At 43.6% G+C, this 72,089-nt stretch overlaps 2 long non-coding RNA genes across 2 annotated transcripts in view; one reads left to right on the top strand and one right to left on the bottom strand.

Annotated features, from left to right (window-relative positions):
• Positions 1 to 21,479: 21,479 nt before the first annotated feature.
• On the top strand, positions 21,480 to 56,072 carry LOC143818498 (uncharacterized). Its single transcript, XR_013224576.1, has 3 exons — positions 21,480 to 21,550; positions 23,629 to 23,771; positions 55,923 to 56,072. It is a non-coding gene; the product is annotated as an uncharacterized LOC143818498 (long non-coding RNA).
• A 14,291-nt stretch (positions 56,073 to 70,363) lies between these two features.
• The window catches only part of LOC143818497 (uncharacterized), a 7,487-nt gene continuing 5,761 nt past the window's right edge, over positions 70,364 to 72,089 (bottom strand). The window contains exon 3 of the long non-coding RNA XR_013224575.1: positions 70,364 to 70,702. This is a non-coding gene — a long non-coding RNA (uncharacterized LOC143818497). The remainder of the gene's footprint in view (positions 70,703 to 72,089) is intronic.

The following is a 72,089-nucleotide window of genomic DNA, read 5'->3' as shown; positions in this document are numbered from 1 at the left end:
TTTTATTTAAGTGATGACAAAAATGCAAAAATTTGTAAAAAAATAAATAAAAATAAAATGTTGCTATTTTTCGAGACCCGTAGCGTCTCCATTTTTGGCTTCTTGGCCGGGTGAGCACTTATTTTTTGCATGCCAATATGACGCTTTTATTGATACAATTTTGGTGAGTATACGGTCTTTTGATAGCCCGTAATTGCATATTATTGCAATGTTGCAGCGACCAAAAAAACCCGTAATTCTGGTGTCTCGACTTTTTTCTCCCTACGCCATTTACAGATTGGATTAATTATTTTTTTATATTGATAGATTGGGTGATTCTGAACTCGGCCAGATATGTGTATATTTTATTTTTTTGTTGTTTTATTTCGAATAGAGCGAATGCGGGGTGATTTGAACTTTTATATAATTTATATTTTTTCAGTTTTTTTTTTCCAATTTTTTTTTACTTTTTCCTCGCATCAATAGTCTCCATGGGAGACTAGAAGCTGCGATCATCCGATCGCTTGTACTACGTAGAGCAGGGCTGCAGCTTGCTATAAGCTTGCTATAAGCGCCGACCGCTGGGTGGTGCTCATACCTATCCAGCTATGACAACCACAGGGGTCTCCTGCTGACCCCGGGTTGTCATGCCAACCCATCGGTGACCCACAGTCATGTGACACGGGCGCCGATGGGAGGAGGTAATGACACGCTTACTGCGCGTGCAAGTTAAATGCCGCTGTCAGAGTTTGACAGTGGCATTTAACATGCTAACAGCCGCGGGTAGATCGCGATTCCACCCGCGGCTGTTAGGGGCACATGTCAGCTGATGAGATCAGCTGTCATGTGCCGGAAAAGGGGAAGGGGTCCAGTAACGGACACTGCACATCATTGGACATTAAGGGGTTAACCTCTTCCTGACAGATGACGTACATATAAAGCTGATCTCCACCTGCGGCTGTTAACCTGTTAAATGTCACTGTAAATTCAATGTGCTCCGGCAGGGGATCGTATCATTCTGCCCACTCATCAGTGGGCATGTGACGTGATTGTGTGGTGCCGATGGGTTACCATGAGAGCCTCCATGGTTGTCATGATGGTTCTTCTGTCAAAGCCAGAGTATAGCTAGCGTTCATAGGAGACTGTGATTTTCGCTATTCATAGAAGTGTGGATACATTGCTTTGTATAGTCCAGGCTGATTGCAACTTCAAGTCCCCTATGGGGACTAACAAATACAGTAGAAAGTTACAAAAATATTTTTACAAATATGAGAAAAATAAATATAAAAGTTCAAATCACCACCTTTTTCCCCATTGAAAAAAAAATACACATATTTGGTATTGCTTCATTCATAAAAGTCCGATCTATCAAAATAAAAAATAAATTAATCCTATTGGTAAACTGCAAGAGATCAGAAAGCTAGAATTAAACTTTTTTGCTACTGCAACATTGTAAAAAAAATGCAATGAGGTGATAAAAACATTATGTTTATCCCAAAATGGTATCACTAAAAACTTCAGCCAAAAATTGAAAACGTTACAAATTTCAATTTTTTTTTCACTAGTTTAATAAAAGAACTATACTTGTTTAATATCAGCATACTCTTACTTACCTGGAAAATCATATTGCAAGGTCAGTTTTACCATAGAGTGAACATGTGGTAAATAAAACCCAAAAAAACTATTGTGGAATTGCACTTTTTTTGCAATATTAATGCACTTGGAATTTTTTTCCTGCTTTCCAGTATATTACATGATAAAATGAATAGTGCCATTGAAAAGTAAAACTCGTTCAGCAAAAAAAAAACAAGTCTTCATACAGCTACTTGGATGGAAAAATAAAAAAGTTATGGGTCTTAGAAGAAGGGGAGAAGAAAACGAAAAAACAGAAACTGGCTGAGGCAGTAAGGGGTTAGAGAGTATGCATAATCCAAAAATGACCAATAGTTTAAATCAGTTTTTGTGTTACCCGTATTTTTTGAACATTTTTGGTAAGGTGTTTTTTTTTCATAGCAAGATTTGTATTAAAGATAAAAATGACAAATCTTGCAATTTTCACAGTGCAGATGAAGCAGATGAAGGTGGTGCAGCCTAGTTTGCATGGAGACCACAATAATACCAGTCTTTCGATGTAGTTGATGATGTCATCCAGAGCGGCATCTCAGTCCTTTCCCAAGCTGCCAGAAGTTTAGCCAATTCGCTAAAACTCACTATAGTAAGGCTAGTTTCACACTTGCGTTTTTGTCTGCATGCGTTTTTTAAAAAAAACGCATGTGTGAAAAACGCATGTAAACGCGGTAAAACGCATGCGTTTTTTAGACGCATGCGTTTTTATAGAAAAACACAAGAAAACACAAGAAAACACAAGAAAAAACAAGAAAACCCTAACCCTAACCCTACCCCTAACCCTAAACGTGACTGAAATACGTGGCACTGAAATACGTGCAACTGAAATACGTGGTACTTAAATACGTGGCACTTTAATACGTGGCACGTGGCACTTTAATACGTGGCACGTGGCACTTAAATACGTGGCACGTGGCACTTAAATACGTGGCACGTGGCACTTAAATACGTGGCACGTGGCACTTTAATACGTGGCACGTGGCACTTAAATACGTGGCACGTGGCACTTAAATACGTGGCACGTGGCACTTATATACGTGGCACGTGGCACTTAAATACGTGGCACGTGGCACTTATATATGTGGCACGTGGCACTTATATATGTGGCACGTGGCATACGTGGCACTGAAATACGTGATACGTGGCACTTAAATACGTGGCAATATGACTGTCAGAAAATGTTCATTAAACGGTTAGGGGTGAGGTTAGGGGTAGAGTTAGGGTTAGGGTTTGGATCCCTTTATCACCTTGATGGTGGTGGGTGACTTTTCAGTGTGTTTTTTGTTTTTTTTCTATAAAAACGCATGCGTTTTTAGCGCAAACAAACGCATGTGCTTAAAAACGCATGCGTTTACATAGACAGCAATGCATTTTTTGCCGCGAAAAAACGCATGCGTTTTTTCGCGGCAAAAAAACGCGCAAGAAAATACTGCAGGTAGCATTTTTGAAAATGAACGCATGCAGTCAAAAAACGCATGCGTTTGAAAACGCGACCAAACGCATGTGCAAAAAAACGCATGCGTTTTCAATGTTAAATATAGGGAAAAAAAACGCATGCGTTTTTTGTGCAAAAAACGCTGCAGACAAAAACGCAAGTGTGAAAGCAGCCTAAGACCAGTATTACCAGTATTATTCCATACAAGGGGCCAGCAATACCACCACGCCATGACCAGACCTCATATTACCACCTCATAGTGACTGAATAATGCCACCATACTGATACTGAAAATTACAATAATAGCAATACTAACAATAAATTCAGCCCCAAACAATGACCATAAAGTGAAAGGTATCAGTATGTACAGTACAGGTAACTCCAGATACTCACCGCTGACATCTCCAAGTAATTAATTTTCTCTTTTCTTCTTCATCCTGCACAGACCACTATGGCTTTTTCCTGTCATGAAATGTCTCTGCAAAATGTAACACACATATCTATGGTTAATCGCTTCTAGAGCTCCCTTTTAACTATTCCCCGACTTCTACAGTGTTTCTCAGTAACAGTATCTCCAAAAATAAAATATAACAGAGAAGTGATGCTCATTTGTGTCCCACTCCTCTGTGCCCCCAGTAGTTATACTTATGTCCCCTTTGTGCTCAGCCCCACCATGGCACCTATACAATATCTTTGTCCAGTTATTATACCCCCTCACTGGAGTAATGTTATTATGCTCCCTTACAGGTTTGTGGCCCCGATATATTAGTGATATTCCCCTTTACGGCCCCCATTCTTTAAAAACCTGTCCATGTTGCCCCGTTATAGTGATTATGTCCCTCATGTGACCCTAATATAGTAATAATGTTCCCTTATATGTCCCCCATTTAGTGATAATATCCTACAATTCTGTGCCCAATAAATTAATAATCCTTCTCTATGTGTTCTCCATAAAGTAATTATGTCCCTCAATTCTGGCCTCCCATAAATTGTGTCCCCCTATGGGACCCACATATTGCAATAATGACTACAAATTTTGGCCCCCATTAATACTGCCCCCTATATAGCCTCCATTGTGCCCCCACACTGCTACAGTCATATGAAAAAGTTTGGGCACCCCTATTAATCTTAAGCTTAATGTTTTATAAAAATTGTTTTTTTTGCAACAGCTATTTCAGTTTCATATATCTAATAACTGTTGGACACAGTAATGTTTCTGCCTTGAAATGAGGTTTATTGTACCAACAGAAAATGTGCAGTCTGCATTCAAACAAAATTTGACAGGTGCATAAGTATGGGCACCCTTATCATTTTCTTGTTTTAAATACTCCTACCTACTTTTACTGACTTACTAAAGCACTTTTTTTGTTTTGTAACCTCATTGAGCTTTGAACTTCATAGCCAGGTGTAAGCAATCATGAGAAAAGCTACTTAAAGTGGCCACTTGCAAGTTGTTCTCTGGTTTGAATCTCCTCTGAAGAGTGGCATCATGGGCTCCTCAAAACAACTGTCAAATGATCTGAAAACAAAGATTATTCAACATAGTTGTTCAGGGGAAGGATACAAAAAGCTGTCTCAGAGATTTAACCTGTCAATTTCCACTGTGAGGAACATAGTAAGGAAATGGAAGAACACAGGCACAGTTCTTGTTAAGGCCAGAAGTGGCAGGCCAAGAAAAAAATCAGAAAGGCAGAGAAGAAGAATGGTGAGATCAGTCAAGGACAATCCTCAGACCACCTCCAGAGATCTGCAGCATCAACTTGCTGCAGATGGTGTCACTGTGCATCAGTCAACTATACAACGCACTGTGTTTTTTTGCCGCCATGCATAACGCCTTTTTGTATTACCAAACAACTCAATCTTGGTTTCATCAGTCCACAGGACCTTCTTCCAAAAATAAATTTGCTTCTCCAAATGTGCGTTTGCATACCTCAGTCGACTCTGTTTGTGGCGTGCTTGCAGAAACGTCTTCTTTCGCATCACTCTCCCATACAGCTTCTCCTTGTGCAAAGTGCATTGTATAGTTGACCGATGCACAGTGACACCATCTGCAGCAAGTTGATGCTGCAGATCTCTGGAGGTGGTCTGAGGATTGTCATTGACTGATCTCACCATTCTTCTTCTCTGCCTTTCTGATGTTTTTTTGGCCTGCCACTTCTGGCCTTAACAAGAACTGTACCTGTGTTCTTCCATTTCCTTACTATGTTCCTCACAGTGGAAATTGACAGGTTAAATCTCTGAGACAGCTTTTTGTATCCTTCCCCTGAACAACTATGTTGAATAATCTTTGTTTTCAGATCATTTGACAGTTGTTTTGAGGAGCCCACGATGCCACTCTTCAGAGGAGATTCAAACAGGAGAACAACTTGCAAGTGGCCACTTTAAGTAGCTTTTCTCATGATTGCATACACCTGGCTATGAAGTTCAAAGCTCAATGAGGTTACAAAACCCAAAAAAGTGCTTTAGTAAGTCAGTAAAAAGTAGGTAGGAGTATTTCAAACAAGAAAATGATAAGGGTGCCTATACTTATGCACCTGTCAAATTTTGTTTGAATGCAGATTGCACATTTTCTGTTAGTACAATAAACCTCATTTTAAGGCAGAAACATTACTGTGTCCAACAGTTATTAGATATATTAAACTGAAATAGCTGTTGCAAAAAAAACTACAGTATTAAGTGTGATATTACTGCCATACAGTGACTATATAGCAATAGATAGCAATTCTACACCAGTGCTCTACAGACCATACATGTATGTACTGCTTCGTCCAGTGACTAACCTCATTTATGACTTTTCCAGCACTCTCCTCGTCCTCCTCATATCCCTTGGACATACCTCCAGTTGAACACTATTGTGGAGCACAGAGCCACTGGCTCCCTGCACCGCGCTTACTTTCGGTGTGGACATGTGAGATTGGCTGGTTTGTTTTAAATACAGTCATATGAAAAAGTTTGGGCACCCCTATTAATCTTAAGCTTAATGTTTTATAAAAATTATTTTTGTGAGAAGCAAATTGAAAGAAGCTGAATGAAACTAGTCGGCAAGTGACCGCAAGCAAGCAAATCGCATAATGCAGTCACGTGACTGTCGGCTCGCTCAGCGCATACTGGGGAATCCTGACAGTGTTGTGCATCGCACACTGTCACGATATTTCAGTATACAGTCATATAAGCCTATATCAGGTCAGAAAACTGTAAGTGCTGTGGATAAGCTGGGACTGTATAAATAACACACAATCCATCAATCACATGTGTCCTCTTGATGCTCGTTGCACATTTCTGTAAATACACTGTGTCATTGAATAGTGTGAATAGTGCACTATTTGTTTTAGATGCGGCTACTAAAGGAATGAACTTCTTCTGCCCCATCTGCTTGTGTACATATATTATATGTGTAAATATACATAGAAAGAGAGATTTGTTTTATTTGCAGCAGAACTTCACTCTTGATTTGATCAATGCTGGGAGTTTTAGTTCCCACCAAAGCACAGAAACATAGAGTTAATTTTTATGATTTTATTTTTTGTTTATATAATGTGTCCACACACAGAAGCGTTACTATTAGAAACAAGTTCCTGCATCCCTCCGCTTTATAAAATTCCAAATAATGTGGTCAAACATTAACCCGAGACGGCAGCTTGCAATTGTATTGGAATTTGATACGTGCGAACGCTTCGTTCTCGTGTGTTTTCTCAGCTGCCTGGAGAGATGAAAATATGCACCTTGCGGCCTTTGTGTGTTGCGTGCTGTTTGTTCTCGGCTGCGCAGGCCTTTGTGCGCTGGTAGTTGCAGAAGGCACAGGTGTTCCCGTCTCCTGGCACTGCTACGCCGGCCTAGATGAATGGCACCTTAAGCACACACAGGAGACGCGCATGTGAATGTGAAAGATTGCAAGCAGCACTGGGGGAGAGTGGAGATGGGAGTTTTATCTTCATGCCCTGGATTTAACTGTACAGCATTACCGAATACGTGATTGTATAGAAGTAAGCACTGAAGACATTGATCTTCGGATTTAAGGTAGAACGTTATTTATAAACTGTAAACTCCCACAGCTCCGCTGCATAATAAATAGTGGCGCGAAGGTTCAGACAGGGTCCTGCTTGAAGGAAAAGTAAACCTGAACTCTATTTAAAGCCGGTTTCACGCATCCTGATATTTCCGGTACCACAAAAAAATGTACTGGAGATGTCAGTGTCCGTGTGTCCATGTGTGTTATACTGTGTGCCGCTCGTGTGCTGCATCAGTAATACATGCTCCGACACCAGGGAAGCAGCGGTATAGTTAGCGCTGTTCCCATGCGCTGGGTGCTGAAGACGGCTCTCATCATTCTCCCCTGATTCCCCTGAGTGATAACAATGACAGCAGGCAGCGGCTGATGGGACTATTACTCCCATCAGCCTACACCTGCTGCTGCTAATAACAGTGACAGCAGGAGCGGCTGATGGGAGTATTCATCAGCCACCGCCTGTGCTATAAATAAATAAATAATTTAAAAAAACACGATGTGGGTTCCCTTGTATCTATAATATAACGCTGGGAGCGTCACTCTGTCCGAAGCGCAAGTGCCGGCTCAGTCTGGACCCCACAGAGTGACGCTCCCAGGAGATCGCGGTATGCGTAAGCACTGAACGCACACCGCGATCTCCAACGGAGAAGCAGGGACGAGCCAGGAGGGTGAGTATGCAATATTTACCTGTCCCGTTGCGCGCTGCTCCATCCTCCACATCCTCTGCCTGTGACGTTCAGTTCAGAGGGTGCGATGACGTGCTTAATGCGCGCCGCCCTCTGACTGAACAGTCACAGCCAGAGGATGCGGAGGATGGAGCAGCGCGCATCGGTGGAAGGGGGACAGGTAAATATAGCAAGTGCCGGGGGCCTGAGCTAGCGGCGACTCCGGCACCTGACCCCCACAGCGCGCCGGTGTCCCCGCCTGCTCAGGCCCCCAGCACTCGGCGCCCAGCACAGCCACGCACAGCCGCCCGCACTCACCACAGCCACGCACAGCCGCCCGCACTCACCACAGCCACACACAGCCGTCTGCACTCACCACAGCCACGCACAGCCGCCCGCACTCACCACAGCCACGCACAGCCGCCCGCACTCACCACAGTCACGCACAGCCCCCCGCACTCAGCACAGCCACACACAGCCACCTGCACTCAGCACCGCCACGCACAGCCGCCCGCACTCAGCACCGCCACACACAGTCGCCCGCACTCAGCACCGCCACGCACAGCCGCCCTCACTCACCACAGCAATGCACAGCCGCCCGCACTCACCACAGCCACGCACAGCCGCCCGCACTCAGCACCACCACGCACAGCCGCCCGCATTCAGCACCGACACGCACAGCCGCTTGCATTCAGCACCGCCACGCACAGACGCCCGCAATCAGCACCGCCACGCACAGCCGCTCGCACTTAGCACCGCCACGCACAGCCGCCCGCACTCAGCACCGCCACGCACAGCCGCCCGCACTCAGCACCGCCACGCACAGCCACCCGCACTCAGCACAGCCGCCCGCACTCAGCACAGCCACGCACAGCCGCCCGCACTCAGCACCGCCACGCACAGCTGCCCGCACTCAGCACCGCCATGCACAGCCACCCGCATTCAGCACCGCCACGCACAGCCGCCCGCATTCAGCACCGCCACGCACAGCCACCCGCACTCAGCACAGCCGCCCGCATTCAGCACCGCCACGCACAGCCGCCCGCACTCAGCACCGCCACGCACAGCCGCCCGCACTCAGCACCGCCACACACAGCCGCCCGCACTCGGCACAGCCACGCACAGCCGCTCGCACTTAGCACCGCCACGCACAGCCGCCCGCACTCAGCACCGCCACGCACAGCCGCCCGCACTCAGCACCGCCACGCACAGCCACCCGCACTCAGCACAGCCGCCCGCACTCAGCACAGCCACGCACAGCCGCCCGCACTCAGCACCGCCACGCACAGCTGCCCGCACTCAGCACCGCCATGCACAGCCACCCGCATTCAGCACCGCCACGCACAGCCGCCCGCATTCAGCACCGCCACGCACAGCCACCCGCACTCAGCACAGCCGCCCACATTCAGCACCGCCACGCACAGCCGCCCGCACTCAGCACCGCCACGCACAGCCGCCCGCACTCAGCACCGCCACACACAGCCGCCCGCACTCGGCACAGCCGCCCGCACTCAGCACAGCCACGCACAGCCGCCCGCACTCAGCACCGCCACGCACAGCCGCCCGCACTCAGCACCACCACGCACATCCGCCTGCACTCAGCACCGCCACACACAGCCGCCCGCACTCAGCACAGCCGCCCGCACTCAGCACAGCCACGCACAGCCGCCCGCACTCAGCACCGCCACGCACAGCCACCCGCACTCAGCACCACCACGCACAGCCGCCCGCACTCAGCACCGCCACACACAGCCGCCCACACTCAGCACAGCCGCCCGCACTCAGCACAGCCACGCACAGCCGCCCGCACTCAGCACCGCCACGCACAGCCACCCGCACTCAGCACAGCCACGCACAGCCGCCCGCACTCAGCACCGCCACGCACAGCTGCCCGCACTCAGCACCGCCATGCACAGCCACCCGCATTCAGCACCGCCACGCACAGCCGCCCGCATTCAGCACCGCCACGCACAGCCACCCGCACTCAGCACAGCCGCTCGCATTCAGCACCGTCACGCACAGCCGCCCGCACTCAGCACCGCCACGCACAGCCGCCCGCACTCAGCACCGCCACACACAGCCGCCCGCACTCGGCACAGCCGCCCGCACTCAGCACAGCCACGCACAGCCGCCCGCACTCAGCACCGCCACGCACAGCCGCCCGCACTCAGCACAGCCGCCCGCACTCAGCACAGCCACGCACAGCCGCCCGCACTCAGCACCGCCACGCACAGCCACCCGCACTCAGCACCACCACGCACAGCCGCCCGCACTCAGCACCGCCACACACAGCCGCCCACACTCAGCACAGCCGCCCGCACTCAGCACAGCCACGCACAGCCGCCCGCACTCAGCACCGCCACGTACAGCCACCCGCACTCAGCACAGCCACGCACAGCCGCCCGCACTCAGCACCGCCACGCACAGCTGCCCGCACTCAGCACCACCATGCACAGCCACCCGCATTCAGCACCGCCACGCACAGCCGCCCGCATTCAGCACCGCCACGCACAGCCACCCGCACTCAGCACAGCCGCTCGCATTCAGCACCGTCACGCACAGCCGCCCGCACTCAGCACCGCCACGCACAGCCGCCCGCACTCAGCACCGCCACACACAGCCGCCCGCACTCGGCACAGCCGCCCGCACTCAGCACAGCCACGCACAGCCGCCCGCACTCAGCACCGCCACGCACAGCCGCCCGCACTCAGCACCACCACGCACAGCCGCCTGCACTCAGCACCGCCACACACAGCCGCCCGCACTCAGCACAGCCGCCCGCACTCAGCACAGCCACGCACAGCCGCCCGCACTCAGCACCGCCACGCACAGCCACCCGCACTCAGCACCACCACGCACAGCCGCCCGCACTCAGCACCGCCACACACAGCCGCCCGCACTCAGCACAGCCACCCGCACTCAGCACAGCCATGCACAGCCGCCCGCACTCAGCACCGCCACGCACAGCCACCCGCACTCAGCACCACCATGCACAGCCGCCCGCACTCAGCACCGCCACGCACAGCCGCCCGCACTCAGCACAGCCACGCACAGCCGCCCGCACTCAGCACCGCCACGCACAGCCGCCCGCACTCAGCACCACCACGCACAGCCGCCCGCACTCAGCACCGCCACGCACAGCCGCCCGCACTCAGCACAGCCACGCACAGCCACCGGCACTCAGCACAGCCACGCACAGCCGCCCGCACTCAGCACCGCCACGCACAGCCGCCCGCACTCAGCACCGCCACACATAGCCGCCCGCACTCAGCACAGCCACGCACAGCCGCCCGCACTCAGCACAGCCGCCCACACTCAGCACAGCCGCCCGCACTCAGCACAGCCGCACTCGGGCAGTAGAGAGAGAGAAAGATGGGAGCAACATATGGCAGAATGGAAACAGGAACAGGCAGAATAGGTGCAGCACATTACAACAGAATGGGGGCGCAGGATGGGAACAGCACATGATAGAATGGGGGCATGGGATGGGAGCAGCACATGACAGAATGGGGGCGCGGGATGGGAGCAGCACATGACAGAATGATTGCGCACGATGGGAGCAGCACATGACAGAATGGGGGCGCACACATGACAGGATGGGGGTGCAGGATGGGAGCACATGACAGGATGGGGCGCAGGATGGGAGCAGCACATGACAGAATGGGGGCACAGGATGGGAGCAGCACATGACAGAATGGGGGCACACACATGACAGGATGGGGGTGTAGGATGGAGCAGCATATGACAGGATGGGGGCGCAGGATGGGAGCACATGACAGGATGGGGACGCAGGATGGAGCAGCACATGATAGAATGGGGGTGCAGGATGGAGCAGCACAGGACAGGATGGGGGCGCAGGATGGAGCAGCACATGACAGGATGGGAGAGCAAGATGGGAGCAGCACATACCAGGATGGAGACCATATACCAATATAAATGCTCGCCACCCGGGTGTAGAACGGGTTCAATAGCTAGTTTACTATAACCAGCCAGGCAAAACTCACAGGTGGGGGCTGCAACCCACAGCTGTCAGCTTCATCAAGGCTGGTTATCAAGAATAGAGGGGTCACCTCTATTCTATTTTTTTGTTCTGATATCCCTGTTTATCACCTGATTTAGATGGACATCTGTCTTGACTCACTATTTCTGACATTACTGGGACTTTTTTGGTCGGATTTGCTCTCCCTCTTTTCTTTGACAAAACAGTCAGGACACAAAAAAACCCCAAGGTGTGTGCATGTGATTTCTGAAATCTCATCGACTTTGCTGGTACTGTGAAATGCAGCTGAAAATTTGCATTAAAAAACGCTGCAAAAATGCAATCATGTTTTTATAGTCTAAAGGTGTTTTCTTTGGGATAAAATATACGTACAGTATATATAAAAAACATGTTCACATTCACTGTTCCTCTGCAGCTTCTGTTACTGATTGTTACCAAGTTCTCACTAGGAACTACCTGATGGTCTAGTCCCAACACACTAGAAATGTACATAAAAACATGCTAATCCAATCACTGGAAGATCTGTTACCAAATTTCACGATTCATAATTAAATAGAACTTTCACTCCTAATGAACCTGGTGTACTTACTTTTAAAATTGATTCCAGAAGATATATGATCCCTAATAGAGGTGAGCGAATTGAATTGTAACAGCTGCCATTTTGAAGGATTCTTTATATGACTAAGAAGAGGTTAAACAGTAAAATCATACTCACCTTTTTCATCCTGACGCTTAACTGCTCTGGTGCCTTATCTCCAGTTCCGATCCTCTACTCTCCCTGATCTTCACTCTATGGATCTTCTGGCGCTAGCTAGGTCACACATGGTCACATGGGCGCCTCATTAATGTACATTGGTCCCCATTTGACCAGATAAGGTTTAGTCAACACCAGAAAATCCTACGAGAGAGCAAAGACCAGAGTTAGAAACTCATTTGCAGAGCACCGGGGAGAGGTAGGCTTAAGGGGAGGATAAACTGTTATTGTTTTTACATCCCCTCCTTCTGTTTAATAAGCTTCTTATCAGGGCACTTTTGATACAGAACAAATTTTATTTTGTCTGAGTTGCATCTGCAGCTGATTCGAGTGAATCTGCCAGATATGAATTCTGGGATAGTCATTCATCTCTACTCATTATATAAATATGAGTATTTTATGAGTTCAGCTCAAGAATGAGAGAGATCATGAGTCCAAACCTATTTAATCTCTCCCCATTCAGCCTGATTGACAGCTGCAGCTTGTACTGAGCATTGTGAGGCTTCTGCAGCAGGGAGGAGGGACATTGAGGATCTGTCAATCAGACTGGGTGGGCAATGATTGAGTTTAGTGCATGAATACACACATGGACTTTGAGCGTGGCATAACTTTCAAACAGGATTTTACAACCATTCTGACATAGATTTTCATAGTAACCACACCAGTCTAATTATTCTTTCATTCGTTTTTTTTATGGGGAAATCTGGTGACACACCAACTCTAGAATATTACACTAATACTTGACCTATTTTTTAACATTTCAACTAATGAAAAAAAAACAGCTGTGTGGAAAATATCATGGTGCAAATGTAAGAAAAAACACCTTTCTATAGCATAGGGATCATATTGCTAATATAAAATAACTTGCACGTTATAAATGATTAATGTTTTGTGTCTTTACCAAGAAAGCAAGCAAAAGAAATGGCACTTTGTACACAATCCGTGCGATTTCCTCTCCGTGCCACCGATGCAGCCATGGTTGGCAATATTTGTTCTGTACTGTATATAATAACTGGTGTGAAGTCTCATAGGAAGCAATGATTTCTGCTGTCTATTGATTAAATGCACACAATGATTGAGATGCTATGGTACTTGGAGACATTGCCAAATACAACCATTTTATTATTTACAAGACGAACCCCGTATGTGTTTTCCAGACAAAAATAAATGTAGTTTTAGTGTCCGCCTCCCATGCGCTATTGTTGTCTATGCACTACAAGACATGGAGGAGAAGAAAAAATCCATCATCGCTTTATTCTTATAGAAAAATATTACAAAAGCTCATGTAGTTCTTAACTTTTTATGAAGTTATGGGTTACGGATCCGAATTGTTATCAGTTATTCCACTAAATACAATTTTATTTTGTAATGTGAATGGTTGTTTATAAGGGTTAAGTTTAATAGCAGTTTCCTGCATGGCTGATGTCTTATGGTAAATTATTTTTTGTATGTATTTTCAGAGATCTATGTCCAATGCTATCTATTGAACAGTATGTCTGATATTCATGTGGTCGCTGATACAAGAACATGCTTTTTAAACTTTTAATTTATTATTAATTCAATTAAAAAAGCCTGTAGTGATATATTAGTCACCCCTGCTAGAGCTGCATAGTCATTTCTTTCTGGCATTTAAAGGGAATTTATATTCAGAAAATTACCCCTTGTTTAATTCTGTTTCTTTTTTTTTTCATTTTTAATATTTTTTGTTTGTTTACTTGACAATTCTATTTTTTGTTGTTACAATGTGTATTAAAAAATGTATATATCTTGCTATTTTCACATTGGCCACTGGGTCTACTGTAGAATCATACTTCCTTTTCTGTACACACGCTCATTAGATGCTTCAATACAAAAGATAGGATTATAAATGACCAAGCACCTATAGAAGACATGGCCAATGGCTTAGGGCTCATGTACTAAACCAAAAAAGCAATTCGGACAATCAAAGGATTTACAAATTGATCTTTTCTTTATCTTTGAATAAAATTAAAAGCAGAATATAATATTGGGAGAACTACACAAAGGAAACCAACAAAGGTTTGAGTATGCAGGTACGACATCTTATCAACATGCAGGATCGACATCTTATCAACATGCAGGTACGACGTCTTATCGACATGCAGGTATGACGTCTTATCAACATGCAGGTATGACGTCTTATCGACATGCAGGTATGACGTCTTATCGACATGCAGGTACGACATCTTATCAACATGCAGGTACGACGTCTTATTGACATGCAGGTATGACGTCTTATCGACATGCAGGTATGACGTCTTATCGACATGGAGGTACGACGTCTTATCGACATGCAGGTACGACATCTTATCAACATGCAGGATCGACATCTTATCAACATGCAGGTACGACATCTTATTGACATGCAGGTACGACATCTTATCGACATGCAGGTATGACGTCTTATTGACATGCAGGTACGACGTCTTATTGACATGCAGGTACGGCGTCTTATCGACATGCAGGTACGGCGTCTTATCGACATGCAGGTACGACGTCTTATCGACATGCAGGTACGACATCTTATCGACATGCAGGTATGGCGTCTTATGGACATGCAGGTATGACGTCTTATCGACATGCAGGTATGACGTCTTATCGACATGGAGGTACGACGTCTTATCGACATGGAGGTACGACGTCTTATCAACATGCAGGTATGACGTCTTATCAACATGCAGGTACGACATCTTATCAACATGCAGATACGACATCTTATTGACATGCAGGTACGACATCTTATCGACATGCAGGTACGACGTCTTATTGACATGCAGGTATGACGTCTTATCGACATGCAGGTATGACGTCTTATCGACATGCAGGTACGATGTCTTATCGACATGCAGGTACGACGTCTTATCGACATGCAGGTACGACGTCTTATCGACATGCAGGTACGATGTCTTATCGACATGCAGGTACGACGTCTTATCGACATGCAGGTACGGCGTCTTATCGACAAGCAGGTATGACGTCTTATCGACATGCAGGTACGACGTCTTATTGACATGCAGGTATGACATCTTATCGACATGCAGGTAGGGCATCTTATGGACATGCAGGTACGACGTCTTATCGACATGCAGGTACGACGTCTTATCGACATGCAGGTACGGCGTCTTATCAACATGCAGGTACGGCGTCTTATCGACATGCAGGTATGACATCTTATCGACAAGCAGGTACGACGTCTTATTGACATGCAGGTATGACGTCTTATCGACATGCAGGTATGACATCTTATCGACATGCAAGTACGACGTCTTATCAACATGCAGGTACAACGTCTTATTGACATGCAGGTACGACGTCTTATCGAGATGCAGGTATGATGTCTTATCGACATGCAGGTATGACGTCTTATCGACATGCAGCTACGACGTCTTATCGACATGCAGCTACGACTTTTTTTGACATGCAGGTATGACGTCTTATCGACATGCAGGTATGACGCCTTATCGAGATGCAGGTACGACGTCTTATCGACATGCAAGTACGACGCCTTGTCGACATGCAGGTATGACGCCTTATCGACATGCAGGTATGACGTCTTATCAACATGCAGGTATGATGCCTTATCGACATGCAGGTACGACATCTTATTGACATGCAGGTGCGACGTCTTATTGACATGCAGGTACGGCGTCTTATCGACATGCAGGTACGACGCCTTATCGACATGCAGGTACGACGTCTTATTGACATGCAGGTACGACGTCTTATCGACATGCAAGTACGACGTCTTATCGACATGCAAGTACGACGTCTTATCGACATGCAGGTACGACGTCTTATCGACATGCAGGTACGACGTCTTATCGACATGCAGGTACGACGTCTTATCGACATGCAGGTACGACGTTAGTAGTCTGTGGCCGCTAGACAGGAGCCATGAGAGCCAACTCTTACCTGATGGCATCGCTGCTCTTCTTTTGTATAGTTAGTCTGGTACAATGTACTCATCACAGCATAATGCACACGACATTGCACCATGCCAGCTCATCAAAAAAAGAGTCACATATGGCATCAGGTAAGAAGTGTTTATCAGGGCTTCTACCGAAATTGGCCACAAATTACTGACATAGCCAATGTAAAGGGCGAATCGATTCACACCAACTCCAAGGTTCAATGTTAGTTACAGTCAGGCTACTACTTAACCAACGAACTAAAACCATGCTAGAAAATACTTTTTCATACAGGAGTAATACTAGTGCATTTTTGCAACCATTTTACAGCCGTAATTCACTGCCTGACTGTGGGTTTTATGTGTGAGGTGATAGATTTGCCGATTCTGCACTGCAAATTCACCAAGTCAATGTACGTGTGTGAGAATTTCAGGAGAATCCGCATCACAGTCTCCATGAATTGCATACAGATGTTGCTGGGAAATTACATCAGATTCATCGCCTAAGGATTCTTTATCAATTTGACCATGACAGAGAAGGCGATAATAGTATGCACTCAGTCCTACCACTGGCACCATGATCATGAAAACAGGGAATTCAAATTGCACACGTTGACCACTGCTCCATTCAGGGGACACCTGTTCTCATGATCAAAGGAAGTCTCACTTATTGCAGATTTGTTACAAATGTGTCTGCAACTAAAAATCAGTCTTTTCATTGGGGATATTTTGGTAGAGGCACAAAAATACAAAAATTTTCCCCTGTTTATGTCGCATTGTCCAAAATACAGCCACATGAAAGTGGCCTGAAGGTAACTTCACTTTCTCCCAAGGGCTTTCTTAATCAAGCTTTCTGAAAGTTTTGAACCGCAAATTTGCAGCAATACAGGAATTTGGCCACAATACCTGAATCATAAGGTGTTTTTCAGGAACCTAGGAGAGCTGGGGTGCTACCGCTGCAATATATTGCGGTCACATAGCTTTGCAGATGATTTCCACTGAATTAAAACAATATCCTGAGCAAGGTTTCGCTCTAATTGTCTCTCAAGGCCTCTATATATTAGACTTACATTGGACAATGATCTAATATGTAACGGGGCTTCCCGAATCTCCAATGACATATAATGTCGGTGAATGTGGTTGATAATGTCGGTGAAGAGAAGAATCCAGTCTTTTGATTTTCAGGATCCTTTAGGTCTCTGGGTGGTAATACCTTGTTAGAGGTTCCCATAAAGAGAAAACCGGAGTTCTGGCCTATCCCCAGCGCTCCTGTGTATGGTGGAGTCGGGAGATATAGATGCCAGTCGAACAATCAGCTGACAGCTTTCTAATGTGTATGGGTGCTTAGAGAAGGCTTACCAAAATTTTGTTACTAATTCTAAGTATTTTCAAATTTGATCTTGCCCCATTTAATTTGGTCATTTAAAAAATGTAAAACATAACATTCTTAAAATTAAGTAATGTAATTAGTGCGTTCCTTCTCTGCAATTTACATTCTTTGTTAAAGTTAATTACCAATTGTCGGTCTCTTAAACTTTTTATGTTGATTATATCATTAACATTGTCAAATTAGTTCCCCGGAAATTACATCCATTAATTTATGTGAAACTTAAATGTGACGGCAGGTTTATATATCTAATAGTATTTGTCCTACTATGAATGCATGTGAACCTTGTGAAACCTGGAGAAAAAATGTGTAAAATAAAGAAAAAAGTTTTATTATTTCTCATTTGCAGTAAAATAAATATTGATAAATGGTAGAAAATTCTCAATTATACAGTCTAAGGAAAAAGACAGAATGTGAACTTTACTAATTACCATCAGATTTGGATTGGGCCGAAAAATAGATCTTTACAAGGATAACCAGTCTCACCAACTGTAATGGCATTGTCCCTAAGCCATGAATATAAAAAATGCATGAGACCGAGTCACCTTCGTGTATAGGTCTTCCTGCAGCACCAGGAGATGCTTCACAACTATCAATTACCAAGGCCATATGACCACTGGGGGAGCTGTTTCATTGGTAGATTTAGTCTGATGTAACTTGGAATCTACAAGGGTCTCTGTTACTAGTGCTGGCAAGATCCATTGTAAAGCCTAGAATCCAGAATTGCCAAGTTTATTTTTTACTTTTTCTGGACAGCTTCTCAAAAAATAAAGGACAGACAACTTTATTTACAGACGCATTAGAAGACCATAATAAATCAATATGAGATATATCTACAGCTCTGGCTAAAATTAAGAGACCACCACATCAAAACCCTGTCATGGGCAGCCCAATCTCCAGACCTGAACCCCATTGAAAACCTCTAGAATGTAATCAAGAGGATGATGGATAGTCACAAGCCATCAAACAAAGAAGAACTGCTTACAGAAAAGCAGTGTGAAAGACTGGTAGAAAGCATGCCAAGAAGCATGAAAGCTGTGAATAAAAATCATGGTTATTCCACAAATTATTGATTTCTGAACTCTTCCTGAGGTAAAACATTGGTATTGTTGTTTCTAAATGATTATGAACTTGTTTTCTTTGTATTATTTGAGGTCTGAAAGCCCTGTTTTTTTGTAATTTTGACCATTTCTCCTATTCAGAAAAAAAATACAAAATTTATTGCTTGGAAATTCGGAGACATGTTGTCAGAAGTTTATAGAATAAAAGAACAATTTACATTTTACTCAAAAATATACCTATAAAGAGAAAAATCAGACAAACTGAACATTTTGCAGTGGTCTCTTAATTTTTGCCAGAGCTGTATGTGATACATGTCTACAGACCATTAATCTTAGTATATGGAGACATCAGCTGCCTTCATCGTGAACCATAAAAGGGTGATAAGCACAGTCATAAAAATCTGTACAAGTCTCTCCAGCTTCAAAAAATCATGGACACGTAAAAAAAATTACGGACAGGGGAAAAAAAGTGCCTTATTTTTATGGAATTTATGTCCTGGAATTTCTGCATCCCTTCTAGAATCTATTATTGCATATTGATTATTTCCATGCTCTGTCAGTCAATGCACAATTATTGATTTTATTCCAGACCCTATAACTCCAGACATAACTGCAAAGTACAGTTAGGGAAATAATGTGATGGCATTTATTAAATGCTGTGCATCAAAAATATCATTTCAGTTCCAAAGACATGGTCCTTATTTGTGAATGAGGTGCACTTTTTATTTTTGTTTTTTACAGGAAAAAATTTATCTTTGTACCGTGTTATCCAGTAGATAGAAAAATCCAACTTAAGAGTCCTCAGTGGTTGATACCTTTTTAAATCTGTTGCTAGGTTTTTGCCATCTAATTTGAGACATTACGATGCAAAGATATGGGGTATGGCAGAGAAGACAATTATAGATGTTGGGGAAGAGAACAATGAAGGGGTGGGGGTGAGGACAATGAGGGGGTAGTGGAGAGGACAATTATAGATGTGGGGGAGAGGACAATGTATTGGCATTATGCGGATTTTAATGTTCAGGTAATCTGCAAGGAAATTTTCAAAGTTTGAAAATTGCTACATTTTCAACATTTTCACCATATTTCCACTTTTCTCATAAATAAACGCAAATCATATGGATTAATTTTTACCACTACCATGCAGTACAATATGTCATGAAAAAACAAACTCAGAATCAGAGGAATCCGTTAAAGCGTTCAAGAGTTATAACCACATAAAGAGACAGTGGTCATGTCACGGGGTCCTTCTCCAATACCACACAATCAACAGAGCGAGGGAAGTGTGAACAATCCCAAGACCTTTATTATAGGCAAAACTAAACGGTCCGTAAAAAATCCACCACACTGAGGCTACGATAGTCCAGAACACGAATGCAGATCAGTAACAGGATAAAATGTCCAAGGAGATGAGAGTCCAATAATCCAGCAGACAGAGGATAAAAAATCCATATGCTTCCCTTTCTCTCTGATGTGTTGTGTTCACACCATCCTCACCACACAGGAACTGACTACCCAGCTCCTGTCCTCCCCAGCCCCCTCCTTATGTCCAGGGGTAGTCAGACAGGTTGGGGTGGTTTTCAGACCTCCCAGACCTGACAAAGATGCCTTGGGGATTAAGGGACTACAGGGGGTTCATCAAGAGGCATAGATAGAGTCAGGCTGCAGACAGTAAGGGTACCGTCTCACAGTGGCACTTTTGTCGCTACGACGGCACGATCTGTGACGTTCCAGCGATATCCATACGATATCGCTGTGTCTGACACGCAGCAGCGATCAGGGACCCTGCTGAGAATTGCACGTCGTAGCAGATCGTTTGGAACTTTATTTCGTCGCTGGATCTCCCGCTGTCATCGCTGGATCGGTGTGTGTGACAGGGCCGCGCTTAGTAACCCGATGTTTACCCTGGTTACCATCGTAAATGTAAAAAAAAAAAAACGTACATACTCACATTCCGGTGTCCGTCAGGTCCCTAGCCGTCTGCACTTAGTAACCCGATGTTTACCCTGGTTACCCGGGGACCACGGCATCGTTGGTCGCTGGAGAGCGGTCTGTGTGACAGCTCCCCAGCGACCACACAACGACTTACCAACGATCACGGCCAGGTCGTATCGCTGGTCGTGATCGTTGGTAAATCATTTTGTGTAACGGTACCCTAAGTGAGCTAATCCAATTACCAGCCTTTTGGAAGGTAATTGAGACTCTAGACAATATGGGGAATTCACGGAGTGATACAGGGCAACAAGAGAACCCTATGAAAATCAGTAAAGTATAAATATACACAAAATGATACCCACATAACATATCACACCATCACAGGTCAGAATTGTAAAAATTGGCTTGGTCATTAAGTACCAAATTTGCTCTGTCACTAAGGGGTTAAAATTAATTGTGGAGAATCACAGAAACGGAATAATTTATATTTATTGGACGATGGAGAGTATAGGAAGTGGTGGAACAGTGCTACTTATCACTTTATATTTTGAGTGGTGAGTGGCAAATAGCATATTAATGGCGGGGTACACATCTGTATTCAGGGGCACAATGCAAGGGAGACACATGTATGTGTGCAATATATGTAACATTGTTCTATTTAGGGTTGCGGTGATGATCATGACAAGATGAGTCGTGGCTGGAAAATGTTGACATGAAGGTCTGACCAGATGGAGAAGAAACAGCAGAAAATTACTCTAATCAGACGAGATGTCAGCGGTAAGTTCCTGGATGTAAATATTATTCTGTATTTGTTCTGTATGACTTGGAGTCATAATGTTATCTGAAAAATCCCTTAGGTCACATTCTCACTTTCGTGTGATAAGTCCATGTAATGCTAAAAATTTTTTATCAGATGACGCACAGACTCGTAGAGTTTTATAGATCCATTCTCATCTGTGAAAATCATGCATTTGAGAATGAGATCCATGATGGATGTGGTGGAGAGGACAATGTTCTGTTCTGATCCGATTTTGAGGATCAGAATAGGATGTGCCCAATGCATCTGTAAAAGCGGGCAGCACACCAACACTGCACACTGATACAGGAATGTAGCCTTATTATGTATAGCATAGTCCCATAGTATATAGTATAGCGCTGTCCTTTGTTACATAGTTATTCCTCTTTTATTATGTATAACACCATCCCTTATTACGTACCATCCTTCCTAGTTATGTATGGGGTGATCCCTTGTTATGTACAGTGCTGTCCCTTACCTAGCATATCTCGTTATTGTTAATCACGGCTTCCTCTTTTATTACATAGTCCTCTCTTGTTAGATATAAAATGACTGCTGATGGAGCAGCCGGTCACCAAACCAGTCCATCAGCTCCTCCGTCAGAAAAGAAGCTTTCCCATGCTCCATCAGCATTGAGCAGTCATTTCATTATATATCTAACAAGAGAGGGCGGTATGTAAGAACAGGGCACTATGAATATAAAGATAACGAGAATCCGATATGTAAGGGACGGTGCTATAGATAACAATAGAGGGCACTGTGTAATAAGGGACGGCAATATATATAACAAAGGAGACTATGTAATATATATGTGTGTGTGGCTATATACACTCACCGGCCACTTTATTAGGTACACCTGTCCAACTTCTTGTTAACACTTAATTTCTAATCAGCCAATCACATGGCGGCAACTCAGTGCATTTAGGCATGTAGACATGGTCAAGACAATCTCCTGCAGTTCAAACCGAGCATCAGTATGGGGAAGAAAGGTGATTTGAGTGCCTTTGAACGTGGCATGGTTGTTGGTGCCAGAAGGGCTGGTCTGAGTATTTCAGAAACTGCTGATCTACTGGGATTTTCACGCACAACCATCTCTAGGGTTTACAGAGAATGGTCCGAAAAAGAAAAAAAATCCAGTGAGCGGCAGTTCTGTGGGCGGAAATGCCTTGTTGATGTCAGAGGTCAGAGGAGAATGGGCAGACTGGTTCGAGCTGATAGAAAGGCAACAGTGACTCAAATCGCCACCCGTTACAACCAAGGTAGGCCTAAGAGCATCTCTGAACGCACAGTGCGTCGAACTTTGAGGCAGATGGGCTACAGCAGCAGAAGACCACACCGGGTACCACTCCTTTCAGCTAAGAACAGGAAACTGAGGCTACAATTTGTACAAGCTCATCGAAATTGGACAGTAGAAGATTGGAAAAACGTTGCTTGGTCTGATGAGTCTCGATTTCTGCTGAGACATTCGGATGGTAGGGTCAGAATTTGGCGTAAACAACATGAAAGCATGGATCCATCCTGCCTTGTATGGAGCATCTTTGGGATGTGCAGCCGACAAATCTGCGGCAACTGTGTGATGCCATCATGTCAATATGGACCAAAATCTCTGAGGAATGCTTCCAGCACCTTGTTGAATCTATGCCACGAAGAATTGAGGCAGTTCTGAAGGCAAAAGGGGTCCAACCCGTTACTAGCATGGTGTACCTAATAAAGTGGCCGGTGAGTGTATATGTATGTAGCTTTGTCACCATAAAAGGAGGGGGGCCCACACACATTTCTTGCACAGGGGCCACAAGCTGTCAGTGTCCACCACTGGACTATTGGCAATCTGAAAGAAGCAACACAGGATAGAACTGCCTGGCGAGCAATGATCGATAGAATGACAGACAGACGTATTCGACTGATCAGATAAGAGAGACACAAAGTCTTGTTTCCAGATGATATTACACAATATTTTCTTTCTGAAATGTTAACTAAAGTCATATATCAAAATGCTAAAAAAAAGATTTCAACCACTACATGTATTACTTGTCTGTGACTTTTGTCATACTGTCTGCAGGTCCCGACCATGGTGCAACAGGTTGTGATGGATTCATGACCTTTGGCTGTTATATAAGCGCGGTGTATACCGTCCTGATTGGCGGTGCAGCAGGGGAGGTTCAAAGGACAGAGGAAACAATTGCTAAACTTGTAATAACAGCTGTAAGTATTTTACACTATTAGTTATTGCTGGTTTACATGACTGTATGGAGGTATGGGAAAACTCTTCATCCAAGAGTAAAACTCATATGTTCCACAGAATGTTTCAAGCTGGATCCTGAATGCATAGAACGCTTCCTTATGCTCTATATTCTGTTGGGCTTGATTGTTAAATCTCGTCTGTCCTGAGGGGCCACAAGCTAATAATTTGCTTTGAATAGCAGAGAGACCACCATCATTCTGCATCAGCGCTACCCTTGCTTTTCATGTGGTCAGACACAGATCTGTTATACCCTGGTGTTGGTGATCAGGATCCGATTAAAATACTGCGGTTGTGCAATAAAGAATATGTAAGGAAATAGAAGAGAATGGGCAAATGACATTCAGTCAATGAGTGGCGAAGCCAAGGTAATTGGAAATAGAGAGATGAAGAGAGGACTTTCAAGTCAGGAGAAAACGGTTTTCAGCAATAACCTTAAATTAATGATTGGCAAAAAAGAAAATGGGGTGATTGTTGACTTCTTATTTCAAGATTTATATATCCTGACTCAAAATTGTGACTTACAGCTGATGGTAATTAAAATCTCTATGTAAAACTTTGGTATTCGTGATCACAGTGATCAAAGAGATGAGCTGTGCTATATAGACATTGCTTTTCTCTACATGCAAAATTGGTCAGTATTGGGCTATGTTCACATGTCAGCATTAAATTGTACGTGTGTTTGTCGATCAATGAGACTAGTTTCGGCTACAAGAAGTCATTAACTAGTATTTCCTAGAATTAAACTGTTATTTTCTATAACTAGCCACTGTCATTTCCTATAAATAATTATTTGGGGTGAGTTTCAGGTTTTCTGTAAGTAAGGCGTCACACTAGAGAGGAATACGGATGAGGGAGAGGCGCAAAAACAACGCATTGCACTCGGACCAATGTTTCTCTATGGGGCAGCTTTCATCAGCTGTATATTTCTCGGCTGTATTTTACGGGCTATGAAAATCGCAGCATGCTGCGATTGTCAGCGTATTCCTTCAAAAATACGCCAATGGAAGTCTATGGGGCGAGAAAAATACCGATTACACATGGACCACACGTCTGCCTTGCGAGAAATACGCATCGGTGTCCTATAGAAAAGCCGGCAATTCAGTGCGGTGTACAGTAAAATCACACTGACAGGTTAGAATAGAATAGATAAAATAAATGTCTACACGTAGAATAGGTATATATATATATATATATATATATATCTCATTGACACACATATATATATATATATATATATATATATATATATATATATATATATATATATATATATATATTTAATACAGAGCTAGATAGCATAAAAGCCGGTAATTCAATTGCTGGCTTTTGTTAACTCCTTACCAAACCCGACAGGATATGAGACATGGTTTACATACAGTAAACCATTTCATATCTATCAGATTTTTACATATTCCTCACTAATAATGTTAGTAGTTTGTGTGTGCAAAATTTTTGAGCTCTAGGTGTTAAAATAAAGGGTTAAATCCCGGAAAAAAACGGCGTGGGCTCCCGCGCAATTTTCTCCGCCAGAGTGGGAAAGCCAGTGACTGAGGGCAGATATTAATAGCCTACAGAGGGACCATGGTTATTGCCCCCTCCTGGCTAAGAACATCTGCCCCCAGCCACCCCAGAAAAGGCACATCTGGAAGATGCGCCTATTCTGGCACTTAGTAACTCTCTTCCCACTCCCCTGTAGTGGTGGGATATAGGGTAATAAGGCGTTAATGTCACCTTGCTATTGTAAGGTGACATTAAAGGGAACCTATCACCCCGTTTTTTTCGGTATGAGATAAAAATACTGTTAAATAGGGCCTGAGCTGTGCATTACAATAGTGTAGTTTGTGGACCCCGATTCCCCACCTATGCTGCCGAAATACGTTACCAAAGTAGTCATTTTCGCCTGTCAATCAGGCTGGTCAGGTCGGATGGGCGTGGCTTCTTCCCCCAGATATTGCGTAGTTTTCCGTTGGTGGCGTAGTGGTGAGCGCATGTCCAACGTCCCCAATCCTGCACGGGGGGGTGAAAATAGCAGCGATGTCCGTTATTCCATTGGTGGTTGGTGGGCGCGGCCATCTTCCTTTGGCCGCGCGTGCGCAGAAGCGGCGCTCTGCTGGCCGCGGCTTCAGGAAAATGGCCGCGGGATGCCGCGCGTGCGCAGATGGAGATCGCGGCGGCCATTTTCCTGAAGCCGCGGCCAGCAGAGCGCCGCTTCTGCGCACGCGCGGCCAAAGGAAGATGGCCGCGCCCACCGACCACCAATGGAATAACGGACATCGCTGCTGTTTTCACCCCCCCGTGCAGGATTGGGGACGTTGGACATGCGCACACCACTACGCCACCAACGGAAAACTACGCAATATCTGGGGGAAGAAGCCACGCCCATCCGACCTGACCAGCCTGATTGACAGGCGAAAATGACTACTTTGGTAACGTATTTCGGCAGCATAGGTGGGGAATCGGGGTCCACAAACTACACTATTGTAATGCACAGCTCAGGCCCTATTTAACAGTATTTTTATCTCATACCGAAAAAAACGGGGTGATAGGTTCCCTTTAAGCCTGGTTAATAATGGAGAGATGTCAATAAGGCACTTATCCATTATTAATCCAAGATTAGTAAAGGGTTAAAAATACACTATGTTCCAAATTATTATGCAAATGATATTTTTCTCAAATTTTCCTAAATGGTCTGTCCAAATGACAGTCAGTCTAATAAAAGTCATCACCTTTTAGAGTATACATCGAATTTTATTGAAGAAACCTCCCAATGATAACAGTATAATCTCCAAAATGAATAAAACCTCAAAATGCACTGTTCCAAATTATTAGGGACAGTAGAATTTCTAGACATTTGATATGTTTTAAAGAACTGAAAATGCTCATTTGTGGAATTTGCAGCATTAGGAGGTCACATTCACTGAACATAAAAGCTATTTAACTCCAAAACATCCAAACAGGCCAAGTTACATGTTAACACAGGAACCCTTCTTTGATATCACCTCCACAATTCTTGCATCCATTGAACTTGTGAGTTTTGGGAGAGTTTCTGCTTGTATTTCTTTGCATGAAGTCAGAATAGCCTCCCAGAGCTGCTGTTTTGATGTGAACTGCCTCCCACCCTCATAGATCTTTTGCTGGATGATACTCCAAAGGTTCTCTATAGGGTTGAGGTCAGGGGAAGATGGTGGCCACACCATGAGTTTATCTCCTTTTATGCCCATAGCAGCCAATGACTCAGAGGTATTCTTTGCAGCATGAGATGGTGCATTGTCATGCATGAAGATGATTTTGCTCCTCAAGGCACGTTTCTGTTTTTTATACCATGGAAGAAAGTTGTTAATCAGAAACTCTATATACTTTGCAGAGATCATTTTCACATCTTCAGGAACTTTAAAGGGCCCTGCCAGTTGTTTCCCCATGATTTCATCCCAAAACATGACTCCTCCACATCCTTGCTGACGTTGCAGCCTTGTTGGGACATGGTGGCCATCCACCAATCATCCACTACTCCACCCATCTGGACCATCCAGGGTTGCTCGACACTCATCAGTAAACAAGACTGTTTGAAAATTAGTCTTCATTTTTGTCTGGGCCCACTACAACCATTTCTGCTTGTGAACACTGTTTAGGGGTGGCCGAATAGTAGGTTTATGAACCAAAGCAAGCCTTTGAAGGATCCTACACCTTGAGGTTTGAGAGACTCCAGAGGCATCAGCGGCTTCAAATATCTGTTTGCTGGTTTGTAATGACTTTTTAGCAGCTGCTCTCTTTATCCGATGAACTTGCCTGGCTGAAACCTTCCTCATTATGCCTTTATCAGTACGAACACGACTGTGCTCACATTCAGCCACAAATCTCCTAACAGTAAGATGATCATGCTTAAATTTTCAAGAAATATCTAATGCTTTCATCCCTTGACCAAGGCATTGCACTGTTTGATGCTTTTCGGCAGCAGAGAGATCCTTTTTCTTTCCCATGTTACTTGAAACCTGTGGCCTGCTTAATAATGTGGAACATCATTTTTAAGTAGTTTTCTGTTGTGAATTCTGCTCTTGGGCTCCCTCCGGTGGTTATAAGTGGTAGTGCTGCTGTCTCTGGATCGCAGCATTCATCAGGTGTGTCGAGTTTTTGCAATCCTGACTGGGCTATTTAGTCTTGCTTGACCCTTTAGTCAGTGCCAGTTGTCCATTGTTCCTGGAGGATTCACATCCCTGCCTGCTCTCTCCTGCTTTGCTGTTCATTTCAACAAAGATAAGTTCTGGCCTTGATTTTTGCTGTCCACATGCTGTGGCCTTATTGTTCAGTTCTTTTCCATGTTTTTGTCTTGTCCAGCTTGGTCTGTATAAGGATTTGTTTAGCCAAGCTGGTATCTCTGGAGATGCAGATATACCCTCCATATCTTTAGTTAGCTGTGGAGATTTTGTATTTTCTGTGGTGGATATTTTCTAGTGTTTTAATACTGACCGCATAGTACTCTGTCCTATCCTTTCTATTTAGCTAGAAGTGGCCTCCTTTGCTAAATTCTGATTTCAGTCTGTGTATGTTTTTTCCCTCTCCTCTCACAGTCAATATTTGTGGGGGCTGTCTATCCTTTGGGAATTTTCTCTGAGGCAAGATAGTTTTCCCTTTTCTATCTCTAGGGGTAATTAGTCCTCCGGCTGTGTCGAGATGTCTAGTGAGTGATAGGTACATTCCACGGCTACTTCTAGTTGCGGTGTTAAGTTCAGGGTCTGCGGTCAGTACAGGTTCCACCTTCTCCAGAGTACGTCTCATGCTGCTCTTAGGCCACCAGATCATAACAGTTTTCCTTTAATTAGAATCACCTGGAAAACTAATTATCACATGTGTTTAAGATTGATTTCAGTGATCCATTGAGCCCTGATACACAATTTAGGGTATGTGCACATGTTGCGGATTTCTTGCAGAAATTTCCTGAAGAAAACCGGAAATTTTCTGCAAGAAATCCGCATTTTTTTTTTGCGTTTTTTTTTCGTTTTTTTCGCGGTTTTTTAGCATTCTGCAAGCGTAATTAGCTTGCAGAATGCTACAGTTTTCCAAGCGATCTGTAGCATCGCTTGGAAAACTGACTGACAGGTTGGTCACACTTGTCAAACATAACGTTTGACAAGTGTGACCAACTTTTTACTATAGATGCAGCTTATGCAGCATCTATAGTAAAAGATAGAATGTTTAAAAATAATAAAAATAAAAAAAATGCTTATAGTCACCCAGACATCTCCTCAGCGGCGTCCGTTCGTCTTCCTATAGCTGGTCTGTGCGCACAGGACCTTCTGTGACGTCACGGTCACGTGAGCGGTCACATGACCGCTCACGACCAATCACAGGACAGTGACGTCATCGGCAGGTCTTTCACCGCACACCAGCTACAGGAACCGAAGCGACAGCGTGCAGTGGAGGCGGGAAGACATCGAGGGTGAGTATAGGACTATTTTTTATTTTAATTCTTATTTTTTGACCACTTATATGGTGCCCAGTGCGTGGAGGAGAGTCTCCTCTCCTCCACCCTGGGTACCAACCGCACATAATCTGCTTACTTCCCGCATCGTGGGCACAGCCCCGTGCGGGAAGTAAGCAGATCAATGGACCCCTAGGTGTGCGGAATCCCCTGCAATTCCGCATTTTAATGAACATGTTGCTTTTTTTTCCGCGATGCGATTTTTTCGCGGAAAAAAAGGCTACATTTGCACAAAAAATGCGGAATACACTTAAAATAATAGGAGGCATATGTAAGCGTTTTTTTCGCGGTTTTATCACGTTTTTATAGCGAAAAAACGCGAAAAAAACGCGAAAAATACTTAACGTGTGCACATGGCCTAAATCGTTTTGACACTTAAATCCAATTTGCATAATAACTTGGAACACAGTGTACACACATTAAGAATAAAGTATTTTAATTAAATAAATAAACACATGGGGTTTAATTATCTTTATTGTACGCTCAATCCAATTGAAGACCCTCGTTCTCCTGAAAGAAAAGGAAAATAAAAAAGCAACAATATCCCATACCTGTCCGCCATACAGTCATGTCCCACAATGTAAATTCATCTAAAGGGGTTAAATACAGTTACAACCAGGAGCCTGCTAATGCAGCCGCTCCTGGCTGTAAGAGACTGGGGAATGAATGAAATTAAAGTAACGTACGGGGACTTGCAATGCTGTCACCGACGCTGCGCCCCCTGGTGGCATAAACTCATTTGAGCTGTAGCGTGAGAAAATATTCAGAAAAATTCCCACGTTGGTCCCAGCATCTTCCTCAGACTCGTGCCACAGGTTTGGTTACTGCTAGCTCTTCAGTCAAGTCTATGATAACCAGTGTGTGCCACATTGCGTACTGGAGTCTAAGTTCAGAAATCACTTTACTGAGCATGTCCATGATTGGTGCTCAGACGTCGCCTGCTCTGGTGATGTGGCAGCTCCGGATTGGCCGCGGGCGATGTCAGCGTGAGTGTTTGGGTTCGAGCTTTGGGTATAAAAGGCTCCCAGTGATGCTAGGGTGCTAGTATCATTTTATACTGTATATGGCTATGTGAGTGAGTCTCTACCACTCTGACTGCAAGTGTCGTGAGTCTGTCTAAGCTTTGGGACTGTACATATAGGCAGGCAGCCAGCGTCACCTGGGTTACTGAAGATGAACAGTCTCAGTCCAGGGTACCGGCAACAGGTGACAGTGGAGTCCAGGCAGCCTTGAAACGAATTGAACCCCCTTTGTCAGGTCAGATTGGGAGCCTTCCACTATGCGCTAAATGTTAGTCCCTTGCTGCCTGTGGCTTCCTGACAAGGTCCTCTTTCTCTACTGTCCTGGGACAGTACCTGTATGGTAGGCAACTCGAGCCGTTTCCTTGGGGTCTCTATTCACAATGACTCCGGGCTCTGGTTGTTGCAGTACCTCATGTGTAATGTGGACAAGTCACTTTCAGTTTCTTGCCCTCCGGTTCTGCTGTGGGACTTGTAGTTCCACACAGCCTCGGCTCCTGGTGCCTGGTTTCTGCACTCTAGATTAGAGGGAGCCCCCTCGCAGCTCTCCTCTAGCTGCTGACTTCTCCTGTGCTCCTTCTCTGTTCCTTGTCTGCACCAGACTAACTAAATCCTCTTCCAGACCAGAATGTATATTATCCAGGGAAGCTCCCCTGAAAACCGGGTTCAGAGCTCCCCCTTCTGGCCTGGAGTCAGAAAGTGTTGCATGTAAGATTACCTGTCAAATGGATCCTCCTCGCTTCCAGGCATGGCATCACCCTCCCCGAGAGGAAGGCAATACCACTGTGGTACCTGAACTCCTGGGGTGCCACACATCTGTTCCATTTCTGTGTGTGAGTGACACAGCTCAGTTGAAGAGCTTCTCTTTCGTTTCTGTGTGCGAGTGACACAGCTCAGTTGCAGAGGTTCTCTTTCATTTTTGTGTGCGTGTGACACAGCTCAGTTGCAATGCATCTGTTCCGTTGCTGTGCGCGAGTGACACAGCTCAATTGCAGAACTTCTCTTTCACTTCTGTGTGCCAAAAAATAGCCCCAGAGCATAATGCTGCCTCCACCATGCTTCACTGCGGGTGTGGTTTCCTTTTAGTGATGCTCAGTGTTGGCTTTGCACTAGACATACCTGTTGTAAATATGGCCAAAAAAGTTCAATCTTTATTATTATTATTATTATTATTATTATACATTTTTATAGTGCCATTTATTCCATGGCGCTTTACATGTGAAAAGGAGCAAATGTAGACAAATACAATAAACATGAGCAAAAAACAAGGCACTAACAGGTACAGAAGGAGGGAGGACCCTGCCCGCGAGGGCTCACAGTCTGCAGGGGATGGTTGAGGATACACTAGGAGAGGGTAGAGCTGGTTGTGCGGTGGTTCAGTAGGTTGAGGATCACTGCAGGCTGTAGGCTTGTCGGAAGAGGTGAGTCTTCAGGTTCTTTTTGAAGGTTTCTATGGTAGGTGAGAGTCTGATGTGTTGCGGTAAAGAATTCCAGAGTATGGGGGAAGAACGGGTGAAGTCTTGGATGCAGTTGTGGGAAGAAGAGATAAGAGGGGAGTAGAAAAGGAGATCTTGTGAGGATCGAAGGTTGCGTGTAGGTAAGTACCGGGAGACCATGTCACATATGTATGGAGGAGACTGGTTGTGGATGGCTTTGTATGTCATAGTAAGAGTTTTAAACTGGAGACTCTAGACGATAGGAAGCCAGTGAACAGCTTGGCATAGGGGAGAGGCTGGGGAGTAGCGTGGAGACAGGTAGATTAGTTGGGCAGCAGAGTGTAGGATGGATTGGAGTGGTGACAGAGTGCTAGATGGCAGGCCAGAGAGTAGGAGGTTGCAGTAGTCAAGGCGGGAGATGATAAGGGTGTGCACTAGTGTTTTTGTGGTTTCGTTGTCGAGGAATGCACGGATTCAGGAAATATTTTTTAGTTTGAGATGGCAGGAGGAGGCAAGGGCTTGGATAGGTGACTTGAAAGAGAGGACAGAGTCGAAGATCACCCCGAGGAACCGAGCATGCTGGTCTGAGGAAAGTGAGCAGCCATTGATCTTGATGGATAGGTCTGGTGGAGGGGTAGAGTGAGATGGGGGAAAGATGATGAATTCTGTTTTGTCCATGTTCAGTTTTAGAAAGCGAGCAGAAAAGAAGGCCGAGATAGCAGACAGTGTGGGATTTTGGTGAGTAAGGAGGTGAGGTCAGGTCCGGATAGGTAGAGCTGCGTGTCATTGGCATAGAGATGATACTGCAAACCGTGGGATTCTATGAGCTGTCCCAGGCCGAAGGTGTAGATGGAAAAGAGTAGGGGTCCTAGAACTGAGCCTTGAGGGACACCGACAGACAAGGGGCGAGGTGAGGAGGTGGTGTGGGAGAGGGAGACACTGAAAGTTCGGTCTGTTAGATATGACGAGATCCAGGATAGAGCCAAGTCTGTGATGCCAAGAGATGATAGAATCTGTAGCAGGATGGAATGGTCCACAGTGTCAAAGGCAGACCATTAACAATTTTTCACACATGCTATTGTCATACTTGCTGTAGATTTTCACAAAACAAAGGCAGGCCTGGATGTTTTTCTTTGTAAGAAAAGGTTTCAATCTTGCCATCCTACCCCACATTACACATATGAAAAATTTGGGAGATTCTTGTCACATGCAGTACACAATAAGTACGTGACAGATATTCCTGCAGTACCTTTAGTGTTGCTGCAGGCCTCTTGGCAGCCTTTTGGAAAAACTTTTTTTGTCTTTTCATCAATTTTTGATGGTCATCCAATTCTAGGTAATGTCACTGTTGTGCCTAATTTACGCTACTTCTGGTGACTGTTCGCAGAGTGTTCCATGGTTTATCTAATGCCTTGTAAATTTTTTGTACCCTTCTCTTGACTGACAACTCTCAACAATAAGTTCCTTTGCTGTGTTGTTCGCTATTTACAGATCATGGATTTTGTTGTAAAAGGAGCTAAGAAAATGTCAGGAAAAGTCTACAAGAATTATTAAACTTTCTATGGGGTTAATCAGTATCACTGTAAATGGGGTCAGCTGTGTACTGACTACTATGTAACATGAATATAAATGTGATTGGCTAATTATGAACACAACCACATTTGCAATTATAAAAGTATCATTAACAATCAACTAATAAGGAGAGTGAGGCAGTACATCCAGAGAAATGACCCTTTTATTTACCCATACGACGTTTCATCTCCAGTGAGCTTTTCTTTCATATCTTATGCAACCACAATATTTCAGTTTTGCTATTTATGGGGTTTTCTCCTCTCAAAATTATTTCAGTTTTTCCTCATAGGATTTGCACAGATTATAGGCGACATTAAAGGTGGAAAATATTCTAAAATTATTTTCTTGGCATGAGTTTTTCATGTGACAAAAACCTGGCATTTTAACATGGGCGTTAAACCTTTATATCCACAGTATCCTTAGTATAGGTCATCAATATAGGTGATCAGATGAGCTCAGGGGCTGAAGATTGTTAAAACCAACAACAAAATAGTCAGTTACAATAAACATAGAATTTACAAGAGAAAAAAATTATTTTAGAGATCAGCGTATCAATTCAGATCGAGTTTGAGTCTAATTTCCTGAAATATTTATTTCCTCCTGAAGTCTAACACCTTGAGATTCGACAAAAAAAAAAGTTGCTAAGCACCATTTCCCACACTGCAGAAACATCAGTGAGTGGTCTAATGTCGGTTTGTGTGGCCGAGCGGGTTTCCATATACTGCCCAGCAGCTATAACATACATGTCAAACTCAGGCCAATGGTGTAATTATATTAACCTGTAAGAAAATACCAAATGTCTACTAGAGCTGGTCATCGGTAGACAGCAGATGCTAATACTACAAATCCCATGTTTCCGGCATGCTCCCCTGTTTATAACACGCTTTGTAGTAACACGCTCCCAGCCTGAGCGGCATTCACCTGACCTGGAAGTTCCCTTTTTTCTCCCCACATCAGCCCGCACTCCCCTTCTGTTCTCCAATACATCTTAGGGCGCATAGCGCCTAATACCCTCTATTTCCTCCACAAGCTGGGCATAGGTCTGCTACCGAGCCGCTGCGATCATGCCATAACTTCATACAGTTTTACATAATTTCAAAGGGAGATGAATGACCTAGGAAGGGTATGTTGTCTATTCCAAAAAGGCCTAAAGGGGCAAAGCCCCAATAGAAACGGCCCTCTCTAGCAGGTCAACAAAACTTACGGTAGCTTTTATTGTACTCATTAAAATAATTACACTGTGTTCCAAATTATTATGCAAATTGGATTTAAGTGTGATAAAGATTTAATTGTTTTGTTTTTCAAATAAACTCATGGATGGTATTGTGTCTCAGGGCTCAATGGATCACTGAAATCAATCTTAAACACATGGGATAATTAGTTTTCCAGGTGATTCTAATTAAAGGAAAACTACTTAAAAATGATGTTCCACATTATTAAGCAGGCCACAGGTTTCAAGTAACATGGGAAAGAAAAAGGATCTCTCTGCTGCTGTAAAGCATCAAATAGTGCAATGCCTTGTTGAAGGGATGAAAATATTAGAAATTTTCCAAAAACATAAGCGTGATCATCGTACTGTTAAGAGATTTGTGGCTGTATCTGAGCACAAATGTGTTTGTGCTGATAAAGGCATAATGAGGAAGATTTCTGCCAGGCAAGTTCATCGGATTAAGAGAGCAGCTGTTAAAAAGCCATTACAAAACAGCAAACAGATATTTGAAGCTGCTGATGCCTCTGGAGTCCCTCGAACCTCAAGGTGTAGGCTCCTTCAATGGCTTGCTGTGGTGCATAAACCTACTATTCGGCCACCCTTAAACAGTGTTCACAAGCAGAAATGGTTGTATTGGGCCCAGACATACATGAAGACTAATTCCCAAACAGTCTTGTTTACTGATAAGTGTTGAGCAACCCTGGATGGTCCAGATGGATGGAGTAGTGGATGGTTGGTGGATGGCCACCATGTCCCAACAAGGCTGCAACGTCATCAAGGAGGTGGAGGAGTCATGTTTTGGGCCAGAATCATGGGAAACAGCTGGTAGGGCCCTTTAATGTTCCTGAAGGTGTAAAAATGACCTCCGCAAAGTATATAGAGTTTCTGACTGACAACTTTCCTCCATGGTATAAAAAGCAGAAACGTGCCTTCAGGAGCAAAATCATCTTCATGCTGACAATGTCCCATCTCATGCAGCAAAGAATACCTCTGAGTCATTGGCTGCTATGGGCATAAAAAGAGATAAACTCATGGTGTGGCCACCATCTTCCCCTGACCTCAACCCTATAGAGAACCTTTAGAGGATCATCAAGCAAAAGCTCTATGAGGGTGGGAGGCAGTTCACATCCAAACAGCAGCTCTGGGAGGCTATTCCATCTTCATTCAAAGAAATACGAGCAGAAACTCTCCAAAAACTCACAAGTTCAATGGATGCAGGAATTGTGAAGGTGATATCAAAGAAGGGTTCCTATGTTAACATGTAACTTGGCCTGTTGGGATGTTTTGGCGTTAAATAGCTTTTTTGTTCAGTGAATGTGACCTCCTAATGCTGCAAATTCCACAAATGAACATTTTCAGTTCTTTAAAACATATCAAATGTTTAGAAATTCTACTGTGCTTAATAATTTGGAACAGTGCATTTTGAGTTTTTATTCATTTTGGAGATTATACTGTTATCATTGGGAGGTTTCTTCAATAAAATTCGATGTGTACTCTAACGGGTGATGACTTTTATTAGACTGACTGTCATTTGCACCGACCATTTAGGAAAATCTGATAAAAATGTAATTTGCATAATAATTTGGAACATAGTGTATTTTATGGGGTAATGAATTAAAATAACAATCCTAATTTGCCATAAATAGATTAGATTATACACATATATCAAATAATCTAATTTATTTATGGGAAATTAGGATTGTCATTTTAATTAATTTTGTTTACATCCTACCTTTTTGACTCTTTGATTTTATCAAAATTATATCAAGCAGCTCAGTAAGTGATACATCACTGGAATCAGGCTGCAGTCTCTGCCCCTATACTATGATACCTTTAGATGGGGCAGCAAAATTTGCTGGTGACAGCTTCCCTTTAAGCTTTGCTTGTTGCAGATTCAGTGTTAAAGCAAAACTTTTCTATATGGAAAGGTTCATTGTTATATTTGATGATAAGGATAAATTGTAGACATTTTTTAAAATAAATATTAAGGATGGCCAGTGACTTTATCCAAGTTTTTAATTTTGGCCCTCTGTGTATTTGAGTTTGTCATCCCTGAGTTATGACATAACTTCCCAGTATATAAATCATATTATTATCTATTATTATTTCACCATTTATTCCATGGCGCTTTACATGTGACAATGGGTGTACATAATAAAAAACAAGTACAGTAATCATGAACAATACACATCATCAACTGGTCCAGGAGGAGATAGGATCCTGCCCGCGAGGGCTCAAAGTCTACAGTAGGTGAGGGTAGAGGTAGTCGTGCAGTGGTATGTATCTATCTACAGTTGAAACCAGAAGTTTACATACACTATATAAAAAGACACATATGCATGTTTTTCTCAATATCTGACATGAAATCAGAATAAACCTTTCTCATTTTAGGTCAATTAGGATTACCATAATCTTAATATATACTTACCTTGCAATGTCTTCACATCCTGTTCCATCCAGATGTGTCCGGATCCCAGAATTCCAAGTGGCGGAAGTTCACCGTCCTCCATATTGGGACACCCAAGTGATGGGTGTCTCAATATGGAAACTGCCTCTTGCGCGGTACCACCAGCGCAACACCATCGCACCACACACACACACACATACACTGTATACGCCGTATGCACCACAAACACACACTGTATATGCAGCACCCCAGTGTCTTGGTTGCTGCAGTAATATTATTCTTCCACCAGGGGGAGTGATATTACGTCTGAAGGTAATAAAGGAGTTCATCTTTCCAGGTATCACAACACACTCCAGACCACCAGGGGGAGCCATGCTCCTATCTAGTAGGGCACTCCTCACAGAAGGGTAAAACTGGTGGTTTGGATAGAAAGTTAGTCAGACGCTGCCTGGGTTTGACCCAGTGAGTAGGGTTGAGCGAAACGGGTCGATCATTTTCAAAAGTCGCCGACTTTTGGCTAAGTCGGCGTCTCATGAAACCCGATCCGACCCCTGTGCTTGTCGGCCATGCGGTACGCGACTTTCGCGCCAAAGTCGCGTTTCAATGACGCGAAAAGCGCCATTTCTCAGCCAATGAAGGTGAACGCAGAGTGTGGGCAGCGTGATGACATAGATCCTGGTCCCCACCATCTTAGAGAAGGGCATTGCAGTGATTGGCTTGCTGTCTGCGGCGTCACAGGGGCTATAAAGGGGCGTTCCCGCCGACCGCCATCTTACTGCTGCTGATCTGAGCTTAGGGACAGGTTGCTGCCGCTTCGTCAGAAGCAGGGAGAGCGTTAGGCAGGGTCCACTAACCACCAAACCGCTTGTGCTGCAGCGATTTCCACTGTCCAACACCACCTTCGGTGTGCAGGGACTGTGGAAGCTATTTTTTTTTTTTTTCCCCTCAGCGCTGTAGCTCATTGGGCTGCCCTAGAAGGCTCCGTGATAGCTGTATTGCTGTGTGTACGCCACTGTGCAAACCAACTGCTTTTTTCAAAGCACATATCCTCTTGTTCCTTCCTTTCTGCACAGCTATCTTTTTTGTTTGTCCACACTTTTTATTTAATTTGTGCATCAGTCCACTCCTATTGCTGCCTGCCATACCTGGCTTAGATTACTGCAGGGAGATAGTAATTGTAGGACAGTCCCTGTTTTTTTTTTTTTTTTGTGGGAGATTAAGATTGGCATTTCTGCTACAGTGCCATCCCTGTGTGTGCCATCTCTCACTGAGTGGGCCATAGAAAGCCTATTTATTTTTTCCGTGATTTGTGTTCTAAATTCTACCTCAACACAAAAACACTACATCAATCAGTGGGAGAAAAATATTGGCCTCAGTCAGGGCTTGTGTGCCACTGCTGTGTGTGCTATCTCTCATTCAGTGGGCTATAGCAAGCCTATTATTTTTATTTTTTTTTTTTTAATATTATTTGGTTTCTAAAGTCTCCCTGAAAAAAAAAAAAAACCTAAAAAAAACAGTGGGAGAGTAATATTGCCCTTTCAGCTTGTGTGCCAGTCTTGACTCCTGGGTGTGCCACCTCTCTCCCTCTCATTCAGTGGGCCATAGAAAGCCTATTTATTTTTTTTTTTTAAATATTATTGGGTTTCTAAAGTCTCCCTTAAAAAACAAAAAATACATAAAAAAACAGTGGGAGAGTAATATTGCCCTTTCAGCTTGTGTGCCAGTCTTGACTCCTGGGTGTGCCACCTCTCTCTCTCATTCAGTGGGCCATAGAAAGGCTATTTTTTTTTTTGGTTTTTTTAATATTATTTGGTTTCTAAAGTCTCCCTGAAAAAAAAAAAAAAAACCTAAAAAAACAGTGGGAGAGTAATATTGCCCTTTCAGCTTGTGTGCCAGTCTTGACTCCTGGGTGTGCCACCTCTCTCATTCAGTGGGCCATAGAAAGCCTATTTATTTTTTTTTTTTAAATATTATTTGGTTTCTAAAGTCTCCCTGAAAAAAAAAAAAACATAAAAAAACAGTGGGAGAGTAATATTGCCCTTTCAGCTTGTGTGCCAGTCTTGACTCCTGGGTGTGCCACCTCTCTCCCTCTCATTCAGTGGGCCATAGAAAGCCTATTTATTTTTTTTTTTAAATATTATTGGGTTTCTAAAGTCTCCCTTAAAAAACAAAAAATACATAAAAAAACAGTGGGAGAGTAATATTGCCCTTTCAGCTTGTGTGCCAGTCTTGACTCCTGGGTGTGCCACCTCTCTCTCTCATTCAGTGGGCCATAGAAAGGCTATTTTTTTTTTGTTTTTTTAATATTATTTGGTTTCTAAAGTCTCCCTTAAAAAACAAAAAATACATAAAAAAACAGTGGGAGAGTAATATTGCCCTTTCAGCTTGTGTGCCAGTCTTGACTCCTGGGTGTGCCACCTCTCTCATTCAGTGGGCCATAGAAAGCCTATTTATTTTTTCCGTGATTTGTGTTCTAAATTCTACCTCAACACAAAAACACTACATCAATCAGTGGGAGAAAAATATTGGCCTCAGTCAGGGCTTGTGTGCCACTGCTGTGTGTGCTATCTCTCATTCAGTGGGCTATAGCAAGCCTATTTTTTTTTTTTTTTTTTTAATATTATTTGGTTTCTAAAGTCTCCCTGAAAAAAAAAAAAAAACCTAAAAAAACAGTGGGAGAGTAATATTGCCCTTTCAGCTTGTGTGCCAGTCTTGACTCCTGGGTGTGCCACCTCTCTCTCTCTAATTGTGGGCCATAGAAAGCCTTTTTTAAGATTTTAAAACAATGAGGAAGTCTGGTGCAAGAGGTCGTCGTGGGCGTTCATTGTCAGCTGGTAATGATGGTAGTGGTAGTGGAGCATCAGGTGGTCGTGGGGATAAAAATATTCCACCTAAGTCTGGAGCTGTGGAGCCAGTTTCGTCGTCAGGCTACACAAGGCCTCGAACGCTCTCTTTTCTGGGAGTAGGAAAACCGCTTTTAAAGGCGGAGCAGCAACAGCAAGTTTTGGCTTACATTGCAGACTCAGCCTCTAGCTCTTTTGCCTCCTCTTCCGAAACTGGTAAATGTAAAAGCAGCGCGTCGCTTGTGGATGTTCACGGTCAGGGACAAGTCGCTTCCTTGTCCTCCTCAGCAAAAACTACAACAAGAGAGAAGGATGCAGCAGGCGACACAACGGGTCACTCCATGGAGCTCTTTACACATACCGTCCCTGGCTTAGAAAGTGAAACATTTAACAGGCCATGCCCATTACAAGTATATTCTGACATGGAGTGCACTGATGCACAGCCACAGCCAGAGTACTATGCTGCTCCTTTGACTCAGACCACCACATTGCCCTCTCAGGGTACAGATCCACAATCAGACCCTGATGAGACTATGTTGCCCCGCCACGAACGCTATACCACCGACCGACACAGTGACACAGACGAAGTTGCACACGAGCTCGAAGAGGAGGTAATAGATGACCCAGTTATTGACCCCGATTGGCAGCCATTGGGGGAACAGGGTGCAGGCGGCAGTAGTTCAGAAGCGGAGGTGGAGGAGGGGCCGCAGCAGGCATCAACATCGCAACAGGTTCCATCTGCCGGGCCCGTATCTGGCCCAAAACGCGTGTCAAAGCCAAAACCTGTTGGAGCACAGCGTTGCCATCCGGTTAAAGCTCAGTCTGCAATCCCTGAAAAGGGATCCGAGTCTAGGAAGAGTGCAGTCTGGCATTTTTTTAAACAACATCCAACTGATCAGCGCAAAGTCATCTGTCAAAAATGTTCAACTAGCTTAAGCAGAGGTCAGAATCTGAAAAGTCTAAATACTAGTTGCATGCATAGACACTTAACCACCATGCATTTTCAAGCCTGGACTAACTACCAAACGTCCCTCAAGGTTGTAGCACCCTCGGCCAATGAAGCTAGTCAGCAACGCAACATCCCTTCCGTCACTGTAAGGCCACCATTTTCCGCACCACCGGCAGTATCTGTGCAGGTTTCTTTGCCAGCCAAAAGCAGTCAGGGTCAGGGAATCACCAGTTTTGTAGGAGGAAATATTGCATCTAGGGCACCGGCGGAAACAATACCGTCTCCAACCGTCTCTCAGTCTGCCATGTACACCGGCACACCCGAAAGTTCCACGATCTCCAGCTCTCCAGTCCAGCTCACCCTACATGAGACTCTGGTTAGAAAAAGGAAGTACTTATCCTCGCATCCGCGTACACAGGGTTTTAACGCCCACATAGCTAGACTAATCTCGTTAGAGATGATGCCCTACCGGTTAGTTGAAAGCGAAGCTTTCAAAGCCCTGATGGAGTACGCTGAACCACGATACGAGCTACCCAGTCGACACTTTTTTTCCAGAAAAGCCATCCCAGCCCTGCACCAGCATGTTAAACAGCGCATCGTCCATGCACTCAGGCAATCTGTGAGTACAAAGGTGCACCTGACTACAGATGCATGGACCAGTAGGCATGGCCAGGGACGTTATGTGTCCATCACGGCACACTGGGTGAATGTGGTGGATGCAGGGTCCACAGGCGACATCAATTTAGGGACAGTTGTGCCTAGCCCACGGTCTAGGAAACAGTTGGCTGTAGGCGTTCGCACCCCCTCCTCCTCCTCCTCCTCGTCCTCCTGCAGAAGCTACAGCTCTTCCACAGAACGCAGTCTGCCAACCACTCCATCGGCAGATGACACTGTTGCACACCAGTTGTCCCATTATGGGCCAGCTACTGCCAAGCGTCAGCAGGCTGTATTGGCTATGAAGTGCTTGGGCGACAACAGACACACCGCGGAAGTTCTGTCCGAGTTCTTGCAACAAGAAACACAGTCGTGGCTGGGCACAGTAGATCTTGAGGCAGGCAAGGTAGTGAGTGATAACGGAAGGAATTTCATGGCTGCCATCTCCCTTTCCCAACTGAAACACATTCCTTGCCTGGCTCACACCTTAAACCTGGTGGTGCAGTGCTTATTGAAAACTTATCCTGGGTTCTCCGACCTGCTCCTCAAAGTGCGTGCACTTTGCTCACATATCCGACGTTCGCCTGTACACGCCAGCCGTATGCAGATCTATCAGCGGTCTTTGAACCTTCCCCAGCATCGCCTAATCATAGACGTTGCAACAAGGTGGAACTCAACACTGCACATGCTTCAGAGACTGTGCGAACAGAGGCGTGCTGTTATTTATTTGTGGGAGGATACACGGGCAGGCAGTAGGATGGCAGACATGGAGTTGTCAGGTGTGCAGTGGTCTAAGATACAAGACATGTGTCAAGTCCTTCAGTGTTTTGAGGAATGCACACGGCTGGTTAGTGCAGACAACGCCGTAATAAGCATGAGCATCCCCCTAATGCGTCTGCTGATGCAAAGTTTGACGCACATAAAGGAGCAGGCGTCTGCACCAGAGGAAGAGGAAAGCCTTGATGACAGTCAGCCATTGTCTGGTCAGGGCAGTGTACAGGACGAGGTAGCGGGCGAAGAGGAGGTGGAGGACGAGGAGGATGATGGGGATGAGTATATTTTTAATGCCGAACCTTTCCCGGGGGCACAGGAAATTGGTTGCGTGTCACGGCCGGGTTCTGGTTTTTTGAGGGACACAAGTGACGTAGATTTGCCTGCAACTGCCCCTCAACCAATCACAACCGGAGATTTGACAACTGGAACTTTGGCCCACATGGCGGATTATGCCTTACGTATCCTAAAAAGGGACACACGCATTACGAAAATGATGAACGATGACGATTACTGGTTGGCCTGCCTCCTTGATCCACGCTATAAAGGCAAATTGCAAAATATTATGCCACATGAGAACTTGGAACTAATATTAGCAACCAAACAATCAACTCTTGTTGACCGTTTGCTTCAGGCATTCCCAGCACACAGCGCACGTGATCGTTCTCACACGAGCTCCAGGGGGCAGCAGACTAGGAGTGTTAGGGGTGCACACATCAGAAGTGGCGTTGGACAGAGGGGTTTTCTGACCAGGTTGTGGAGTGATTTTGCTATGACCGCAGACAGGACAGGTACTGCTGCATCAATTGAAAGTGACAGGAGACAACATTTGTCCAGTATGGTTACTAACTATTTTTCATCCCTTATCGATGTTCTCCCTCAACCGTCATTCCCATTTGATTACTGGGCCTCCAAATTAGACACCTGGCCAGAATTGGCAGAATATGCATTGCAGGAGCTTGCTTGCCCGGCAGCAAGTGTCCTATCAGAAAGAGTATTCAGTGCTGCAGGTTCAATATTAACCGAAAAAAGGACTCGTCTGGCTACCCAAAATGTTGACGATCTAACATTCATTAAAATGAACCACAACTGGATTTCGAAATCTTTTGCCCCACCTTGCCCGGCCGACACCTAGCTTTCCTATGAAAAGCTCTTGCCTGTGAATTACTTTTCTAATGTCTAATTTGCTGCAGCTGATTGTACAGCATTCGACATGTTTACACCTCCCTAAATGGCAAAACTCCCCACACGGGGCCGTGGTATCGCGACTTGGCGCAAGCACCCGTGAGACTGCTGTTTGTCTGAAGAGGTGGGTGTGCTCGCTTTTGGTTGACGGCATTGCTACTGGGTCCCTCATAGTACAATGTAGTGTCTCTGGCGGTGGTGGTGCGCACCCAACGTCAGACACACCGTTGTAACATGAGGGGCCCTGGGGCGGTCCCGCCGGCCTCAAGAGAGTTCCCCCCTACCCCAGCTCAAAATGTGCTCTACCACGTCCAAAATTATGTCGCACAGCTCCACCAATCTTTAGTCTATTCGCTGACATCATTCAATGTCTGGCACTGACAATACAAATTTGTAGACATCTATGATGCAACTTAAAGTAGTCTGTGTCTGTGTCCTATATTGGCACCATTAAATAGTTACTGCCAAATTACTATGTCAGAAACTCAGTAGATGCGCCCACCCCTGTACCTAAGTATGCCACCTTTTTTTTTGTTGTGGTTGTTTTGCGAGACATTAACATCTATTTATATTTTGGGAGTACTGGGACAGACACTCCTTGCACTACTCCTCCACTCACCACCAAGCTGCCTGTGTATCCATGTAACCGCTGTAAAGCTGCCATGAGCCTATTGTTTGTTATTTTAGGCCTTTGATAGCCTGTCTGCGGTCCCTACTTTAAATACTCCTCCACTCACCACCAAGCTGCCTGCCCGTGTATCCATGTAACCGCTGTAAAACTGCCATAAGCCTATTGTTTGTTATTTTAGGCCTTTGATAGCCTGTCTGCGGTCCCTACTTTAAATACTCCTCCACTGACCACCAAGCTGCCTGCCCGTGTATCCATGTAACCGCTGTAAAACTGCCATAAGCCTATTGTTTGTTATTTTAGGCCTTTGATAGCCTGTCTGCGGTCCCTACTTTAAATACTCCTCCACTCACCACCACCAAGCTGCCTGCCCGTGTATCCATGTAACCGCTGTAAAACTGCCATGAGCCTATTGTTTGTTATGTTAGGCCTTTGATAGCCTGTCTGCGGTCCCTACTTTAAATACTCCTCCACTCACCACCAAGCTGCCTGCCCGTCTATCCATGTAACCGCTGTAAAACTGCAATGAGCCTATTGTTTGTTATTTTAGGCCTTTGATAGCCTGTCTGCGGCCCCTACTTGCAATACTCCTCCACTGACCACAATGCTGCCTGGAGTGCCTGCCTGTGTATCCATGTAACCGATGTAAAACTGCCATGACTGCCTACTGTTTGTTATTTTAGGCCTTTGATAGCCTGTCAGCAGCCCCTACTTGCAATACTCCTCCACTGACCACACCAATGCTGCCCGTGTACCCCTGGAACCTATTTAAAAGTTCATAGAGCCTAGTTATATATTTTATTTACTATTAATAAGGCCATGATGGACTACGCTGTACCACGCTACAAGCTAACCAGTCGACACTTCTTTTGCGAGAAAAGCCATCCCAACCCTCCACCAGCATGTAGAAGACCGCATTGTCCATGCACTCTGGCAATCTGTGAGTACAAAGGTGCACCTGACAACAGACGCATGGACCTGTAGGCATGGCCACGGAAGATTACGTGTCCATTACGGCGCAATGGGTTAATGTGGTGGATGCATGGTCCACAGGGGACAGCCTACTAAGTCTGTCTGCAGTCCCTAATTCAAATTGTCCTCCACTGTCTAAATCGGAGCTTCCACCTTCTGGCTTTCGGCCTATAGTATCAGAAATTAAACTGCATTTGGCCTTCAACTTTGGTTAGGGCCTACTAACGGCTTCTGCCCCTCCCTGGTGTTGCCCTCAACTAAATAAAGCTGAGCTTCAACCTTCTGCTCCAAATTACCATTTTGAAAAATGCAATAGGCTTTTCCGGCCTACTAAAGGTGTCTGTCTGTGTGCCCCTGCCTGGTGTTGCCCTCAACTAAATAAAGCTGAGCTTCAACCTTCTGCTCCAAATTACCATTTTGAAAAATGCAATAGGCTTTTCCGGCCTACTAAAGGTGTCTGTCTGTGTGCCCCTGCCTGGTGTTGTCCTCAACTAAATAAAGCTGAGCTTCAACCTTCCGGCTCTCATTAAGTGGTTTTAAAAAAAAAAATGGTGGTTAGGGCCTACTAACGGCTTCTGCCCCTCCCTGGTGTTGTCCTCAACTAAATAAAGCTGAGCTTCAACCTTCCGGCTCTCATTAAGTGGTTTTAAAAAAAAAAATGGTGGTTAGGGCCTACTAACGGCTTCTGCCCCTCCCTGGTGTTGTCCTCAACTAAATAAAGCTGAGCTTCAACCTTCTGCTCCAAATTACCATTTTGAAAAATGCAATAGGCTTTTCCGGCCTACTAAAGGTGTCTGTCTGTGTGCCCCTGCCTGGTGTTGTCCTCAACTAAATAAAGCTGAGCTTCAACCTTCCGGCTCTCATTAAGTGGTTTTAAAAAAAAAAATGGTGGTTAGGGCCTACTAACGGCTTCTGCCCCTCCCTGGTGTTGTCCTCAACTAAATAAAGCTGAGCTTCAACCTTCCGGCTCTCATTAAGTGGTTTTAAAAAAAAAAATGGTGTTAGGGCCTACTAACGGCTTCTGCCCCTCCCTGGTGTTGTCCTCAACTAAATAAAGCTGAGCTTCAACCTTCCGGCTCTCATTAAGTGGTTTTAAAAAAAAAATGGTGGTTAGGGCCTACTAACGGCTTCTGCCCCTCCCTGGTGTTGTCCTCAACTAAATAAAGCTGAGCTTCAACCTTCCGGCTCTCATTAAGTGGTTTTAAAAAAAAAAATGGTGGTTAGGGCCTACTAACGGCTTCTGCCCCTCCCTGGTGTTGTCCTCAACTAAATAAAGCTGAGCTTCAACCTTCCGGCTCTCATTAAGTGGTTTTAAAAAAAAAAAATGGTGGTTAGGGCCTACTAACGGCTTCTGCCCCTCCCTGGTGTTGCCCTCAACTAAATAAAGCTGAGCTTCAACCTTCTGCTCCAAATTACCATTTTGAAAAATGCAATAGGCTTTTCCGGCCTACTAAAGGTGTCTGTCTGTGTGCCCCTGCCTGGTGTTGCCCTCAACTAAATAAAGCTGAGCTTCAACCTTCTGCTCCAAATTACCATTTTGAAAAATGCAATAGGCTTTTCCGGCCTACTAAAGGTGTCTGTCTGTGTGCCCCTGCCTGGTGTTGTCCTCAACTAAATAAAGCTGAGCTTCAACCTTCCGGCTCTCATTAAGTGGTTTTAAAAAAAAAAATGGTGGTTAGGGCCTACTAACGGCTTCTGCCCCTCCCTGGTGTTGCCCTCAACTAAATAAAGCTGAGCTTCAACCTTCTGCTCCAAATTACCATTTTAAAAAATGCAATAGGCTTTTCCGGCCTACTAAAGGTGTCTGCCCCTCCCTGGTGTTGTCCTCAACTGAACAAAGCTGAGCTTCCACATTCTGGCTTTCGCCCTATACTATCAGATATTAAACTGCATTTGGCCTACTAGTGTGGTTAGGCCCTTGAAACAGTGTCTGCTGCTCTTGGGTTTGCTACTCCACTGAACAAAGCAATGCCGCCTGTTTAGTCCTGTTACCAATTTTGAACTGCATGTAGCCTACTTTATTCTTTGGCCCTATATCTGTTTCCTCCTCATCCTGCCCATTGCCCAGCCACTGCTAAATGAGTCTGCTGGTACATTGACCTAGACCACTACATTCCCCTTGTACTCTACACAGCCAGAATCTGTCCCTGCTGAAAGTAAGGTTCCCCTTCCCGCATGTTATACCACCTTACACAGGGACAAAGAGGAAGGTGCAGATGAAAGTGCAGGTTCCTTCATCAGGTGGGGGGGCATACTCGTTGGCGACGTCACTGGCACAGGGCCCCTCAGAGTACGCAAAAGTGTCGCTGCTGGTGGGAGGCGCCCCCGCCATGCAAACACACCGCCGTACTTTGAGGGGCCCTGTGCCAGTGGCAATGCGAACGAGTGGGCCCCCCCCTGCTTGCTCAGGATCACAGCACTTGCAACTTTTAAATACTTACCTTTCCCTGCAACACCGCCGTGACGTAGTCCGCATTTCCTGGGCCCACGAAAAACTTGAGCCAGCCCTACTCCCCCCACAACTTTCCCCCAATTCCCTATGCCCAACTATTATTATACAGTTAATTAAGATTGGCAAGCTTCAGAAACAAGAATGGATGTTTTTGGCATTAAAATGGGCACTGTAGGTGTTTTCCTGGCCTCCACTCACTGCCGACTATGCTTCCCCATTGACTTGCATTGGGTTTCGTGTTTCGGTCGATCCCCGACTTTTAGCGATAATCGGCCGACTGCACTCGACTCGACTCTGGACAAAATCGGGTTTCCCAAAACCCTACTCGATCTTAAAAAAATGAAAGTCGCTCAACCCTACCAGTGAGTACCTGTCAGGCAGGGGGGAAAGGAGGAACATCTGAGCTGCAGACAGAGGGTCCCTGTCAGGGGTGGGATCCTGACAGAGGCCTAGCGGGATAGAAAGCTACAGAGCTGCGCCTGCCCCACGTGCGGCAGTATCCAAAGAAAGGACATGAAGCGAACTGTGTTGTAGAGAGTGAGAAACAAAGTCACAGCACAAGGAGAAAACACCAGGAGGAGTTCTGCCCCGAGACAGGCAGCCTCCTTCTGAGGCGCGTAGCCGGTGGCCGGAACACCGAGGGAGTATTGACTCTACGCATTACTTCAGAGACCGGCAGGACAGTCAATTCCAAGTTGGCTGCCCAACCTTAATACCTAAGAAGGCACGGTGGCAAATTGTGGGGTCGGGGCGTCTCTAGGGTCCCTATAAACAAGCCTCAGGCCATCAGTCATACGGGTTTGTCCTATCCATACCATCAGGGGGACAGAGAGAAGACATCAGAAACATCCACGACAGTTGTGAGGACCTTACCGAGTTGCTCAGCAGGGAGGGACTACAACACACAGGCGCTAGTAGGGAGGCTACTGATTTCCACCTGGATAAGGGGACTCTGGATTTGCCTTCGGACCGGCCGGACTCTGCCTACCCTGTGGTCCGTACCCTGGACTGTTGATGGTGAAGCTTCCAGTAAAAGGTAAAGAGACTGCAACCTTGTGTCCTCACTATTCCCTGCGCCTCGCATCGTCCACCATTACCATCTACACTTCTGGGAAGCCCTGGGGATACACTTCACCTGTGGGAAGGTATACCATCTTGCTGCTATAACATCACCCCAGCGGACCCCTAAGCAGCGTCGGTCACCCTGCCCGAGTACCACAGGTGGCGTCACGAACACCGTACAAACTACACCTTTAATTGGATGCCCCTCAAAGGGCCACGGACCGGGTCAGGCTACCGTGACATCCCCAGAACCGAGAAGGACCCGGTACCGAGTATCCCATTGCCCTGACGTGGGGGCGATACATATATTCTGTACGCACCACACACACACACACACACACTGTATATGCTGTACGCACCACACACACACACACACACACACACACACACACACACACACACTCACACACACACTGTATACGCCATATGCAGCCTCTTGAGCGGTACCACCAGCGGAACAACGTCGCACCACACACACACAAACACACACTGTATATGCCGTATATAACACAAACACACACAGACTGTATATGCCATACACACCACACACACACTGTATACGCCACACACACACTGACACTGTATACGCCATATGCAGCCTCTTGCGCGGTACCACCAGCTGAACACCGTCGCGAACACACCGCTGCCGGGATCAGCCGAATGATTCACTTACCTCCGCCATCTTTGTACAGGAGGAACACATGCGCAGTTTTAATGTGAACCCGCTATCTGTCTGCACAAAGATTGCGGTGGTCTTATTTACTGTGCCTTCGCGAATTTCGTGCAGGTGCAGTGAATCATTCTGCTGATCCCGGCGGCAGATGCTCGACGTTTCTATAGGCAGAGGAAGCCGGTCACATTAAAGGGGTTTTCCCACGAACAAAAGTTCATTTAAAAAATTGTCTGTGTCTGACCGTGTACCGAACATACCATCACAGCTCCTGGGCAGGGGAGAAAGCAAAAGACAATACTAACATTACAGCAGGGGATCACAGAGGATTTCTTTTGTCAGGTAAAATATTTCACTGACTGTTTTTAAACAATATTTTACCTCACAAAATGTAACCTCTGCGATCTCCTGCTATAATGTCAGCATTGTCTTTTGCTTCCTCTCCTGCCCAGGAGCTGTGATGGTATGTTCTGTACACGGTCAGACACAGACAAATTTTAAAATGAACTTTCGTTCGTGGGAAAACCCCTTTAAAAAGCAAATATCAATGCCAACGTGCACACAGTAAAGAGGACACACAGGGGGGAGACAGCACAAACGAGAGAGCACATGAGGGAAGAAGACAGCACAGTGGTGGAGAGAGAGAGCAGACAAGGGGTAGAGCACATGGAGTACACAGCTCAAAGAAGAGATGACATGAGAGGAGAAGACAGCAGATGCGGGAGAGAGAAAGCGCACAGGGGTGAGAGAGACAGAGCACAGGGGGGAGACAGCTCAAACGGGACAGCACATGAGGGGAGAACACAGCACAGGAAGGAGAGAGAGAGCAGACAAGGGGGCTAGCACATGGGGTAGACAGGTCAAAGAAGAGAGCACAGACGGGAGAAGTCAGCACATGGGGAAAGAGAGAATGGATAGGTGGGTGATCACATGGGGGGAGAGATTCTGAACACTGCAAAGCCTGGCCCCATTGTGACATTACCACCCTCCCGAGGCGATAGCATCGGGCCTCCATCTAGTAATTAATATTTGCCAAATGCTAGAATAATGAGAGAGAGAGAATGTTTAAGTCATTTTTATTACTTACTGCAAAGTCAAAAGTTTACATAAACTAAGATTACTATACCTTTAACCCCTTAGTGACAGAGCCAAATTTTTGAAATCTGACCAGTGTCACTTTATGTGGTAATAACTCTGCTGCACTTCAACAAATCCCAGTGATTTTGAGACTGTTTTTTCGTGACACATTATACTTTATGATAATGGAAAATTTAGGTCAATATGTTTCGTGTTTATTTATAAAAAATATCAAAAATGTGAGAAAAATGTTAAAAAATTAGCAATTTTCAAAATTTGAATGAATATCCCTTTAATCCAGATGGTCATACCACAGCAAACCATTAATAAATAACTTTTCCCACATGTTGGCTTTACATCAGCATCATTTGTAAAATTTTATTTTATTTTGATAGCATTTTAGGAGGTTTAAAAATGTAGCAGCAATTTTTCATTTTTTCAGGGAAATTTGCTAAATTTATTTTTTTAGGGACTTATCCGTGTTTGAAGTGACTTTAGGGGTCTCATATATTGGGAAACCCCCAAACGTGATACCATTTTAAAAACAGCACCCCCTGACATATCGAAAACTGCTGTCAGGTAGTTTATTAACCCTTCAGGTGTTTTACAGGAATTAATGCAAAGTGGCATGACAGAAATGAAAATGTGTATTTTTACCACCTAAATGCCTCTAACTTCTGAACAGATTACTACAGCCGGCAGACTGTAAGGCCGCTATTTGGTCATGAATTGCCATGGCAAACATCAGGACCCCACAATCATGATCTGAGGGCACCAATTGGGATAAAGAGGGAGCCCCCACACTCTGTTAACCATATATATAATGATGTAGTCACTATTTACAGCAGCATCTAAGGGGTTAAACAGATTTGGACGGTGCAAACACTGATCTTGGCTGATGCAGAAAGTTGTCAGCTATAGTGTACAGCCGACAGCTGCTGGATTGTCACCTGTATGGGGAGGCTATTCTCTTATATGTCAGGTCAGTTAAAAGACGTATTGGCTGTAACTGCCCATATGATGTCATGTGTTTGGAAGTTTCTGACGATCTTTTTTTGGCAACATCTGAGTAAGGCTGGAGTCACATTAAACGTATAAAAAGCCTGTCCGATTCTCACTGCCGCGAGACACATGAGTGTAATGCGAGTACAAAACAAATTTTTACACCTAGCATCCGATTTACATCCGATTGCAATGCGATATTAACATGAGTTTTTACATAGAGCAATTCTCGATGTCATTTACACATCGTTTTCAAAGGAAATATTCTTCAAAACATATATATATATAATAGAATAATATATAGAGATGTCAGTGACACACACACACACACACACACACACACACACACACACACACACACACACACACACACACACACACATATATATATATACAGTACAGACCAAAAGTTTGGACACACCTTCTCATTTAAAGATTTTTCTGTATTTTCATGACTGAAAATTGTACATTCACACTGAAGGCATCAAAACTATGAATTAACACATGTGGAATTATATACTTAACAAAAAGGTGTGAAACAACTGAAAATATGTCTTATATTCTAGGTTCTTCAAAGTAGCCACCTTTTGCTTTGATGACTGCTTTGCACACTCTTGGCATTCTCTTGATGAGCTTCAAGAGGTAGTCACCGGAAATGGTCTTCCAACAATCTTGAAGGAGTTCCCAGAGATGCTTAGCACTTGTTGGCCCTTTTGCCTTCACTCTGTGGTCCAGCTCACCCCAAACCATCTCAATTGGGTTCAGGTCTGGTGACTGTGGAGGCCAGGTCCTCTGGCGTAGCACCCCATCACTCTCCTTCTTGGTCAAATAGCCCTTACACAGCCTGGAGGTGTGTTTGGGGTCATTGTCCTGTTGAAAAATAAATTATGGTCCAACTAAATGCAAACCGGATGGAATAGCATGCCGCTGCAAGATGCTGTGGTAGCCATGCTGGTTCAGCATGCCTTCAATTTTGAATAAATCCCCAACAGTGTCACCAGCAAAGCACCCCCACACCATCACACCTCCTCCTCCATGCTTCACGGTGGGAACCAGGCATGTAGAGTCCATCCGTTCACCTTTTCTGTGTCGCACAAAGACACGGTGGTTGAAATCAAAGATCTCAAATTTGGACTCATCAGACCAAAGCACAGATTTCCACTGGTCTAATGTCCATTCCTTGTGTTCTTTTGCCCAAACAAGTCTCTTCTGCTTGTTGCCTGTCCTTAGCAGTGGTTTCCTAGCAGCTATTTTACCATGAAGGCCTGCTGCACAAAGTCTCCTCTTAACAGTTGTTGTAGAGATGTGTCTGCTGCTAGAACTCTGTGTGGCATTGACCTGGTGTCTAATCTGAGCTGCTGTTAACCTGTGATTTCTGAGGCTGGTTACTCGGATAAACTTATCCTCAGAAGCAGAGGTGACCCTTGGTCTTCCTTTCCTGGGGCGGTCCTCATGTGAGCCAGTTTCTTTGTAGCACTTGACGGTTTTTGCCACTGCACTTGGGGACACTTTCAAAGTTTTCAAATTTTTCAAATTCTAACAGTCTAATCAGTAGGACTATCAGCTGTGTATCCTCCAGATTTCTGCTCACCACTGATGGTCCCAACCCAATTTATAAGGCAAGAAATCCCACTTATTAAACCTGACAGGGCACACCTGTCAATTGAAAATTTCCGGTGACTACCTCTTGAAGCTCATCAAGAAAATGCCAAGAGTGTGCAAAGCAGTCATCAAAGCAAAAGATGGCTACTTTGAAGAACCTAGAATATAAAACATATTTTCAGTTGTTTCACACTTTTTTGTTAAGTGTATAATTCCACATGTGTTAATTCATAGTTTTGATGCCTTCAGTGTGACTTTACAGTTTTCATAGTCATGAAAATACAGAAAAATCTTTAAATGAGAAGGTGTGTCCAAACTTTTAGTCTGTACTGTATATATATTAGATAGATTGATAGAAAAAAAGGCAGCAATGCAGCAGCCACATACCGTAAAATCACAGCAGGAGCCGATAGGATAGAATAGATTAATTTCATACAGCATATACACATAGTATAGATAGATATACAGATGTCTGTGACATATACAATTAGTACAGTGTGTGTGCAGCTTACTGTACATGTATTTAATTAATAAAAGATTATTTTTCTGAAAAAATGGTGTGGGCATCCTGCATAATTTTCTTAACCAGCAGAGGGAAAGTCGATGGCTGGGGGCCGATGTTTATAGCCTGGGAAGGGGATAATACCCATGGAGCTTGCCAGGCTATTAATATCAGCTCACAACTGTATAATTAGCCTTTACTGGCTATTAAAATAGGGGATCACCCAAAAAAATGACGTAGAGTCCTCCTATAATTAATAATCATCGAATGCTATGCAGGCAGCTGTGGACTGATATTAATAGCCTAGGAAGGAGCCATGGATACTGCCCCCCCAGGCTAAAAACATCATCTCTCAGCCGCCCCAGAAAAAGTGCATTTATAAGATGTGCCAATTCTGGCACTTAGCCTCGCTCTTCCCACTTGCCCTGTAGAGGTGGCAAGTGGGGTGATAGTGTTGGGTTGATGTCACCTTTGTATTGTCAGGTGACATCAAGCCTCAATGTTAGTAATGGAGAGGTGTCTATAAGGTGCCCTCATTACTAACCTCATAGTCATATCGTAAAAACACAGACACCAAGAAAAAAGTCCTTTAATTGAAAGAATGACACAGACTCCTTTAATAAATCTTATTTAGACCATACTTACGACCTCGCCCATTCCACCGACGCCATTGTCTTCTGCAAAAAAGTTTAAAAAAACAAACAACAATATTCCTCACCTTTCCACAGAGAAGATGATAATCCATTTGTCCCAAAACGGGTCTAACTGTGCTACATATAGATGGCAGGCTGCATGGTTGCATAATGCGAACATAAAGCCTGTCATCCAGCAGAGACACTGAGCACGGTGTTCAGTGTTTCCATGTGAACTCCTATTCCCTGTTTGACAGTACCGCGAGCCTGAGAAAGTTCTCCTGCTCATGGTGCCGCCAGACAGGTCATGGGAGTTCACAGCCAATGAACTCATTTCACCTTCCTTATGTCAGCGCAGGTGCCGTGGGAAAATTTGGTCCGAGTGCTGTGTGATTTTTTTTTGCACCCATAGGCTTGCATTGGTGAGTCTCGGCCGAGTCTCAGTGCCAATCGCAGCATGCTGCTATTTTACCCGCATGTCGAATACACCTGAGGAAAAAAAAACGTGATGTGGGCTACCCCATAGATTAGCACTTGGCTGAGTGCTATGCGGTGTTTTCTGTCATAGCACTCAGCTGTATTCTACGGTAGTGTGACTCCGGCCTTAATTAGAGACACTCCTGCAGATGTATTTTAATGCACACCTGAAACACATTGCTTCTTTGTGCAGCATTGATCTCATAGCTATCTCTCTATCCCATATCTAGCTAATATCTATCTCATATCTATGTATTATCTATCTATCTATCTAACGAAAAGAAACGTATGTACTGGGATATAAACTCATGTGCATGCAGCATGTAAGCACATGTTCACACAAGCCACTAAACAGAAAAAACCAAAGACAGAAATATAATGATCAAATACCCTGTAGTAAATAAATAGCATAGTGCATGAAAATAATATACGGTATTTAGTTAACATGTTTTTTTTGCTTTTTTTATTCGAAAGCCTTCCTGCCACTCCACGGTAACCGTAATTGGGACAGTCCTAACTCTAATATTGTAAACCTTATCGATCCAATATCTATCTATCTTTTTATCTATCGATCTATCTATCATTTATCTATCTATCTTTCTATCTATCATCTATCTATCTATCTATCTATCTATCTATCTATCTATCTATCATTTATCGATCTATCTTTCTATCTATCTATTTATTACCTTTCTATCTATCATCTATCTATCTATCTATCTATCTATCATCTATCAATCTATTTTTCTATCATCTATCTATTTATTATCTATTTATCTATCATCTATCTATTATCTATTTATTATCTATCGATTTAATATCTATCATCTATCTTTTTATCTATCTATCTTTATTTATGCTTCCATCTGTCACTTTATCTACAGGATATAAAGTGTGAACAAGGTTATTTTACTATTGCGGCAGGTGTTACTATGTAATCACGGTGTTCTTTATGGTTTATGTCTGCACCTTTCAGTAGGTTACGCATTAAACAGGAAATTTATTGTAGTTGATAATTGTTTGTAAATGTGTTTGTGTCACCAATTTTATTTCAGAGTGGGTGTGGGTGGGAAACAGAGGAACATTTAAAGAGCTGACACAGACCTGTCCTATTCTGTCTCTAAAATGGGCAAAGTGCTGAGCGTGCATTTCCCACCCACCTACTCCCCACTTCTCTGTTAGCAAACACAATGCAGGACTTCGCCTTTGCGCATTAGTTCCCATAAGTATTGTATATTGATTATGGGATCTTTTCAGCAAGCTTTAAAGCACTGCACCCAAATGATTCTATCTGTACACAGATATTAAACCTCCCACAAGTCATGCGATCTGTCTATTTATCTACATATATATAAAAAAGAAATACATTTGGTGCATCATAGGCTTTAAAGACAGAAATCATATGAGTAGATGCAGATTTGTGCTAAGATTTGTGCCTTTTTTTGTCTTTAGGTATTGAATTTTTTTCTTTTTATGGTTGATATGATCTTAGCCTTTTTTTTTCATTTTACAGAAAACCAATTACCCTGACTACAGGGAGTGATCATGTGTAACAGAAGGAGAACATACAACTTTAACTCATTGCAGATGAGCCCCTGGCCACAGTGCAAAATCAAGACTCCAGTGCTGTAAAGCAGCAATTACAACCCTACTCCTAATTACTGGGCTTCTAAGTTCTCTTGTTAGTAAGTTGTTGTTTTCATCTCCCTGCTATTAACTTTCATGTTAACATGTGACAAAACTGTAACCGCAAACATTTTGTGTAACCCCCGAGAGCCTGCACTCCGCGTACGATACTAGAAGACTTTTTACATACTTGCAAGAGAAGAAGAAGAAAGAAATTGAAGATGCAAGTCCAAATATGAGAATAAGATATACAACTTTATTAGTCAAATACATTAAAAAGTATGGGGTGTGGAAAACGGCTGGTAGTGCAACAGACGCAATAAGGCGCGACACTCACATATAAGTTGTGGACATATAACGAAATTATGATGGATAATTTCCATAGGTGATTAACACTGGTGTAGAGACCAGTAAGGATAAGGATAGAAATGGTAAAGTTAATAAAGTGCTAATAGTGCTATAACCTAAATCCATATGCTGGTGTCATCACATTATGTGCATTAACCACTGAGATGTATCGATACATGCAGACAATGTAAAGAGCAGAGTATATCTTATGAACAGCATGAATAGCTGAAAAAAGTGCATGTGCATGTGTCTGTGCTACGGGTCCAAAGTCATAGAGGGATCACTGTGAAAAGAATAGGTATATATAATATATTAGGGATTGGCCATAGAATATGTAACATAAAAGTTATTTAATAGAACCCTTAGCAAACTGTACCTGTATGGCAGTGGATGATGTGTAGCGAAGAAGCATCTTCCCCGACGCGCGTTTCGCCGTCTTCCTTCATCAGGGTACTCAGTCATTTATAATTGGGGTCCAGAGTGCAGACAGTGATACTATCTTCCTGATAAGGACTTATGAGGAAGGTGAGGACTCACCACTGGTCATGAACAGGATGGGCTAAGACCACTGGGAGGTTTAGCACTGCCCACCACCTCCCCCTCTCTAATATTAGGAAATTAGCATCTGCCCCATGGGGGTTTTACCTTCTTCTGTAGTAACATATTAGGTTATATGTTGAATTCGGTGGACTTGTGTCTTTCTTCAACTTTACAGATAACCTGGACATGCCGTCAGATCTGTGGACAGCCTGGTATAGAGAAGAAGCTGATCAGCTCGTCCTGCTCTATAACATCCTGCCTGCGGATCAGAAACCATTTTCAACATGACAGGTTCCTTTTAAAGCTATATTATGAAACTGTGTTCTAGAATGCCATTGTTTCCCCAGTACAATGCTGTGAATATGACCATTTTATGTTACTTTCATGTCACGTTAGACTCCTGATGTCTGTAAAGCGTTGTAGAATTAATGGCGCTGTATAAGCAAGAAAAATAAATACATTTATCCTATTATTTTACTGTCCTTTAGCTCTGTAAACATATGGTGATATTATTTTGTTGGAAGATATCTTTATATGTTATGTGTTGTTTTTTTTAAAGTAAAACTACATTTTTATTTCTTGAATCCTAACACTAATGTCATGTCACATTACATTACCCCACCCCGTCATAGGATTACATGGACACAATGAGGTGGAATGGGACTAATGACAGCTAAATATGTTTCTTCTTTATAGCTTTAGCATGTGAGCACGTTGCACGGCAATGTGAAGTTGGATGATGTGTTTTGTAAATTATGGGTCATTTTCTGCTTTAAACCAGTGGTGATGCCCAGTTTGCAGCAGGTGGCTGTGGTGCAGCCCCAGGTCCTAGGAGAAGGCAAATTATAGGGTGCAGCCACCTTCTCCCATGATAATCTGACAAGAATAAACCAATTTCCGTGATCATAAAGAATAGATGAGCCGCTCTGTTTTGTCCTCTGTTCCGTGCGCACTGCAGTACATTTCCCATTTATCCATGTTTATGTATATGTATGCATATTTGGACTTTCTCCTAATTCATTCAAATTAATTTTACCAAAAACAATAAAACTAAACTGTGTCAGTTGTTGCCTGGTAGCTCTAAAAATGACTAATACAGACAGGCTTTGAGCAAGCAACTCCATTTACCAGATCCCAAAGGTTGCCTTGGCCTTCGCATTTAACTCCAGTACAGGAATCTGAACTTCCACAGGGACCTATGGGTTGGAGCCATGGAGTTGGCTGCTGGCCGGTGGTGCAGTCTGGCAGGAGTGATCAAGTAGCTAGGTCAGAACTAGGAGGGCAGGAGGGAACTTACGATACAAAAGCGTAAAACAGGTGAATCTTTAGTAAACAGGCTTAAGTCAAATCTGAGAGGACTGATAACGAAAAAAATCAAAAGGCAGGAAATGGGACAAGATCAAGATGGAAAAAACAGGGCTGGACTGGGGAAGTAAACCAGGGCTAGTAAAACTGACAACTTCTAGTAGCAAACTATGAGTATTAGTAGGGTGTGGTACTGTTCTAAAGGTATAGAGCTGGAGTGACAGAGGCTTCATATCTGGAGCCTAATTTGCATATCAATTAAAACTTTGATTTCTCAGTAATGGAAGAATGGACTGGCTATATAAAGGTGTTTCTGGACTTGTCTTTGAAAGAACTAAAGGCGCCTATAAATAGTTTGGGGGTCTAATCCTATTGGCAGATTTCCTTTAAATCTGGTCTATATGCATTTTTTTCAGCTGTGGACCCCACAGTGCACCCCACTTTATACAGACTAATGACTTCCTGCCTTACTCTTCTGTATCCACTAGTGAAACTTGTTAATGGCACCCATTGGCTGGAGCCACGTGCAACTTAGGAGTCACAGGTGATGGAAAGTGAATATGTTGGGTAAAACCGAGGATCTCAACTGAAAGGACTTTCACGGGGGAACATTGGATGTCATACCATCATTATAATCAACATCCCTAACCTATACTTTTTTGAGAATTCTTGTCCACATGAAAGTCACGTAAGAAAACAGCATAAGTATAATGGAAAATTCTTGGAAATTAAATTTAAGCATAAAATAAAATAGATTATTATTTTAAAAAATTAAAAGTATAATAGCAAGTTAACGATTTTCTAATATACTTTCTCTATCCGTGCCTCAATGATTACACGATCTCTGCTTTCTGTTGTTCAATAGAAACTTTCATTGTTTTATCCCATTGGTACTCCTTAAAGTCTGCAGTTTTTAATGTGTTTGTATTGCTATATATTAGAATTTTTTTCCTCCATTTCTAATGCGTCGGGTGTGTACAGGCTTCAATTAATGTGGTTATTTTCTACTTTATCATACATTTTGCAATCAAATCAGGGTGATCCAATATTTGTGTATGCTAACACTTATATATACTTCCATCCGTACCACTAACAGCTCACTGGAGCAGTGACACAGAAAGCACACATACTTTTGATATTAATAAAAACACTCTTTTTATTGAACACATAAATACTTTTAAAATACAATAAATATTTACCAAAAATATCTCAGAAAGCCGGGACCGACAGACTACTACTCAAAATCAGCAAGGAATATAACCCTAAATGTAAGGGCTAAACTGGGCAGCAATGATCAACAGATTCCTCCAATAATGGATAATTGTATTAAGTCTCTATATAAATGGAGGGTGTAAACCCATGTGCTGCAGCCACCGCAAAACAATCTCTATTGCACAAATGCCCTTGACTACATCATAGGAATTGTGAGATGCCGTGGACAAAAATCCTACATTAGAAAATGCTATACTTACACTGCCGTATGAGGAGTGTCCGGTCCCTCTTACCCCGACGCGCGTTTCGTGCCACAACTTCTTCAGGGGGCGTGTCGGGGAAGAGGGAAGTGAGATCTCTTATAGCGCCCTGCATCCAATAGCTATTCCACTTCAGAAAGCATGTGATCGGTGGCTGTCAAGATGATTCGGCGTGCCGAAGCGTTCCGCTGTCTGATGACTCATTATCCTCGGTCAGGTGAGACGCCGATGCTACATCGGCGTCTCACCTGACCGAGGATAATGAGTCATCAGACAGCGGCGGGGGAACGCTTCGGCACGCCGAATCATCTTGACAGCCACCGATCACATGCTTTCTGAAGCGGAATAGCTATTGGATGCAGGGCGCTATAAGAGATCTCACTTCCCTCTTCCCCGACACGCCCCCTGAAGAAGTTGTGGCACGAAACGCGCGTCGGGGTAAGAGGGACCGGACACTCCTCATACGGCAGTGTAAGTATAGCATTTTCTAATGTAGGATTTTTGTCCACGGCATCTCACAATTCCTATGATGTAGTCAAGGGCATTTGTGCAATAGAGATTGTTTTGCGGTGGCAATATATAGAATCCAATTAAGTGGCCGCAGCACATGGGTTTACACCCTCCATTTATATAGAGACTTAATACAATTATCCATTATTGGAGGAATCTGTTGATCATTGCTGCCCAGTTTAGCCCTTACATTTAGGGTTATATTCCTTGCTGATTTTGAGTAGTAGTCTGTCGGTCCCGGCTTTCTGAGATATTTTCGGTAAATATTTATTGTATTTTAAAAGTATTTATGTGTTCAATAAAAAGAGTGTTTTTATTAATATCAAAAGTATGTGTGCTTTCTGTGTCACTGCTCCAGTGAGCTGTTAGTGGTACAGATGGAAGTATTTATCATACATTGTTGCTTTCTCACATTTTTCGCAGCACTCGCGTTATTTTTTGTGGTGCCCGTACTGTTTTTTTCTCTTGCTGACAGTACGCAAATTGCATACTTGTGGTCTCATGACCTCCCACTATCGCCGTTGGCGCTGTTGAATCCAGACAGTGTGCAGTTTGCGCACTATGAGGAATAAGAAGTCTGCAGACACATAGAGTGACTGCAGACTTTCGTCACAAACCTGAACAACCCCTTTATAGAGACCAGCTGAGAATGGAGCCTTATATGCAATGATCCATGTTACAGAGGTATGCAAATTAACCTTATTGCAAAAGAAAAGAAACTAGCTTGTGCAGTATCACCTAGGAGAGGTATCAAACCCCATAATTTTAAACATGACCCTTTAACAAGCCTTGCAACATAGCCAGCGTTAAATGCCAACCCACAATCACATTAAGGAGGCAGACAGACTGACATATTTCTCGGGCGAAGATCGCCCTGCAATTCTCGGACTGACAGGCACATCTCCTGACCTGAGCGTGACACCTGCATAGAAACACATTGCTCTGTCATGCTCCGGTCAGGAGAGATGCTGGGCCAGTCCGTGCACTGCAATGCAATCCTCGCACGAGAAATACGGCTGTCTGTCTGCCTCCTTACAGACACAAATATAGCATAAAAGCCAGGGACTGAGCCGCACCGGAGACGAGTTGGACAGCCCAGTCCCTGGTGGCCTCTCCCCGCCTGCTCCTGTAGAGTGGCAGTTCTCTCCCTGTAAGTGCACATGGAGAGAGAACTGTCATTCTAGGAGAGCGGTCGGGGAGACGTCTGTCTGACTAGTCTCTCGTGCGGCTTAGTCCTAAGCGGCTTTTAAGTTATGTTTTCCAAGTTTAACGTATACGTCTGAAATCATGCAGCCACAGTCTGATACTTGCTGCCTGTTGATCGGCAATGTGCATCAGCTGTCATGTTCCCGTTAAAGGGTCAGACATTGACTTATATTTAGTATAGCCCCTCTGCTAGGTGGCACTTTTAAGATAGCTTCTTTTGTTCTGAAGAGGACCAGTTTGCGTTTTTCCAGTGGATACACATCTGTTCTTGTGGTGTTACACAAATGCAGTAATGTTATCACAGTTGTGCCTTGTCATAGGCAGTACAAGTGCCCCGTGCCAGCTGATGGCTCCCTCTGGTACCAAGCCCAGGTGTTACCTCTGCACCCTCAATAGTTGTGCATCTGACTACATATCAAGTATTTTATTACTTGTGACACATAGGTCCGCATCGGAGCTGTGTACTCACAAAGGTCAGATATTTCGATTCAGGTGACCACATTTTGAGATAACAGTTCTTTCACCAAACAGCATCATTTCACTGATAGAAACTTGATTCCAGCTCACCCAGTTGCTCTATGCTCACATACCTGGGGCTCAGACACTGGCCTCACATCAAGGAAAATAGAAAAAATTGGAGTCCAGCTCAACAGGACTGGATTTTCCTTTTCTTTGTAATCTTCAAAAGAAAATATGGTGCATATAAAAGAAAAATTTACATGGTCGACATGACAGAGTCGACGCGTTTCGACTGCACTAGGCAGTCTCACTCATGACTAGTCCAGTCCTGTTGAGCCGGACTCCAATTTTTTCCATCGTTTCTCTGACTTTCTTTCTAAAATTTGTTTCTGTTCTATCAGTGGTCATTCCAGGATTTCTTATGAATGAATTATGACGATTTTGTCTTTCTTGTTTGACAGATGGGTGGGACTCGACATACTCCGATCCTTTATCCCGATGAGTCGATGACCTTACAATCTTCTCCTGAAAGGAAAGAATCTTTGAAAAGAACGTAAACCAGTGTCTAGACCCACAAATTCACCCCCGTTCATCTACTTTCTGAAAATACTTTACTAAAGCCTCAGCCCCAACATTCAGACGCTTTCTCTTTAACATATAGACATAATATAAACAGAAATGACAGTATGGAAAAATATGGAGAAATGTTCCCACATCCCAGAAGAATTTAATATATTTGTCTGCAGAGCATGAACAATCTGCAGATACTTAAGTGGCAGGGTACATGCAATTTGTACCGCGCCTGATATCTGCCGTGAACGTCTTCCTGTCGAGTCTCTCTGCAGCCATACAATGTTATTTCCTGTTCGGTGGAAGAGGACAGCAAAAGTAAATGATCCTCCATCATAGCATGCAGAGGCTTATTTCCTAGTAATGTCCAAATCAGCCTAAAATAGCAAATAATCATATTTTACATTTCATTTTGTAATCAAAGCGGAAAAAAAAGTCTAAGAAACAATAAGATTTGTGGAATGTGCATAGCTGATAAATAAGTATACAGCGTCTCAAATATCCTGTGGGTTATCTGGTTTAGAAGAGCTATTTTCTAATACAATGTTAGAATATTAAGTTTTATTACAGGTGGGAGGGAGGGTGGTCCGATTCAGAAAACTCATTAATCAGCCAGAGTGGCGCCCCCCATGCTTGAGGACCTAGCCCGGCCATGCATTACATAGAAGGTCCATTGACTCCTATGCAACTGACATTTCTTTTGAGATGGTAACTGGAGGCCAAAAGAAACATTTTGTTTAGGTTTTTGAGGGCCTATGAGAACGTTAACGTATTCACCATGAGCTTTTTCCCCATTTACATTCGTTATCACCTGTCCATCTATCAATGAGGCTTGGAAAATAATTCAGGCTCTAATCTCCATTTTAAAGCTGATTCCTGCAAAATGAGTGAAAATCCAAAATGATAAAATACTAATAATACACAGGGGTTAAAGAAATAATGATATTTCGGACACAGCTCACCCTTCCAGTGACAAAAAGGACAAATGGATGTCAGAAAACAGGACCTTCAATGATGCAAGGAGACTCAGGGACCAATGGGTCTATACAATAGCACCACATTACAACCAGCCCTGGAAGACCGGTTATATCAAAATCCCAAAATTTATTTAGTCCAATTTGAAAATATGCTATATGGGCATAAGAGTCAGAAATGGTGGAACAACGAGTTTTGGGTGCGGACACCTTAGTCATGGCTATGACTACAGCCCCCATAAACATTAGATGCTGACAGCTATCTCTCTGAGACCTCCATACACAAGAACGCCCGGATCGGCTGAGCGCTCAAAAGCTTTCTATGGTTTCTATGAGAGAGCTACTGCCAGATGGCTGTCTGGAAGAATCAAAAAATAACTGTCAGAAAGTAGATGCTCTGAATACGTCTCTATCCCAAAATTGGCTGTCATCTGTCACGTGGGAGTCAGGAAGGCCCCATACTCACTTGAATGTGGTCTGATCCCGCTGATGTGTAGGGGGGTCTTTAGGGTGAGACCACCTGAAATGTGTCATCCTGCTGTTTCCCTTTCTCAGTGCTGGATTTTACAGTCTACATTCTGGACCATTAAAAAAAACTCAATCTGGATGTAAATCATTTAGACAGGTCTGTATTTCATGCTATTAGGGACTAATATATATATATATATAGTGCTTCATGACCATTGTATCACTAGTCCCGTGACCATCTACTACAATCACAATTAGTTCACACGCGGACCTTCCCCTTGTGATTAGGCCCGGCATTGCTCAGCGGCCGTGAAGTGCACTGTTGACACAAGTAATAATGATTTATTTAACACAAGGACTTTTATCTCTCGATATCACAAGTGTTGACCTAAGACATAATAATGTCATCACCCATTACGAGAAATGGTAAGAAGAGTATTGCGGTTCCTATGTATACTAATGGTTTATGAATTAAAGGCGGCCTGACAAGACCCTCTTATGTCTCTAAGAATGGTAGGCTTCCTTCACCACGGCATATTTCAGGAAGTATTTTGCATCTGTATTTGTAAACCAAAGCCCGGAGAGATCCTAGAGAGGTGGAAACTTTCGCATTCCAGCCTTTCTGTGTTCAGACTTCATTCCCGGTTTTGTCTTACAAATACTGATGCAAAATACCCAGATCCTAGAGGCCATAGACATCATGATATGACTAGTAATGGCAACCCTCTGAATTTGTGACAGTAGTAGAGACTTATACAGTATAGAGATGGCCGACAGCACTCACTTATCTGGGGCGCCTGTTCCAAATCCAGGGAACCCTCCTGGGTATAGCATAAATTCCAAAGTAAAAGGACAGCGCTCCAACCAGGTGTTCATAGTCCAATAAGAAAAATCTTTATTTCAGCCATGGTAAAAAAGACAGCAACGTTTCGACCGATCAACCGGTCTTTTTCAAGCATGTAGTAGAGACTTATTTCCATCTCTGCCTTTTATGACGGACATTAGAATAACTTCTAGGTCCACTAGTGGCAGCACTATGAGTATAGCCGAGCGTAGCTGCTCCTCGCTGTTGGCGTAACTCCGGAGTTGTAGAAACAGCATAGCTGTGCTACATTTTTTCTGAAACTCCCATTCATTTATATAGCTACACTCTGCTGCTTTCATAGCCGTGCCTTTTGGTGGCCAGTACCTAGAAGCAGTTATTCCCATTTTGGCCATGAAATGCAGCTGTGGGAATAACCCTGTAACCCCTTTCACGACATATGACGTACATGTAACTCGTATGCCAGCTCCCTGATTTTGATTCGGGCTCAACATGTCGAGCCTCCATCTATCCCAGCAGATGATGGCTGTGTTATTCAGCCATCTTCTGCCTCTAACAGCAGCGAGTGGACCAGAGCTCTGCCCGTAACTGTTAACATGTGAAATGCCGCTACCAATCTCTGACAACGGCATTTAACCCACGCCGACAGGGGGACACGTCATTCCACACTCCCATATGTGCGTCTCAGATCACAGGGCGCTGATGGGTTGCCATGTCACCCGGGGGTCTCCTGAAGACCCCTGTGCCTGTCATCACAGGACTTCTGTGAAAACCAGCCGGTGGGTGGTGAATGATCATAGGAAACCGTGATTTTTGCTATACATAGGAGTACTGATGCCCTGCTAGTTATATTACAAGTGATCGGATGATCAGCGCTTCAAGTCCCCTAATGGTACTAACAAATACAGTGAAAAGTAAAAAAAAAGGGGTTTTAAAAAATATGAAAAAATATAAAAGTTCAAATCACCCCCTTTACCCCCATTTTAAAAAATACACATATTTGATATTGCGGCGTTCCTAAAATTCCGATCTATCAAAATATAAAATAAATTAATACGATCAGTAAGCGACATAACGAGAAGAAAATTAAAAACGCCCAAATTGCATTTTTTTGGGCAACAACAACAAAAAAAATGTAATAACAGGGAATAAAAACATCAAAACAAAGAGAAATCAACTCAGGGCACAAAAAAACAAGCCCCAATGCAGGTTACTATCCTGAAAATTGAAAACTTTACAGCTTCTGGAATAAGGCAAGAACTTTTTTTTTTTAATTAATGTTTTTTCACAACTTAAAATAAAAACTATACATGTTTTGCATCTCTGTGCTTGTACTGACCTGGAGAATCATATTGCTAGGTCAGTTTTAAAGTAAAATGAATACTAAAATAAAAATAAATAAATAAATGACTGCAATATTGTGCTTTTATTTTTCCGCTATTTTGACACACTTGGAATTTTTTTTTTTTAATTTATCCTGCAAAAAAAAGAAAAGTGCAAGAATGGGATATTGCCCAGTCGGGAAGGTGTTAAAGTTTGGATTAATTGCTAATAGTAATTGTTCATCTGAACTTAGGTGAGGAAGACATAGGAGAAGATTATTGGAAGCGATGACTCTTTAATATTTAATATTTGACATTATCATGGCTTGCCATAGACATCCATGCAAATATCATTTACCAAAAATGGGAAAATTTAGGAAAATCTTTCTAAATACATTATAATGTGGCATTTGGGACCAGACCCAAAATGTATCAGATTTAGGAAAGTAGAAGGGTGGCACTGTGTGTGACTGCCTGTGTCTGTATGTAGAAGATACTATCCAGGTCTGACCTGACATTCTGCTAAACACCAACACCGGTGACACAATCGGGGTGGATTGGGTAGAAAATTGAAAGGCGGCCATATATATTAGATACATATTAGATGAAGTTCTGCAGAGTTTGCCATTTTCAGTGGGAGCCAGGTACGGACTGGGGCTGAAATTCAGCCCTAGCATTTGAAATCACACAGGCCCATGTTGCCCGATCCCCATGAACCAGATGGGCTATATTACTAATATTACCTTGGATGGAGGAAAGGAAGATTTTCTACAAGACCAATTTTTCTAATGATACCTGTGGCCTGCTGGGGCAAGTGACGGAGTCAGCGACTTTGTGCTCCATCACAACTATTAACAGTGTGGGTATCTTGAGAACACCGATTCTGTTAACAATGTAGCAGACAAGACTGCCCACAACCAGACAGGCCCTTCTGGCATTTGCCAGAATTGCCAGATGGCCAGTCCGGCCCTGGTGGGAGCAGATATGTTTGTGGGGTGTCCTGACTTTTCCTTGATGACAAATGTTGGGGGGAGTGGGAATGATCTAGCATGTTAGATTTTAGCATACACACTCTCTTGTTCTTACAGAACATAACCCACCACCAGAGATGATTAGCAACAACTTACCCCACTCTTCCTCTAGACAACATATTCGCACTCCGCTGACGTGAGCGTGCATGTGTATGAAGGCATCATAGCTTTAGGCTGACAGTGATCTAAAGTGCTAACCACCTTATATCTCTACTTTCATCGGTTGGCCCCTTAACATGATATGAATTATGTCAGATCTTGACCGGAAGCAATATCTGTCAACACATATTCTGGTGCGTTGAATGTTTTTGGCTTCTTTCCGGATGTAGTCAATATAACATTTAAGAAATCTGCCATAACAACCAGTAGAGCAACTATTCAAACATCTGTGCAGGAATCCATCTGCATTTGTCCATGTAATTAATGACATTGTCGTCTATAACCAGATCGACGGTGGACAACCAGCAATCTAATATTGCGAGTGTGCGGACGGCTTTACATTAGATCACTCAAAAAGTTCTCATTTGGAACAGCCAATGAGGATTTCCATTCTGAACTTCCTTTTAAAATAGCACAAACATTGCTTTATAGTGAGTAGAACCGAGACTAAACCCTTTTAGACCAGGTGTCCATTTTTCCGTGGCATTAGGATCAATTTTTTTTGTGTATCGCAGCTGATCTCAAAATGACATCAGTTGTCACTTGGGCCTTTTTTTTACTAGTTTCTACTGCACAACTGGTAATCATAAAATGCAACATGTGGCGTGTTCTGATCCAGCTCTTTGAAGGGTCCGGCACAAAAACTGATGTGCTGAATGAATGCAAATGATCACATTGAAAACTATGGGATCTTTTCCCAAATCAATTTCCTTTTGGAGTTTTGTAGTAATATGGAGGAGGAAAAAAGATCTGTACAGCGAAACACATAGAAAAGAGGCCTTGAAGTCAGCAACCAAACCATACCATGGATGAAGAGACCTGAGGATCTCCTGCTGTAGCAGAATAACAAGTCCCAGCATGCGTTATAAGTTCAAGCAATTGAACATCATAGATTAAATGGGTTGTTCAGGACTAAATTATTTTTTTTTATTATGAGTTAAAAAACTAACAGGCAGATACTCGCTAGCAACTACCTGCCTGCTCTATCTGGCACCGGCTCAGAGCAGTCATTGACCACTCCTACCAGCGATTCAGCTGCTCCATGTCAGCAGATCAGCTCTTCCCCTTCTGCTCTGCTCTGTTGATGGGGCGTGACTGCTGACGTCATGCTGATTGACAGCCAGCTTCCCACAGTTAGGCAGCAGGGAGCTGGCTGTCAATCAGCAAAACATCAATTGCTAAGGAAAGTAACAGATCTCAGTGGATGAGAAGCTGCTCTGTCAAGCAGAAGCCGTTGAATCACTGGCAGGAGCGGTCAGTAACTGCTCTGTGCCAACAGAGATTAGCGTCGGGCACAACAGGCAGGACGTAAGCAATTATATGCCTGTGAGTTCTTAGGCCCAAAGTAAAAAATTAATATAGCCTTGGATAACCTCTTTAAAGGGAACCTGTCACCCCCAAAATCGAAGGTGAGCTAAGCTCACCGGCATCAGGGGCTTATCTACAGCATTCTGGAATGCTGTGGATAAGCCGCCGATGTATCCTGAAAGATGAGAAAAAGAGGTTAGATTATAGTCACCTGGGGGGTCCGATCCAATGGGTGTCTCAGGTCCGCTCCGGCGCCTCCCATCTTCTTACGATGAGGTCCTCTTCTTCTCTGCTCCGGTGCAGGCGTACTTTGCCCTTTTGAGGGCAGAGCAAAGTACTGCAGTGCGCAGGCGCCGGGCCTCTCTAACCTTTACCATCGGACCGTACCACAGCGGGACCGCCCCTGGGGGAGTTTAATATAACCTCTTTTTCTCATCTTTCAGGATACAGCGGGGGCTTATCTACAGCATTACAGAATGCATTACAGAATGCTGTAGATAAGCCCCTGATGCCGGTGTGCTTAGCTCACCTTCGATTTTGGGGGTGACAGGAACCCCTTTAAGGCTTTGACTACAGAGTGAAATGTGACACACATCAGCAGATCCCGGACATGTTGTGCAACCAAAAACCATTGTGCGACTTGTCTCATATTGAATTCTACAAGGACAAATTTGAGCTTGTTGTGCGACCTGCTACAAAAATCCAACAGGTTTGGACTTTGGGCCAATGGTAAAGTTTTGGTCGTGGTCGTATTAGGCTTTGGGTCTTGCTGGAAATCATTAATGTGATAACACAATGAGCCTAACATATCGCTGTGTAGTACTAACCTTACCATAGGGGTCTGTGAATTATATCACACACCCCAGACTTCATTTGTATTTTATAGCTGGAACATCACCTACTTTATGCTTTGTTTTTGCCTTTTAGGACTGTTTTGTATGTGGCATAATTTTGTTAAAATTGGGGCATTCGTTGAGATATTTCTCTGTTTTTCTACTGCAGCCACATGTTGTCTGTAAGGCTCGGTTACCAATTATCAGTTGTGAACGGTCAATTTTTTTATATGCCTGAATCGGATACAATGAGGCCAAAGTTGTGCACTGTGTGCACCAGTCCTGTGTCCCTTGTTGGGCCATATATGCTGCAGGCAACATTCTCATCTGGCTCCAAGATCAGGTGGGCACAAGAACTAATGCGCTGAATGATTGGGATTGATCCCATAGAAATCTATGGGATCAGATAGCACATAAGTTTTCCTCCAGCACTTCTTGTATCACAGCGCTGGGAAAAAAACATTGTTAAGGTGCATAAATGAACACAAGGCAATAGTCAATAGAAACAAATGTAAAACACATTACCAAAAATGCACTTTTTGTAATCCCTCCCCCCCCTCACACACACACACACACACACACACACACACACACACACACACACACACACACACACACACACACACACACACACACACACACACACACACACACACACACACACACTCTCTTTGGGTGCATTTATGGGTGCCTGGCATTTTTTCCCCAAATACAGTATGTTGTAGATGTGACATCTTTTTCATGTGTTTCCATAGGCAAAAAAAATAAATAAAAAACACATATGTGTATCTAAAAAGTCTTGAAAAATGCTTGATTATAAATCATGGAGTTTTCATATGCCAGAAAAAAAAGACATTACAAAATAAATAAATAAACAAATAATAAAAAAAAATATCCATGAAGGAAGCCTAATGCTTTAACTTACTCCACTCACATTACTTACACAAAGGGGAGGAGACAAAAAAAAACAAACACCAAATATTTTATTACCATTTTTTTATTGGAATGGTTCCCTTGGGTTGACAGATCTGTGGCTATATACATTTACAAGTCATTAAACCAATGCTGAGGAGCTGTAACATTTAGAAAGGCAAAAAAAGAACAGAGTGCAATGAAGAAATGAAGAAGTGCAAAATCCATAAGCAGCACAACACATGGGCGAAGAGGAGGGTAAGAGGTCCAAAACATAAGAAAAAGGGGCTAACTGCAATTACCTACTTATACACTGCTCATTCAGGATAGAGGTTTGTTTTAGTGAGAATTAAGTTGTTTTTTTTTATGATTTTTAAATCTTCATACCGGTGTTTAGTTATATAATGAGCTCAGTGGAGGAAAATACCTAAAAGGAGACAACAAAGAAGTTAAAGGCAAGCAGTATTTGTCATAATCAGAAGTTATTTATTTATTGATTTATTCATTTTTTCGTTTCTTTTCATTTTTATTTTTCATTTTACTTTTTCACATTCATTTGGGTTTTATTCCTATTTTTTTATTATTTTTATTATTCCTATTTTTAAAAATATATATATATTTTTTGTTATAGATATTTGCTTCTAGATGATATAAAATATTAAGTAGAACTTTTCCTTTCTCTCCTGGCTTGGCTCTGATAGTAGTAGCTGGTAGCTCACTTGTTAAGATAAAGCAATGGATGTGGCCGTGTGTGCTGATTCCTTTGTGTTGAATTATTGCTTTGTTGAGCCAAAGGTCATTACAATGGATAAGTAGAGCAATAAAACTATGAGAACCAGTACTCTTTCCCTATAAAGATTATCATTATTGGGTTATTAATACTCGACCATCTTGAATTATACCTCAGTAATAAATAGGGATCTTGACTCAAGCTCAGACAGTATAAAAATAAGATCATTCCCACCCCCCATCACCTCCCCACACTTATCCCTGCCTGCTCCTTCCATCAGATCTCCTTATATTATTGTAATAAAGCAATATACAGGTCAGGGTACTCTAAATCTATAATAGATAGATAGATAGATAGATAGATAGATAGATAGATAGATAGATAGATAGATAGATAGATAGATAGAATTGCATATTTTTATATAACTATGCTATAAACTATAAAAAAAAATATATAACACAATCAAATATATATTCACAATAATTAAATGTAGTTGTCTATAATAAAACTGTGAATAAACCCACTGGAGTTTTTAACAAGATAAAGCAGAACGGGTTTTACTGGTGTAATTTTAGTGCAATGGTCGCATCTCTATGGACAATGTGATTGATTTATAACCTGCCCTAAAATGGAAGAATATACTCCCGGTATTCATAATGTGATTTTTATAGCTACTGCTATTGTCTTTTTCGCTGGGAATATGTATCTGGTAGTCCATCAATAAAATGATAAACGACTCGTTTTTTATGAATCCAACATAATCTAAAAGAGAAACACACTTCACTCTTGAAATATATAGTTTATTATATATTATTATATATTAAATATATAGCTAGCTAATTTTGAGCCAGTAGAATATAAAAAGATCCAATATATATATATATATATATATATATATATATATATATATATATATATATATATATATATATATATATGATTTTATTATATCTATAAATAGATAGATAGATAGGTAGATAGATAGATAGATAGATAGATAGATAGATAGATAGATAGATACATATATGATCTTTCTATTTTATATGCTATAAATCAAAAGAAGCTAAATTTACTGCGACATTAT

This window comes from Ranitomeya variabilis, chromosome 3 (genome assembly GCF_051348905.1).
Source record: "Ranitomeya variabilis isolate aRanVar5 chromosome 3, aRanVar5.hap1, whole genome shotgun sequence".
Lineage (NCBI taxonomy): Eukaryota > Metazoa > Chordata > Amphibia > Anura > Dendrobatidae > Ranitomeya > Ranitomeya variabilis.
This window is presented reverse-complemented; position numbering and strand designations above follow the sequence as displayed.